We start from the raw sequence: 72,089 nt of genomic DNA, 5'->3' as shown, positions 1-72,089 counted from the left end.
CTTAGAAGGATCTCACCTACACGTTAACACAGTATGATTAGAGGACACAGGTGATTGACCGGTTGGGGAAGCAGAGCACAAAAAAAAAAAGAGATTACAGATAAGCAAAGGAAAGAGAGTGACTCAGGAGCACTGTGATGGGTATAACCCGATAAACCTAAGCTCCCTGTGGCAAGGGAGAAAGGACAAATCAATGTTATCCAACAGTATCTTATCAAATAGTTCTCTCAAAGGAAACATAACGTGACATTCTGTGTTTATTTCCCTTTCTGCCCTCCTTGCTTCTCCCATTCACTGGTCTCCAACTCCAGTTGGTTTAATTTTCACTCCATCCCTCTTGAATCTCCCTACATGGATCTTGGAAAATAAAGAAATAGCTGTTGCATATTCTCTGATTTACCTACCACTAAGGCAAAAGTGTATCTGCCATCCCACTGAATGCTTTCAAAGCCTCTTAGCCTCCTCCCATTTTCCAGAAACACTTGGACATCTTGGGGAGTGGGGAGAGGAGGAGGGACCCTCTGAAGAGATGCCCTTTGATTCCCTAAGGGACTTGGTCTCCTATTCAATATTGCCCTATGTTTGAAGCCATCTCTGCATGGCTTCATACTTCTCTAATTTTGCATATATGATTGTTGACCCTAAGCATGGAGTCTCTCTTCACATCCACCGTCCCGATCTCTCCTCTATGAGTGAGTTGTCTGTGTCAGTGTTACTAAACCTTTTCCCATCTGAGGCCCCCTTCTGACCTTGTTTCCTTCCTGTGCCATCCAGTCCTACTTGTTGGCCCCCTAATTTCATGCCACGGTTCCCCCATTTATATGATTTTACCTCTCATCCCCTTAGAACTGGAGAATCCCTGCTGGAGAAATGCTTCTTTGGGCAGTGGCCTTCTGCAGTTTTTTTTTTTTTCTGCCTGTGGACCAGTGTCGGCTGGTTACTGAAACCACTGCACAAAGGCCCCATCAAGCAAAACCGTTTCATCTGTGGTGGAAACGCTGGCAAGCCAGAGCAGCATTTCGGGTTCAGACACCCTGAACAGATGAGAGGCAGGCTTCTCTGGCTTCACTGTCTGATTCCCTAAGCAGCTTCAGGACCTGTGACTAAGTGGTGAGGTCACTTGTGCAGCTGAGGTTCCCTATTTGAGGTTGACAGTCTTGAACAGAGGCATATCTAAAAGACTCAAATGATAAGGGCCTGCTCTCTCAACTGTCAACTCTTGGAACATCTGTTTACATGCAGAGAGAAGACCCAGAACTCAGTTGCCCTTGTTGGCTGGCTGGAGAATCTGCGGGATCCTGATGTCAGAGTGCCATGTTGCCTGCTTCTGTTGTTCTTGAAGGCCTTGGCCCTCAAGAGATAAATAATCTGAGGAGATAAATAATCTTAGGAGAGATAAATAAGAGATAGATAAATAAATAAATAAATAAGAGATAAATAGAGATAAATAATCTTAGGAGACAAATCATCTCAGGAAGAGACAGGTGGTTTGTTTCTTGCTGGTCAATTCCCTTATGCAAGTCTCTCCTGACATGATACACAATTGCAGCAGCCGTCAGTGGACAATTCCCGTGTAGGTATCAATAAAACTGGTACCAAGTCTCCCTCTGGACTGGGGGCCCAGACTAGGACGCTCCCCCGTGGCTGCACTCCTCACTAGTCCTTGCAGAGAAGCACAGGGCCTTCTTTTTTTCTTTTCTGGGTTTGCTTGGTCAGTCTGCCACCATCCTGGCCTCATACCACCATGGTTTCAGGCCTTGAAACCATGATTTCAAGAGCAGTCAGTGCTAGTCTCCTAGCCTCTCCAGTGAAGAGAGAAAAGGAGGTCGCTTTCCAGAGCCGGAGGGCTTGGCATCTGTCATGGGTACACATGAATGACTTTAGTATCCAGAGAATCACGTCGGGAGCTAATTAAAGTTGGTCCTAAATTATTTATCTGGGTCATATTTTTCTTTCCGCTCTTGTTTAGGATCAAGAGACTGCTGTGCTGATGCTATCAAAAATGAGCCAAATGGATCCTAAGTGTTCACTATATGCTTTTCTGATAGCTTTTTGTTGTCATTTGTTTGTTTTTTTGGGGGTGGGTGGGTGGGTGTTTGACCTTGGTATAAGAGCTACAAAATTTACCCAGCTCCTTGTTCCCAGTAGATACAACCAACGGAAATCATGCTGTGTGGTTTTGGTGAAACAATCTGGTAATGGAAAGGGCTTTGGTCTTACTATTTTTAAAAAACAAACAAACAAAATAGAAACCCCCACACAATTTGTCTTTTGAAGCAAAAATGTTTTATTAGAGAATTGTGGGAGAGAAAAGAGCCTGTAAAAATATTATGTGCTCCAATTGGAATGTGTGGGTGACTCCAAAGTGGAGGGTATAAAGTAAAATAACCTGGCCCTATCAGTATTACAAATCATGGTTCCTAAAATTAAAGAAAGAAAGAAATTATGAACCCAAAGGTGGGAGGTGGGTGGCCCCCAGATGAAGTGTGCCTATACATGCTTTTCTAAAGTTTCTGGTGGTCAGATTAGAGTAGTGGTTTGCAAGCTTTTCTGTTTATCATGCTGTAGGTACTTGGTGCAGTTTCAGGCATATTATTTGAAAATGTGAGAATTCAGAAAATATTTTAAACATGTTTTCTGAGAAACCTATTAAAGAGCAATTTTCATAAAATAAAAGGAGAAGACTACTGACAAGACTAATGGAAAGCGTTACATATCCATGACACTAGCTCTTAGTGAAGGTCATACTGGTAGACAAAGGAATGAAAGACTACAGTCATCTAATTGTGGCAAGAACAGGGTCAGTGTAGGAAAAAACAGAGTAAACTCATAGGTTGCCTTGTTCATGTTAGCTAGGACTAAAACTTAATGTTCAATAGTTCAAGTTAGATGCTAAAGGAGAAGAGAGAGAGGAGACAAAGGAATTTACTAGCCAATTTCAAAATTGCTCATGGTTGAAACTAACAGACACAGTGAGAACACTAAGGGTATTAATAAGTAGAAGTATTATTATAAGGGCAGTGAATAGAACAAAATATAGACCTTCCTATATAACCCCCCAAAATAAACCTATTTAAGTTTTTTTTTACTTTGGGACCACACCCAACAATACTCAGGGGTCACTCTTGTCTCTGCACTCAAGAATTACTCCTGGCAGTGCTCAGGGATGCCAGGGATTGAATCTGGGTCAGCTGCATGCAAGGCAAGCCCCTTACCCACTGTACTATCTCCCTGGCCCCCAAAACCATTTTCCATGGTGAATGATGAGATATGACAGTATAGAAATAAGGTACAGTTATAAATTTCTATGCTTGGAAGATGAACAAATAGAATAGAGGGGAAAGGAATAGCATTTATAGTTCTTTACATAGACTTCCTTTAATGGACTTGACTTTGGAATGATTTAAATATTTTACATAATTATAAATAAAATTAGCTTTAAAAATCATTTGCAATTAAACAAAAAAGTAAGGCTAAACAAGTAAATCCTATTTTCTATCCAAGTAAAAAGAAAATTTTCTAATTTATTCTAAAATATAGTAATTTGTCTCTATATCTTTCTCCTTATCCTAAAGTTGGGATAAACTCCATGAATAGAGAAAACTACAAAATACCATAGACTATTCCAAAAATTGTATTGCGGCAGTAATATTCTTTTAGTTGTTTGAAGTGGTGTTTCAAAGGTGAGATACTGCCAAAATTATTTTTGTATAATTTTGTATAATTGAGAAATGAGTATAAATGAGAAACATAATTTTTGATGAGAAAGGAAGTTAGATGAAATCAAGGGTTTGGTATCTTTCAGCAAAGTAAACCTCTGTTGTTTTAAGCATCAGTGTGAGTTCATTATTTTTTAAAAATTAAAAAAAAACATTTCTGGAATCCCAACTTTTGGGCTGGTAGAGCAAGATTCTTCAAAATTTTGTTTCATAAAAGCAATGAGGAAAATAACAATAACTCTCAAGCTAAATTTCTACAGAACTCTAAATACAAAAGGCTTGTAACAACCTATAAAAAATGATGATACTGGAGAGATAGTATAGAGGGAAGGCATCTGCTTTGCCTGCTGCCCACCTGGCCTCAATCCCTGGCACCATATGTTAACTCCTCACCTTCTAGAGCACTGCCAGGTGTGACTCAAAATGCACACCCCTACGCCCCTCCCCCCACCACCACCACCAAAATAAGAAAAAACCGGACTGACTTTTTGTTAAATCCGTGGATTTGCAGGCATTTTATTTTCCCTAATTTCATCCTTCTAACTAGCCCGAGGGTACCAAGCAACCTGGAGCACTTTCAAGGACAGATCAAAGAGGAGGGTCCCGGAGGAAAGACTCTGGTTCTTCTCCCTGGCTTGCTCTGAGGGGCCCTTTAGTGCCTGATTGTTCCAGTTGGCTGACAAGGACCCTCACATCCTTCCTGTTCTTTGCTCTCTTTGCTCCTGCAGTGTTTCTTGTTGGAGTGCAGCCTGGCCTGGCCTGCTTTTTACGTCCACGCCTAGAAAGTGCGACACAGCTGATGTCTTATTTTCAGTCATTGCCCCAGAACTGCAGGCAGTTGTTAGCTGCCCGAGAAACCGTTTTTGCTGAGGCCGAAACAACCCTTTCCAGCTCCTACTACCTCCTGGTGTACAGCCTAGGTCAGCGTGGGAAGGAATTAAAAATAGCAGCACAGGTTCTAGCCAGTCATTCTAAAGAAGCTGCTAGGTCCAAGGAGGCACTGGAATGCAAACAGCAGAGAGAGTCTGCAGGATAGTTCCAAGCACTGTGAACACCAATGCATGGAGCCCACGAGTGCTTCTGGCAGTGTAGACCCACAGCTTGCATTCTCTCCCTCTCTCCCCCCCCCTCACACACACACAAATGCACACACACAAACACACATGTGCACACACACATACGTACGCATGCATATTGAGCACCTCATGCTGAGCATTCACAAAGAAATGAATTTGAACTCCCAGAGGCTAACAGTATCCAAGACCAGGTCCACCGTGAAGGATGTTTTGGACACATGCAAGGGGAAAGGAGGCCAGACTCCTGTGGTCAGTGCTCTCCACTGAGGACAAGGAGGTGGGCGGCGGGCAGAGTCCCACAGCCACTGTTCTGAATGTTACTGGGTCTGTCCACATTGGTTTCCTGTCTTTCAAGAGGGGCTGAGGAACACCTTGGAGAGCTGTTGGGAGACTGAAGAAGGACTATCAGGGCTGGAGCCATGTCTCAAAGGACTGGAGCACACATTTGACTTGCGGGAGTCCTGAGTTAAATCTCCAGTCCTAAATTAAATCTGAGCACTACTGAGCTGAGAGTAGCCCTGGAACACTGCTGGGTGAGATCCCCCAATCAAACCCCAAGGCGAATAAACAGTCAAAGAAAGATCAGATATGTAGAGCACCTGAACCACTTGGCAATGAGTTGACAAGGGCATGAACTACTACTTTCCCCTCAAATCTGTTTACTTATTACCTTTCTGAAGCCCCACCTCATGGGCTCAAGGACACATGGGACATGGTCTGGCTGATGTTATGCTGTGGGGTGTTTGGGTTAGTGTTACTCAATGATAGATCATAACAGTTTGAGGCTCCAGAAATCAGTTGTCAACTAGAACTAGCATTAAAAATGATTTTAAATTAGAATGCAGAATTAGAATAGAACCAGATAGAACCACAGCACCATCTCTGAGAGAGCCTCACACATGATTTTGGTAGCATGTGTGTATATGTGTGGTTTTGTATACATGTGCGGGTGTGTGTGTGTAACAGGACTGAAAATATAAATGGCTGTGGTCAAAGCACAATAGCAAGAAGTGTAGTCTGAAAGACTGAACATTTCGTTTGGGGAGATATGATACCCCAGGGGTTCAGAGCTTCTGGATAGTGAGCTCTTTTTTATTTTTTTAAGTATTTAATTGAATCACAATAAGATACATGTTACAAAATTTTTTTATGACAGAGTTTCATTCATACCATGTTTGAACACTCATTCCTTCACCAGTGCACATTTACCACAGCCAAGTAGATAGTGAGTTCTCGAGACAGTTTCAAACTCTCGTGGCAGTTTTTTTGGGGCGTCTATTGGGCAGTGATCAAATATGTTTCCAGGGTAAGGCATGTGTGAGTGCCAGTCTGAGATTCTCACAAGTAGCAGAGGGTTACTGGAATGGTTGATTCATTTCCACTGAGCATTTCTCTCTAAAAGCACCAGCTCGAACCACAGGGAATGACAAGACAGTGGGTAGGGTGTTTTCCTTGTATGTGTCCAGCCCAGGTTTAATCCTCAGCACCCCATATCGTCCCCTGAGGAAACCAGGTGTAATTTCCGAGCACTCTTGGGTATAGACCAACTTCCTCCCCCGAATAAAAGCATCAGCTCTCAGCACTGGGAAATGAGGATCTGGGCATCTGGCGTAGGAGGAGCAGCTGGAGGCTGAGAGGCGAATTGACTGTGTTGTCATGAGGAAGAAGTGAATTGTAGGATAAAGTTTCATTGGTTCCACATGCAGAGGACAAAATGTCTTTCTAGATCGGGCCTGAGTTTAGGCCTTAGTTTGGTTGGTGAGGGTTGGTCCTTGTTTTCTCACAGAGCATATAATCTGGGCACAGAAAAGGCCCTGCCAAAGAAAGCATTTTACCCAGTGAGTCACAGTTGGATGACCAAGATTTAAAGTGACCCTGTCCTGGGTATAATATGGTATTTTCATTTGTTTATGTATTTATTGTTTGGGCTCCGAAGTGGTACTTAGGAAGTGCTGGGGCCCCTCCTGGCAATATTGGTCCAGCCAGGTGGTGGTTCACTGCAAGGGCCTGAGGATGTGGGGCTGCTTGATCCTTTCGGTGATGGGGATCTCTGGGCAAACCCAGGGATGCAGAGGGCTGCTCCTAGTGATGCTGGGGAACTATCCAGGATGGAACCAGGGTCAGCCATGTTCAAGATAACTACCTTAACTCTCTGGGCTAGTTCTCTAGCCTCATAATAGGGCCCACTTAACACCATTTTGTGATAGTGGTACCTTCTCTATCCTCACTGCCTTCTCCCCCAGCACTTGAGACACTTCCAACTGTGGACCAATCTTCCTGGCCCTTATTTCTACTGTCCTTAATTGGAAATGACCATCTGCATAAGAACTGTGTGTTGAAAGGAGGAAAAGAACCAAACATAATAACCTCTCAGTGCCTCTCATTGGGCAAATCACAATGCCCAAGAGGAGGGAGAAGGAGAGAGGAGAGATGAAGAGAGGAAGAGTGGGGGGGAGAGGGAGAGAGAGAGAGAGAGAGAGAGAGAGAGAGAGAGAGAGAGAGAGAGAGAGAGAGAGAAAGGGAAGGGGGAGAGGGGAGAAGGGAGAGGGAGAAAGAGAAAGTGTCTGCCCTAGAGGTGTGGTGGCAGGAGGGATTCTAGGGACAGTGGTGGTGGGAAATGTACACTGGTGGAGGGATGGGTGTTGGAACATTGTGTGACTGAAATTCGATCATGAACCGCTTTGTAACAGTGTATCTCACAGCGATTCAATAAGGTAAAGGTAAAGGTAAAGGCCCTCCCGTTGATCGTCGATTTGCTCGAGCGGGCCCAGTAACGTCTCCATTGGAGACTTTGTTGTTACTGTGTCTGGCATATCGAATACTCTCGGTAGCTTGCCGGGCTCTCCGAGAGGGGCGGAGGAATCGAACTCGGGTCTGCCATGTTGGCCGCTTGTAAGGCGAACGCCCTACCCGCTGTGCTACTGCTCCAGCCCGGCCGGTTAGCGATTCAATTAAAAATAATTAAAAGCATTTATGATATGTGCATTATTGTATTTTCTGTTCAGATTTTAAACTAGTTGAGACTGGGAGGAATGTGAATATTTTCTAATATATCTTCATCTTTATATATCTGTCCATGTACATGTATGTCCACGTATGTATGCTTGCACATATATATCCATGTGTAGGTATACACACACATACAACATACAATGCTAATGTAAATTACTTAGGTAGTTTTGAGGCCCATACTAGCAGAAAGCTCTTGTCCCCTACTGAAAACAGTTGGAAACACTCTATTTTGAGGCACAGAGGGCCTCCAGTGGCTTCTGGAGATCAGCTCTGGAATGCCCCTTAGCCAAAATGCTTGCTGTCCTTTTTGGCTAGCAAAAGTAATAGTACTCCCAAGGCTGGAGAGATAGTATAGCAGGTAGGGTGCTTGCCTTGCACATGGCTGACCCAGGTTCAATCCCCAGCATCCCATATAGTCCCCTGAGCACCACCAGGAGTAATTCCCGAGCTTCAGAGCCAGGAGTAACTACTGACCATTACCGGGTGTGGTTCAGAAACAAAGAAAAAATAACAATATTCCCACTTGCAGATAACAGAAAAATGAATATACTCAGGACTCCATTGTATATACCTGAAAATTGTTAGAAGCTTCTTTGTTGGGCGATTATTTTCCCAGGATATTATATGTAAAGAAGAGTGAAAAGGCCATGAGCTGGAAGAATCTGGAATGACTCACAATGTGCCCTTCATCATTCTCCTCTTGGCCGCCTGTAGGAAAAATCCAGTGACCTTTCCTTCCTCAGGCTGGGCGGCCACAGGACCACCCCAGTACATTCCTGGTCTTCATCCACTGTGTCTTGCTGGCAGAGCAGGAGAGGGGAGACTTTGGATTAAGGCTCAGGTGGAGGGGCTGTGGTTTACAAAGCCCCGAGGAATAAGGATGTTTAGGTGGTGGCTTAGCGGGCATGGGGCCTCTAACAGCTGAATGGAGAGGATGAGTTTCAGGATTCTCTGGTGGCTCGTCTCAACGACCCAGCCCTTTCCATTAACCTTGCCATTTCCAGGCACCGGTTCCAGGCAGAGTAGATGTGCGTGACTCAGGGAAGTTCACAGGTCATTCTGACCTTGTCCCTCTCTTCCTTGCCTGCAGTTACCAAGTGAGGGTGCACGAACCAAGCTAAAGATAGAGAACAGAGAGGAAAATATGTAGCACCATGTGTCGGAATGTTCATTCCCTGCACCGCATGTCCTCTGGCTTCCTGCTGTCACCCTCCTCAACATGAGACAGAATGCTCCAGGTCAGAGGCTCAGATTAGCCTCCAGCTGGGCACATGAAGCAATGAGCACAGAGATGGGAGGCTGCCTGTGTGGGTCACACTTAGCTGGCCCCATCTGCAGCCAGGTGATGTAATGAGCTGGTTCTGCATCCTACTTGAGGGATCCTGAGCAAGCAAGGGATCTGATTAAGAGGAAAATGCAACCATTTTCAGTAAATTGACAGTTTACAAATGTTTTCAACCTTTTTGTATAATTTATTATATTATTAGTGTGTGAGTTTGAGTGGGGGGAGGTGGTTGAAACACTCCTGGCGATGTGCAGGGGATGCTGCTTCTGACTCTGCTCGGGAGTGACCCCTGCATGCAACAAAAATGTCTTTCTTACCTTTTTACTCTCTTTCGGACACTATCTCCTGTTTAACCTGCTTCTTCCCTAGGATGGAGTAATGGTTGGATTTCAATCCTATAACTGTGTGGCATGTATGTAGGTATTTGTTCACATGGCAAATACATAGCATCCTTCATGTTACCCCCTCATTTTTGAACCTCCTTTGAAAAACTTGAATCTGTTTGAAGGGAACACACTTTGTTGCTAGCAGTTCAATAAACAGTCTGAAATTAGTCAATAAGTTTATTGTCCTCCTGGCAATTCCAGCATCTTTGGACATTTTAATTCCTTTTGTTTTGAGGTCACACCAACCAGTACTTGGGAGTTCTCCTGGATCCTTGCTTGGGGGTCGCTCCCAGGGGTACTCAGGGGACACTGTGGCACTGAGGACTGAATCCTGGCCTCCTGCATGCAAAGCACATGCTCAACTAATGAATGCTTTCTCTGTCACTCACCTTTTATTGCCCTTGGCCCTGCTCTGTGCTTGGGCTAGACTGTTAATTTTAAGTTTGGAAAACATCATGAAACATTGTGATTGTATCATATAGTCAGTTCTATTCAGTTTACTTATATACATTTACTAATTTCAGTGAGATCTACCTATCTATATCTATATAAACAAATGGGTATGTTCAGAGCTTACTTGGCAGTGCTCAGGGAATTCCCAGGGCCTGAATCCAGGCCAGCCACATGCCAGGCAAGCACCTTACCCTCTGTACTCTCTCCAGTCCACTGAAAATATATTTGCACACTTGAAAAACAATTTTTTCTTTTTGGGTTACACCTGGCTATGTTCAGGGGTTACTCCTGGCTTTGCACTCAGGAATTACTGCTGGGGGTGCTCGGGGGACCATATGGGATGCTGAGAATTGAATCTGGATCGGCCGCGTGCAAGGCAAATGGCCTACCCACTGTGCTATCGCTCCAGTTCCAAAAAACAATTTTTTAGTGGGGTAAGCTCTATGTTGGAATTCTCCTTTTTGGGTGTCACATTGGCCCAACTTCCACGGTTATCATTCTTTTTCCTTAAAATATTAAATTTTGATTCATTTAATTAAAAAAAAATATTCCCTCCATCCCTTCCCTTTCTTGTTTCGATGACTAGAGTCGAACATACATTGGTTGTGCTTCCCAGAACTGTACAAGTTGTGTGGGTACACATCTGATTGGGCTAGAGATTGACTGCCCTGATGTAAGCCTGGGGATATCCACTGATACCTTGTTGACTCTTGCTTGCAAAGCAACCACTGTTGCTTTTCAGTTGCTTTTAAGATACTTGCTTCACTATTGTCGATTTTCAGTTTTACTACAAATGTCTGGATTTTTAAAAGTTCATCCTGCTTGTGAGTCAGTGATTTATTTTTTATATCCTGGAACCTCATACATGTTAAGTATGTGTTTTACCACACAGCCAAACTTCTTGAAGAGCTAGTTTTTTTTTTCCTTAAATTTTTTTTAGTGAAACACCATGAGGTAGTTGTAGACTTACAAATTTTTGTGTTTGGGTTTCAGTTATACAATGATTGAATACCCGTCCCTCCACCAGTGCCCATTCTCCACCACTACCAGTCCCAGTATCCCTTGCACCCCTCCTTCCCCCCATCCCACCCTACCTCTGTGGCAGGGCAATCCCTTTTGTTACCTCTTTCCTTTTGAGTGCTGTGGTTGGCAAAAGAGACATTGAGTGGCAATCTTGTTCGGAATATAGTCTACTCTCATCTCGCATTTCCCATCCTGAGAGGAACCTCCCAACACCCTTTATTTGGTGCTCCCTTCTCTATCTGAGCTGCCTTTTCCCCTAGCATGTGCGGCTGTCCTCAAAGCCATGGAGTAATCCTCCTGGTACTTATCTTGGCTATTCTTGGGTGTTAGTCTCCTATTTTGTTACTTTATGTTCCCCAGATGAATGCAATTTTTCTGTCTGTCCCTCTCTTTCTGACTCATTTCGCTTTGCACGATACTTTCCATGTAGTACCTTTGTATATAAATTTCATGACTTCATCCTTTTTGACAGCTACATAGTATTTCATTCTGTAGATGTACCAAAGCTTCTTTAACCAGTCATCTGTTCTTGGGCACTCAGGTTTTTTCCAGATTCTAGCTATTGTAAACAGTGCTGCAATAAAAAGACAACTGCAGATGTCGCTTCGACTATACTTTTTTGCCTCTCTGGGATATATTCCCAGGAGTGGAATTGCTGGGTCAAATGGGAGCTCAATTTCTAGTTTTTTGAAAATCGTCCTTACTGTTTTCCAGAAGGGCTGAACCAGTCGGCATTCCCACCAGCAATGAAGGAGGGTCCCTTTCTTGCCACATCCACGCCAGCACCGGTTGTTTTTGTTCTTTTGGATGTGGGCCAGTCTCTGTGGTGTGAAATGATATCTCATTGTTGTTTTGATCTGCATCTCCCTGATGATTAATGATGTAGAGCATTTTCTCATGTGTCTTTTAGCCATTTGGATTTCATCTTTGAGGGAGTTTCTGTTCATTTCGTTACTCCATTTTCTGATAGGGTTGGATGTTTTCTTCTCGTGGAGTTCAACCAGTACTTTGTATATCCTTGATGTCAACCCCTTGTCGGATGTGTATTTGGCAAATATCCTTTCCCATTCTGTGGACTGTCTTTGTATTTTGGTCACTGTTTCTTTTGAGGTGCAGAAGCTTCTTAGTTTAAGATAGTCCCATTTGTCTACCGAAGAGCTAGTTTTTAAGAATGCTTTTTGTGAGTCTAGATAAATCCTGAGCTTCTAACCTTTTAAATACAGTTCCTTACCCCATTTTCTCATTTTCCTTTTACTCTTCTAAGTTGCTTCATGTTTGCATTTTGTTCAATTGTCTTGCGCAATCATATCCAGACTAGTTCCTTCTAATCTATCTTTCCTTTGGTCTGTTCTACAGCTGATTGACTTGACTACATATTTTATTTTCACAAACTCCATTAATCCCTTTTTAAATTGGTTAGGTCATTTAAAAATATTTCCTATTACATGGAGATGTTATCAAGTTTATTTTTATAAACCTATCAAGTATAGTTATTTTTTATTCCCTTACAACCTCAATGTGTAAGCCTTTCATGAATCTTTTATTTGCCTCTCTTACAGTCATTTTGTGATTATTTGCTGTTTTGGAGTTATAACTGGTAGTGCTCAGGGGCAAGTCTCACAGCGGTGCTTGGATGCTCAGGGGCTATGTGGTGCTGGGGATCAAACCCGGGCCTTCTGCATGCAAAACCTCTGCTATATAGTCCATTGCTAAATCTCTTGAAGTCTGCTTACTTTAAATCTGGTCTGCTCATTTCCTTAGAAAATCACTTTGGGAATTCTTTCAGGTATAGGATCAAAGATTATTCTTACAGAAAGAACTTGCATTTACTTTATCAAACATTTAGGGAACTCTAGTAGGCCAGTTTTAGTCCACATTTATAGCCTGAAGTTTTATAGTATGTGTGGATGGGAATTTGGACAGCATTTGGGTGCCAAGGCTAGTTCACAATGGTCCTTAGACATCGAACTTGCAGCTTCTGAGTGCTATGGTGGGTGGTGAGGGTCACTACTTACCCCAAGACTGAAGTATATTTGCTTTTGAGAAGGTTTTTCCTTACCAGAAACCATGTCCGACTACAACCTAAAAACTGGAGCTCATGTCCCCAGATTTGGTAAATGACCAGCACAAAGCCCCTTCAGGACTTGGTTCTCTCTCCAGGATTCATTTTACTACTATGACCTACTAATTAATTCCATTGTCCTGTTATTTCAATACCCTAAAAAGTGATCAGTATATTTTGTGATTGAGTGGGATGGTAATCAGAACTACCTAGTCTGTTTACATACTTAGTTACAGAATCTTCTACTTACAGTGTTGTTGGTGTTGGTCCACACTGAAGATTCCTGGGTTTTCTTCTTAATCTTCCCACAGCATGTGGTCAAATCAAATTAATTTTATTTCTTAAACTTATGCTTTTCCATTTGTAAAAAAACGCATTAGAAATACCCACCAATTTTAGAATCCACATTAGTGAAGTCCGCAGAAATCCTAGAGTTAAATTAAAATCATGTTTATTTGCTTGCCTTATTTAAAAAACAATTTAAATGATTAAAATAATTAAATTCTTCTTTAAAAAAAAACACTCTTCACCTCGCAAAATCTTTAAATTCATAAGATCACAAGGGATTCATAAGGAATTAAAATGGAGGTGGCAGGCACTGGGTAGAGTCAGCACTGAATTCTAATTTCAACTCCACGATTAACAGGGGTTCTTAATGTAACCCCTTAAATTATGTGTTTATTTGCAAATGTGAATTCCTTCCCTTCCTGGGAAGAGAAGACACAGCTCTCAGCAGCCTGTGAGATTCTAAATCCAAGGAAAGCCAGGAACCATGGAGACGAAAGATAATCTTAGGTAAATAACATCCTGTTCATTCTTTAGTTTTCTAGTCTTATTTTGATTTTAAGAGTCTTCATATATTTACTGTAGGATTTGTTAAAACACAGTATTTGAACATAATATGAAAAGGCTACCCATCTTAAAAATAACACAAACAGTAAAATATCCCACTTTATAAAAAAATTATTAGAATGTTTAGGGTATTAGTATTACAGATTACAGTATTATTAAAAAATGTGTTTACCTCAATGAAATTTACTCTACAAAATATTTGTCTATTTGTGTGCTGAATACAGATTAGCAGAGATGAATAAACCACCACATGGTATGTCTCAGATAGGGCATACCCATGGATATCAAGTGAAAATATTTTAGAAATAAAATCCTTATGGAAGCAAAAGGAAGGCAGGGGGCAAGGATGACTAATGAGTTGTTGAATGCTTCCTGGGAAGTGTTAACCTCCACTCACATAAAAGAAATTAGTCAAAGGAAGGTGACTTTGACTGAGGGGTCAGCATAAGCAAAGGCAAGGAAAAGGAGAAAATGGAGTAACACATATGTAGGTCATGTGTGTGTGTGAGGCAGGATAACTCGGTAATGCTGGTCCAAGAAAGTGAAGAGTAAGTCATAAGGTTCTCTGGGTGGCACAGGGCAGTCCAGGGAGGTTTGGTGGGTTAGGCTGGATTGATTTTATCTGGTAGGCCAAAGTGAGTGGCCTAAATTCTTTAATCAGGGGACTGCAATTATTACATTTCTGTTAGAATACTGAGGTAGCAGAGTGGGAAGGAAGGGTGCTAAAGTTAGGGAACTGTTAATTTTTCTTATAATTTCAAGGAAGAGATTTGCTAGTCTACAATAGGAGTTGATAAAAAAAAAAAGCAACACAGGATACATTTACTAGGTAAATCAACAGGACTGTGGGGTTGGTTGCTTGCAGGGAAATGGAAAGGCAAGTCTCACCTGGTTGCCGGCTGAAATTTTCAGGTATGTTAGGCAACCAGGAGACATGTTTTTGTTTTAGGGCAACACCTGGAAGTTGCCCTAAAGATTTTTTAATAATACTGTAATCTGTAATACTAATACCCTAAATGTTCAAATTATTTTTTTATAAAGTGGGATACTTTACTGTGTTATTTTTAAGGCAAATTTGCCCTAAAGAAGCTCAGGGACTACTCCTGGCGGTGCCCAGGAGTAATGTGGAGCTGGGGATAGAAATGGGGTCAATTGCACGCAAGGCTTGTGCCTTACAAATTGTACTCTCTGGCCTGAGAATCAGAAGTTTGATCAAGTTTAAACTTGGTTCATGTGAGTTGGTATCCAGATGGAAATGCTGCAGAATGGTAAAGAAATTCAGAGGTCTGGGCCAGAGATACACATGCTCTGAGGCTTTAGATCAGTGACAGTCAAACAGGGTGTGGCTATGATCAGCCACAACAAATGAGATATACAGGGTATGCTAACAGGAAAAAGGTATGTGAAGAGCCTCAGAGAGAAGGACCCCTAAGACATAGCAGGAACACAGAAGAATTTTTTTCAAGGAATGAATTACTAGCAGTGGCTAGTAATCAGGAGAGATCCTTCAGTGAAGTAAGGCTATGCAATTTTATTTGCTAATGGAGAGGTCCTAGTTTTGCTTACTAAGGGATAAGCAGCAGCTGGGAAGTGAATAGGAAGTGAGACTATTGGAGAGAACAGGTATAAAGCTTGAAAAGTCTGGATATGAACGGGAGCAGAGAGACTAGGAATAGGATTAGTCATAGGATTAGCTTTTCTTTTCTTTCTTTTTTTTTTTTTTTAAGGATGGGAAAAACAGAAAAAAGTTTGTTGGCTGAGGAGGAAAGAACAGACAGGGAGAGGTTGAAGACAAGTTGTTTTCTTCCTGGCTCTGACATCTGGTAGAAATCTCTAGGCTACTCAGGAAGAGCTAATCAGAATTAAATTTGTAGCCAGTTCATCAGAGAACACAGAGGCACAGGGCTAACCCATTTTAATAAAAACTACAGAAAAATAGGCCCCAGCCAACAGTCCAGTAGCCAATTAAATAATTAAAGGGTCAGAGTGATAGTACAGGGATTAGGGTACACCTGGTTGGATCTGTAGCACCCCGTCCCCCACCCCTCAACATCACAAGAGGCTCTGAGCACTACCAGGTGTGCTTGGAGGCCCCTGGCATCATTGGGCCCACTGAGAGGTGTTCTTGAGGCCTGTTACTCAAATGAATAGCCAGATTGGCTGAGAATCACAAGGAGGGGCCCTGGGCACCCTGAGAACTACTTGGTTGCCCCCTCCCAAAATAATTTTTTAAAAGAGGGTGCTAGAGAGATAGTACAGTGGGTAAGGCACTTGCCTTACACATGGCTGGCCTGGGTTACGATCCCAGCATCCCATATGACCCCTGAGCACCATCAGGAGTGATCCCTAAGCAGAGAGCCAGTAAGCCTGAGCACTGCTGGTGTGGTCCAAAAACTAAAGAGAGAAAAAGAGTGGAGCATTATGTATTCTCTCTCCCGCGCTCGATATCTCCCTCCCTATCATTTTTGCCTCCAAAGGAATGCTTAAGCGGCTGGGGGAAAGGGGTGTGTGTGGGCTCTCCACTGGTGATCCTTGGCCAACTTTGCTTGGCAGTTTAATGCAAAGGCCTGCGGAATGCTTGTCCTTGGGACTGAGGATACCTGAGCGACTCAGTGGGGGGAGGAGGGGATCGAGTCACACTGGTGATGCTCAGTGGCCTCGAGGGCTGTGCAGAGCAATGCTAAGGGGACCAAGTGGTTTTGAAAATCAAAGTGGGGTCAGGCATATGCCGTAACTGCTGCACTCTCTCACTAGGCCAGTATCTGTATTTTTTAATTAAATTTTCTTGCTAATCAAAGTATGCTTTCTGCATTTTTCTAATGGGAAGAAATTCCAATGGGCAACCTATGCTACTCACCAAGAGATGAGCGGTGTTTTGTAAAAGCCTCATGCCTCTCGCGAATGCATTTGTTCAGTTACAAGAGACCTGCACGCCAGTAAGGTCAGCCCATGTGATAGCATGCAGGCAAAATTTCTAATCATGGATCTACACATACATGCTAGGATTTTTTTCCTGTGAAATCAGTATGTTAGGAATTTTTTGTGTGTGAAATCATTTTATTATTCATTTTAAGGATTCTAAAATTTCCTTCAAGAATAAATTACTTCTGCATAAACAAGTCAAATAAGTAAGTTTCAGTGAAATAAACTATGAACCACTGAGCTGTCCCTGGGGATGAGAAAACAATGAGTAACTCTTAGTGAAACTAAAGGATAATTTAAAATAAGGTGTTGGTGCAGAATGCTTTGGCTGGTCACTCTTAAGTAAGTGTAAGTCTTAAAACGCTGTAAACAATATTAAAAAATATAAGCACTTGATGTCTCGGGGCTGTGTTAGTGAAAAGTTTATGGCAAGAGAAAAAAACCAAGGCATTTAAATCTAGACTGTGCCTTCCCTCCATCTGTTTATTAATACGACTAATGTTTGAAGGAAGGACCTCAGACTTCTGTCAATAGAGAAAGCACTTGCTAATCAGTTTGTACTTATCCACATGTGCCTGGTTCCTTCTAAGAGGCTGAGCTCCATCTCTTGAACCTTTCCTGGCTTAAGGTCTCCCCTACCTGATGCGTATATCCCTTCTAGTCCCTTCCCTTCACTCATTTAATCCTTTGGAGCCTGATTCAGCTTTCTGCCCTCTACGAGTCCTCCAAGCACTTTTCTTAAGTCAGATCATTACTCCAAGTATCCTGGTTTCAGTTTAGCACTACCTGTCCTTCCAAACCTGCTTGTTCAACAACTCCCAAGAGATGAGACGCATCATCAGACTGTCCAGTGGGCTCTTCTCTTAAAGCTTTAAGAGCCTTTCTGTCCTTTACCGATCAAGTTGATCTTTCCATGAAGCAGCATTTCAACAGCTCAATTATTCAATTATCATCCCTTGGTCCTATCAAAACATCTGGCAAAACCTGAGTGACATCTCCATTTCCCAAGTTTCTGTAGCCAGGTTACATAATGGGGAACAATAACAAAAAAATCACAAGGGGCAAATTTTCACTTAAATTCTCAATTACCAAGTAGTTAGATTCTTTGCATTGTTCTGCCGCCCTACTATAACTCAGGTCATTCTGTTCTCCACAACAATGATCTAAAAATCCTAAATGTTTGAAGTCCAGTCCTCTCCCTGATGCTGGGATCTGTCTCTGCTTTTACAAAGAAAACCAAAGCCTGTTAAACACGCCTATACCCTCCTCCTCTCCTCCAATGTATTTCCTTACTGTTGTCTCCCCCTTTTGTATTTTCACCTGAGGAGGGCCCATAGGATGTTAGGTAGTTGACTGAGAAATACTGCTCTAAAAAAAAACTTTCCTTCATCATCTTTAGAACCCGACACAACCATGGAGACCTTTTAGCTCTTCTGAAATTGTCTCTTTCCTGAATTGTTTTGAGAGAGAAAGCTCTAGCTTTAGAACACACTACTGACACATTCTATTCCTCCTTTTCACAGCTAAAACTTTGAAGTTGGTATAATAGCTTCTCTCTCTACATGTGGAAGGCAGTATTTCAAGGTCATCAATTATTTCCAGGATGTTAAATTCAGTAAGATTTAGTTTGTATTTCTGCACTCTATTTGATCTCTCGGCAACATTCACTACCCAAGCATACTTCCTTACTTTGGGTTTTTAGGATGGCAAATCCTGACACTATTCTCATCTCTTTAGCTTTCATGTCTCATTACTTTCTTTTCATAAAAGGAGTTCCTGAAATTTTGTGGCCTATATCCTCTTCTCTTTCCATTCAATTCAGATATGGGCACACTCCCCCTTCCCACCCACCCCCGCTCAAGGGCTACTGATGGCTCTATGTTAGCTCTCCCAGTGCTCATTATTGAACATGGGGCTCCTACATGCAAAGTCTGCACTCCAGCCCACTGAGTCATCTCCTGGACCCCATACTGTTTTTAGAAGTCCACATTATAAATTATTTCAGGATTTTCATTTTCAGACCATAATGTCTCAGTCGTAACTCCTCAGTACCATTGCTGAAGCACGAAGGCAGTCATAGACAATAAAGTAACGGGCATGTGATTTTTCAGTAAAACTATACTTAGAAAACTGATGGTGAGCTGAATTTGGCCTATGCCTGTGGTTTGTCTGATGTACTTCCTACTTACAAAATTACCTTCTGTGCTTTCAGTGGCCACCTATGTATATCAAATTCATCTTCAGATCCTTTATCACCTGATCATGTCATCCAACTACCTACATAATGTTCACATCAAAATGTCTCCAAGGTAACTCAAATCTTAACACAGGAATTATGCTCTTCTCCCAGAACTATTCTCCTGCCAGTGTTCTTTCTTAGTTAAGAGGCACTGCCATCCAGATTGCTAAACCTCTCCCATCTCACTTCTTAGTCTTGGAACTGGAGGCATGCCTAACGAAGTCTAGAAATGTCAGTACTTCAAGCACAGAGTCAAATGTAACACTCCACTAATATAGCTAAACTTTATTTTTGTGTTTATTACATGTTTATCTTTGATGTGAATACATATTAGAATTAATTTAACATACAACTTGGGAGAAACGCTGACATTCTCCACTGAATGGGTTTAAAAGGAATGTAAAAATGGCAAACAGAACAATACCTTGCCATTTTTACCTTTCTAATTTTCCAAGATGGAATTCATTATAAAAATTTGTTTAAAAACAATCTAATCATGAAAACCATTTTACTTATGTATAGAGCACAGAGAAATTAAGAATCTCACCACAGCTATCTCCTAGTTAAAATGCAAATACTTCAAGGTTTTATAAACTGAAGGGGATATAATTGATGTCAACTGCAAATACAATGAGTTAAGCAAACCTATACATGCCACTTGCTTTTGTAGGGAAGATATAGGCTTACTTAAATAGAACACAGCAATTTTATTTAATATGCTTGTCTGTTAACCAGTTTGCTGCTACTCAGAATGGGGAGAGCCAAATAAGCGTGTAATGGTAGAAATCGAGGTTAGTTCCAAGTGGCTAAGAGCTAATGATTACTCCGCCTATAATCTATTGTGATATGCAAATATATAGATACTGTAAAAGCTTTTACAGAAAGTTTTAAAATAAAACTCTGATAGTGTGAAATGGCTGAAATTCAGTGTATGAAGAACATTGTCTAAAATATAATCCCAGTATTTCTAAAACAAATCAAGATTATGGGTGTTTATTAAAGTTGTACTGCTAATATAATTTTTAAAAATTAGCACATTTTATGAAAGGCATGCTCTTAATACACTAGCCTTTACTCAAATACCTTAAAAATCAGCTTTAAAAGTGTTTTCTAGCAGAGATCACGGGATGAAAAATTACTGAAAGTGATTAATAAATATTTGTCATTAAACAAATGTTTAGGATCAGCTGCAAAAACCTATTTTCTTTTTTTTTGGCCCATACCTGGCAGTGCTCAGGGTTTACTCCTGGCTCAGCACTCAGGGATCAAATCCAGGTCAGCCATGTGCAAGGCAAGTGCCCTACCTGCTATATGATTGCTCAGGCCCAAACCTATCTTCTTTTAGTGATGCTTATAAAAGACATTGAACAAATTCATTCTAGATTATTTTACGGATCTGAAACTCTCACATGTCACTGTTTAGGATGAATGACATGGCTTTTTATTTTTAAAAACTTCACATTCACACCATGTTGTCAGAGCTTTTCTAAACCAGTCCTCCAATATCAGTTTCTTAAATGAGAAGAAACTTTTTGTCAACCTATCCTCTTCCCTTCTCTGGAAATCAACCCTGCCCACAAACTTAAAGCATATGTCTTTTCTTAGAATAAGATTGACAAAATTTTTTTCTGTATATGGCCTGATAATAGCTTGGGTTGTGGACTAGTGGTTGCTACTAGAACTACTCAATTTCTATTGCTGGTGTGAGTAAAACAGCCATAGACAAAGTTATTTAAAAAAAAAAGTGATAGTCTGTAGTCTGAATTTTGATTACAGGCCATAGTTGGCTAACGCCTTGTCTTAGAAGAAATAACCTACCAAAAATACAAAACAAAAAATCCTGATTTTGGCAAATGTGATAACTGACTCAAGAACACAAAGACTCATTACTCTTCTGATGTTGAACACTTTGAACTTCACCAACTTTCTGTTTCTGGTTAAAATTCTTTCATGTGATGGTTAATTGGGCAAAATTTATCTTGATTTAAGAAACTGCTCGAGTTTCATTTATTGAGGGACTCAGTTTAAAATTAATAAATGATGTCCATACAATTTAATATTCAATTTAATTTTTAAAAAACTTAATGAAAAATATAACAGAATCAAAACAATTAAAGTAAATACACTCACTACCCATTCCAGTAAGTCATTTAAGTCATATCAACTATAGAATAGGAAAAATAAATTCAGGACTGTAATTACTTTAAAATACACTACTTCCACTATTGTCAATATTTTACATTTATGTATATACTCTGTAGTGGAAGCAGAAATTCTCTCTAAAAACATTGTCTCCTTAAAATCTTGAGGTGCATATTAGAGCCACAGGCAATATCTGACATACAAAACTGCAGTACAGGCCTTTCAAATTTGGCATTTCACTGGTACAATACAATGACCGAAGTATATCATCACTGTACAGTGCCTAGACATTCCAGTAAGAACTATCAATTCTTTAATGTAGAATGATTAATACATATTCTACAAGGGGCAGTGAGGTTAGTTAATTCTATAGGATATATCCTGACATAATTTTCAAACTGTACAACAACACAAAAAACTTTGTTAAGGCCATGTTTTATTTGCTGATTAATGGACAAAAGGCAATGTAATTTATTTTTCAAGTATTTTCTTGAAATTCTGTGCTCATAAAAATCATGAAAAGTTGGAAAGACCGTTAGTTAAATCACTGAAACTTTAAATATATCTTACACAATCTTGTTTGTACAAAAATACAAGTTAAATATAAACATAAAGCAATCATGATAATTTTATGCAAATCTGTGTTATGTGATCTTCAGTAATATATAAAAGTTTCTCAGTTCTGTTATTTGCGAAAAGATCAATACCATATTGAATTACTATCTATTGGCAAAGGGCCCTAAAAAGCTTGCTTCAGCATTAATCTTTTACATAGTTAAGTGTATTTCCTAATTTGAAATCACCTAAACACAGGGAAAAAATGGAAGGGCAGTATGTCCATAAACCAACAAATAATTTGGCTGTAATGTATCGATAACACAAAGAAACCCCACACACATCTTTACAATTAACATTACGTATTACATACACACAGGTATACGTGCATACATGCACGTAAACACATACATACGCACACACACATACCCAGTCATAAAACAAAATCTAATGAGGTGCTGCTTCCAGTTCAATATTCAGCTTTGCATTTGTTCTTACTTCATCAAATGAATAGCTTTTTGTCACTTTTCCATTCTTGAAGACAGTATGGAGAAGATCCTGAATGGATACAGATAGCAACAGTAAAAATAATTATATTATTCAGCAAGTATGTAAATAATTTTTACCTTTGATGAAAATGCAGACTAATTGGATACACAGAGATGTTAGTGGTCAAAGGGTGAAATAATTTCATTCAAAGAAGTCTGGTGAGGGGTGGGAGCAGTAATGCAGCGGGTAGGATTCTTGCCTTGCATGAGGCGAACCTGGATTCAAACCCCAGACTCCCTTATGGTCCCCTGAATGCAGAGACAGGAATAAGCCCTGAGCAAGTGTGGCCCCCAAACAAATAAACAAAAAACCCAGAAGGCTAGTGCAAAAGGCAGAGAAAAATTCTGTTTAAAATGGCTACACTAAAAAAAAAAGGCTATGTACGAAACATTTCACTTTTATAAAAAGAAACGACCAAAATAGCAAGTTCTTAAAAGTTTACTTTAAAGGAAAACAAAAAAGAAACTTAAGTCCATTTATTTGCCTTTAATTTTTCAAGCTGGAATAAGTTTACTGTTTGACTTCTCAGAAAAATTATGGCAGTCACAGATAATTGTGATTGACTGTGCAGTAAGATATGCCTTCCAGATCTTTCCTAGACAAGACTCATCACAAATTAAACTTTACTCATCTGAAATTATACCAATTTACGAAGTCACTGAATTCTAGCTATAAACAAAAATTTTCAAAACAGAAATAAAGTATTAGTTTGTTAACTTGTGATGGAGTTAAAAACTTGATTTATAATGGTGACTTCTGAAATGTTAATAATTCTTTAGTAAGATAGATGGCATTCTATCTTACTGAAGAATTATTGGCCTCTAATTTCTTTTTCTTTGTCTGCACTCAGGGGCCCTTATGGGGTTCTGGGAATCAAACTCAGGTCAGTTGCATGCAAGGCAAGCACCCAAACAGGGATTCCAGCCCTAGTTTCCTTCTTGAAAATATCTAAAAGATATTGTGCCCAAGTTTTCTATCCAGTTTGAACACTGAGGCGTATGTAACATTTTCTAAAACTTTTGTTGTCATGATGTTTCAAATTACACTGCCATAGCTTTAGTGTCTTCTTTCAAAAAGTTAAATATAATCAAAGAATGGCTATTCTTATAAACCAACTACTCCTCAAGTGTTCTAAGGGCACCAGACATATACCCTTTTAAAGTTTTTTTTTTTTTTAACCTGTAGTTTATCCTGGATGAACTAAAGACATTTTAGAGAAGTCTAATAAAGTCTTGGTAAGTAAGAGAGTTAAGTGAAGATTACTTAAAGAACTGTACATTGGCTATGTAAAGGGATCTAAAAGTTTAAGAATTTACATAATTTTCACTAATAATTATCATTAAGAATTTTTTCATTAATTTTGGTTTAAAATAATTAAAAGAACATAACAAAGGTATATTAAAAGCAGTAAATTAATATGGTAGTATCAAACTTAGTTTTAACTTTTCTCTCTAAAAATGAGAGGCATTTTCAGTCTAGGGGCCTTACAACCCAGAAATTCTATTCAGTTCACAAATACAAGTGCACTTTTTTGTTATAAAAGACGAGTTCATACAGACTAGTATACTACGTATTTTTAATTTGAATTAGATGTGGTTAGTCTAGACTTCACTATCACTTACGTCGTCTGAATCAAGTTACATCATTTTCACCACATACACAACTAGGATACCATACTTTGCTTTCCTTAGCACATAGAATTTGTGAGACTCAAATAAGGTTATAGGAAACAATCTGAACTGGATTCTATTATGTTTTAAACAAGATAATTACCTTTAATAATATTTAACAATCTGAATAACCCTTTTAAGTCACCAAAACTGTATTAATGGTATTCTTTAAGTATTCTTACTACGCCTCTTCAGAAATGATTCACTGCTAACTGGTTAAGAGTGTGATCTAACATACATCTGTTGAACTTCAATTATTACCCATTAAGTTGTTAGTATCAAAAAATTTGTATTTCTTTTCAAATGTTATGAAATATATTACCTACTGCATTTTTACTATTCTGTTACAACTGAAAATTACCTGAATTCAACTTGGTAGGCCAATAATTAATAAAATTACTTTGTTCTTCCCCCCCCAAAATCATGAAAATAAAAATACGTACATGACCATATTCTTCAAAGTCTCCTTTTCCTTCCTCAAGTGTAACAAAATTTCCTGCTGGTGTCCTATGTAAAGATAACCGCCCCTTTTTTGATCTTTTGTTGGGATCAGCAACTGGGTCCTTGAAGACATTAATCTGGAATCCAAATGAAGAAAGAGAAACACAAGATTAATGATTAATCATCAGAAATATTCAGTTACTCCTTTTAAAAAGAATAAGTTTAAATTTTAAACTTAAATTTAAGTTTAAATTTTAAGGCAATTTATAGGTGTAACTAACCCAATCGTCATCTGGCTTTTTGAAACCTACCTCTAGTTTGTTACAGAGCACTTATAAAAAAATCAAAACATTGAATAGCTTTTCTTATAATGACAGAATGCATAAAATTACATTTGTAAGGCTTGAGGCTAACAGGTATAAGCCTTGTGTTTATCTCCTTTTATATTACAAATTGCCTTTAAAATGATGTTAAATATGGCATATACATGATATAATTAAAAAGCCCTTGTCATGGAGATAGTATAAGGGGTTTGAAGGCTCATGCCTTGCATGTGGCCAAACCTGAGTTTGATCCCAGGCAACACATGGTCCCTTGAATATCGCTGGGTACAGTTTTTGAGGCCCCCCAGCACCACGGAATCTGAGTAGAGGAGCACAGCACTGGCCTACACATTGAACACCTGCCCTGTTAGCCAAGGCTTGCTGTAGGTGCCAAACCCATCGCAAAAAAAAAAAAGGCCAACAACAAGAATCCCTTAGTTAATTAATACCTTAACTACTATATAAGCCTTGGCAAGGAAACTGGTTATTATTAAGGTAAAGGCTATCCTTACAAATCCGTCTCTCCAATACTCCACCTGCCAGTTCAAAAACAAAACAATGCAAAACAAAACCAACCTCATGACCCCTGCAAGAAGAAAGACGGATTTTAAACCAACTCAGGTGATTTTAGTTCTAGTATTCTCCTCACCTCCAGCAGAATCCTAAAGGCCTATGAAGAATGAGAGGGGATCTCTATTCTGTTATCTAGGAACTTGCATATATTCCAATTTTTGGTCATTAGAAAATGTTTTTAGTTTCTGTTTGGGTTTTTGGACCACATCCAGCAGTGTTCAGGACTTATTCCTGGCTTTGTACTCAGGGATCAAACTTGGCAGTGATAGGGGTTGGGAGTGATAGGGGGCTCTATGGGGTGTCAGGGGTGGATGCAGCAGTGTGCAAGGCAAGCGCCTTATTCATGGTACTCTCTCTCAATCTCCCTCGAATATGATTCTGATAAGACTCCAAACTCAATCCACGTTCCTAAAACACTTCTGACAGTGTTTCCCTCTCATGCTTAATAAAAATTTCCCTCCTTCCTTCAAGTCTTTTTATCCTCAAAGTGAACTGACAACATAGTGCAAGTTCAGTAACATATAATCCTTTGATTGCTGCATTAAATAACTGCATTCTACTTAGACAGAGAGAAGGTACTAACAAAGGAGTAAAGATTGAAAGACATACCCCAAGGCCATTAGTTACAACATAACTACACTTGAAGGAACAATTCAAGAGATCTCTTGTTAACTTCTGTAGCAAAGCTCCACCAGAACCGAAGGAAACATTTTCAATACTCCATTTTTTCTGCTTCATGCCTTCTACAATCTAGAAGATTAAAAATAACGACGACAACAACAACAACATTAAAAAAGTGCTCAGTAGTTTGAAAGAGGAAGGCAGTTAATCTTCCATGGGCAATACTGATGAATAAATTATACTAGAATTGTAAATAATAAGATAAGAATAAGGCCTACATTTTTGTATTCCACATTTAAAAAAAAGAAAACCACCATCTACCCAGCATAAAAAAAGGCAGTCTGAGGGGTAAATGTCAAAAGAAGATTTCATGCAAAGTTCTGGATTTGTGGCAGTAGGAATTGTTTTGGTTAGGGTTAGGAGAAAGTGAGAAGGAGTTAAAAAAAACTACAGGTTATTTGAGTAGACTTATTATTGCTCAGATGCCAGAAGCACTAGCACTGAGGTCTAGACATTTGCACCCCAAATCACTAGGCTCTACAAATGACCAACAATTATAAATATATTTCAAAACATGCTTATTAGATGTTGTAGTAAAGTGCATATATGACAATAAGTAAAAATGATAATAAGCATAGAATTAACATTCCCAATCTGAAAAATGCACATAATATTCTTAAAGTTTATTTAGAAAAACAAAGCTTTGGTTTGAAAAGCCAAGTTTAAATACCTAATCGAACAATTCAACTCATACTGAGTTTTTTGAAATTGGTACAAATAACCTGCCCATGTTTTCTCATTTGAGAGAGAGGAAGAGTGTCTGTGCACCTGCTAAGCTGCATAAAATTTAGGTAAAGGTAAATAACAGATGAATGGATAAAGAATCTGGTGTTTAGAACAGACACACAGCTACAAGATAAACTCTAGTTGGCTGCAACTTGGTTGGACCTGAAGGGCACCTTATTAAGCAATGTATGTCAGAGGGAGAACAAATACCAGAAAAACAGCACAAGGGACGAGACAAACAAAAACAAACAGTCCTCCCGTTATTCATCAATCTGCTCAAGCGGGTCCAGTAACGTCTCCATTTTGAGACTTGTTGTTACTGTGTTTGGCATACTGAATATGTCATGGGTAGCTTGCCAGGCTGTGCCGTGCGGGCGAGATACTCTCAGTAGCTTGCCGGGCTCTTCTGAGAGGGGCAGAGGAATCGAACCCGGCTCGGCTGGGCTGGCTGCGCGCAAGGCAAACGCCCAAGGGATGAGACAATATCAAATAATGACAAGCCCTTTGTCTCTTATTACGAAACTGAGATTCAGAGCAGTCAGGGGAGGTATAGTGTGAGTAGAAGAGGAGAGCTAGAAGTGACCAAAGGGCAGCAGTACAGGATCTTTGGTGGTGATGAAGGGTCAACAATTTGTGACTTCTACCACAAACTATCCATGAACATGAACACCAGGGAATCTAACACCACATTAACCATGTTACCCAAACTATAATAAATTATAAAAATTAAAAACAAATGTAGGTATGATTAATAGTTCTAAACGAATAACTTTTAATTTATTTGAGATAAGGAGACGGACAGTGAACATGCCAACTGGGCTTTCTTTATTCAAGGCCCTTCCCTATCTTCGTTGTTTTTATTAATAATCAAAACCAAAAAGACTTGGGCATATGAAATGTGGCTAGGTTGGCTTTAAGTTATGGTCACTTAGACATATTAGGCAAAAGAAAAAGACATAAGCCATCATAAATACATATAAAAAGTGCATGATAAAATAATAAAAATGACAGTATGCCCTATTTGTGTGCCTTTTTTGATTGTGGTGTCCAAAGATGGAACCCAGGCATGCATGTGTGCAAGGAGTGAACTGTACCAATGAACCACATCCCAGGAGAAGGACTGCCTTATTGAAATTTTCAGTATCAAATACATACCTCTTGTAAAGTATTAATGTCTACTCCATCCCCTTGAATAACTCTAAGATAAGGTGGCAGCAACTTGTAGCCCTTTGAGTTCTCAGTAACAGGGAACTTCTTGCCTAAAATGTCCAAAACCTGTATGGAAAAATACAGCCAACAGAAAATAACTGAAACTGTAAAAGCGTTCCAAAGTTAAAAAAACTGAGCACTCCCAAGAACATAAAATTTAATCAAGTCATCTGATTTTTGTAACACTATGACTTTAAAAACTTACTCCAAGTTTTTTTTTGGACTAAGTTAGAAATGCTATTTCCTATTAAGCCAATTTATACTATAAAATGGCTTGAGACAAAAACTTTTCCCCTTAGATCATTCAAATTATACAGATTAGAGAGAAATTTTAATACTGAGTATATATGAGTATATATGTTTAAGTATGTAAGGTATCATTTAACAAACTCATGATTATACTTTTGACTTGATTAGTTGTGCTTGTGTTTTGACAGTTTGGTTTGGTGAATGTGATATAACTTAGATATAAATTCAGAAAAATTAAGATATGTAGAGAAAAGATATGACTTAAAATTTCTCTTAGGTTCACCTACTTACCTTAAAGATGACACCCATTTTTCAATCACTAACTACATATACCACTAATTTATTAACTATTAAAAAACTTTACCTGGTGAAATACTGTAAGCACAAGATTTTACTTGGTCAGTGTTATTAAAAACTTACAAGATACATTTTCTCACAAAATTATTCTTTTTTTCCTAAGTAAACCAATTAAAGATTCTGGCAGCAAGAAAATTTCATACTCAAGACTTTGTTTATTCTTATAACTAAGCCTGTACCTTTTTATTAGGTAGTAAGAACACAACAAAAACCCATTAACTTTGCTAAAAATGAAGCCTGTTACTATTCCAGTTAAGACAGGCATCCTTATTGTTTTATTAACAGTACAGCAAAAATCTTGATTCTTTATCTCCCTTTACTAAGGACTATGTAATTAATCAACAAATCATTTGCTGATAAAATATGGAAAGATAATAAAAAGATTACAGTGAACAAAGTATCTAGTTAACTTACATGTTGTGTAATCCTGAGTAAGTTACTTTAATATTATTATAAAAAAGAGTAATCACAGGATTTTCGCAGAGATTAAATGTAACAGCTAAAGAAGAATAAAATATTTTTCTTTCTTTTTTTTTTAAAGTAAAATATTTCTTACAGAGCTTTAAAACAAACACACACACACACACACACACACACACACACACACACACACACACACACACAAAACCCCCCAAACCAACCAAATCTTAAACACTAAAATAATGCAGCCTTACTGTATGGGAGGGGGGAGCGAATCAATGAAATCTCTAATAATTAGTACTTGAAAAGTTTTTTCTAAATTACTTTTATTTCACGTTACCACTTGCATGTATTTTTGTGCTTTATAAACTTCAAAGGCACAGTGCTAACTTGCAATAAAGGAAAACCAAATCTGGTAAGCAATTCATAGTATTCTGAGACAAAGCCATTAATAGGGAAGAAAGTATCTGTCCAATAGTCACTTAACTGTATGTGGTAACATATAAGTAATCCGTAACTCTGAGCATCCCTTTTCTTATTGTGATCTTGAAAAAAAATCTATTAATCTCTCATAACTACAACTCTGAACAACATCTTTGAATAGTACGTAGTTTAAAGCAGTGCTGATATAGCTTAGGTACTTTAATAATCAAATTATATATTAAAATTTACCTTTAACACAGTGTCAAGAGGATTTCCAGAATCAGGTCTGATTATAAGTGGTGCCTCTGTACTTCTTGAAACTATTAAATGTCTTAGATCTTCACCCCATATTTTCTCACATGCATTATAAATGTCATAGCTATCGCTGACCACAGATACAGGCACTGATGAAAACTGTGTTACTATATGTTCAAAAGCATCTTTTTCATGATCTTTCCCCCAAGCTGTTATAGTACTAGAAAAAAAAATGAAAATACAGATTTAGGCATACATTATCTCTTATTGAATCACCTATTATTTGTATTTCATGTTTATTACTAACCACACCATCAAAACTGCAGAGAAGGCAAATGATTTAATGAATGAATAAAACATAGGTAATTGTTTGAGCCAAGCCATTCCTTAGTCAAATCTTTTAAGACTGTCTAAGACTTATTCCTCTTCAATAGCTATTTTAGCTTTTAACTGATATTCAAGCAATTATATACTAGGTTTTACTTTTCTACTCCTGAATCTTCTCAACTAAAAAAAGCACTTGCTGTATGTTATGCCAAGATGTTAAAAAGGAACATTATAATCCCATTATTTTGACAAATAATACATTCATTAGACTCCATTCTGTGGACTTTCAAAACCACATACCAATAAATAGCAGGAACGTACACCTGATCTTTTTACCCCTCAAAATCTTACACTTAAGAGCAATTACTTAGGCAATTATTTATACTGTATCTTACTGAATCAACTACTTATCTTCAAGTAGCTGGTGACAGGTAGTCATTATTTCATTTACAGATTATCTACTATTAATATGCCCAGGGAATAAGAATTTTAATATTTTGTTTGAGCAAAACATAAAATGGGAAATTGTGAAAGTTTCTATTAGTAAGAATGATTATAGTGATTTTTTACAGTGCCCTGAATAATGGCTCTTCTTATTGAATAGATTAACACTTAATATGTACCTTAAGTACTTGGTGGCTAATTAACATGGTATATAAATAATTTTTCAAATGAATAAATGGGATTTAATAATGAACTGAAACCTGTGGCGATTTTCTCATGCTAAGCCATTTTTGCTTCTCCCTAATTTTCTAGCTTTTGCCTCTACCCCATTTTCCTAAGTCAATTAAATGGAAAATAATGGTAACGACCCATTCTATTTTTCCTAAAAAAAAAAAAAAAGGTGTAGGTAACTTTTCTCATGCTGTTAAGTGGTATGCTTGAAAGAGCAGAGTATTTACAGTTTAGGGTTGTAAGCACTAGCTAACCAAAAACGACTTTTGTCTGAGACTGAGATATTGCCTATTTGTATGAGGTTTTTAATAATAAACAGTCCTCCCAACAACAGGGGCTCCTAGTAACAATGACACCCACTCTCTTACTTCATAAAAGAATCTACAGGTGAAGAGAAAATTAACACATGAAGAGAGGGTGGTTCAACTTCTATTAAGAATCAGAATTTGCTCTTTAAAGAGCAAATTTTGCTCAAAGACCATCAACACTAGGAGGTTTGCAATACAAGAATACCGACTACAACTTGAGGTCTTATGCATTTTTTATGCATTTTTTTTCTTTTTCTAGTGTTGTACTAATACAATTGTGTATACTAGCAAACTTAACTGTGCATTTTTAGTCTTTATCTTACTTGATTTCTCTATGGCATTTGAACTTTCCTGAAGTTTTCTTTCCAATGACTTCAATGACATCTCACACATTTTCAATCTTTTCTATTTCCATGGTTCCTCTTCAGTCTTCCCCAGATGCTGTATTCTCCTTCAATCTAACCAAGGGCTCTGAACCTGGGCACTTGTCTCCCTCTATACACCTACCTGTGTGAAAAACACTCAAAACTTTTCAATAAAACCCCTGTGATCAAGATTTCTAAAATCAGTATCTTAGCCAGGATTTTCTTCCATATAGACAGCTTCACCTCATCTACCCACAGAGACATTTTCTACTGCATTATCTAAATAAACCCATCATAACACCTATTCTAGTTTTAGTTTTAAGTATGTGAAAGTCATAAACATTTATTCAATAAATTCTACTCAGGCTCATTTATACTAATGCTAGAAATCGAGAAAACCCAATTATGTACACAGAAATCTCAATTTCTAGGATCAGGTTAAATTTGATACCTCATCATAATTTGTGGGAAAATTTACCTAATATTTCTCATAACAAATTCAAATATTCTTTAAGAAGGTATTTTAACAGAAATGGCAATGCTCTAAAATATTTCAAGGCTATTTTTAGGTTGTGGTTCATTTATCCTCAATGACCTTGATATTGAAATTTTTAATTTATTCTTTTTGGTTTTGGGGCCACACGAGGTGGTGCTCAGAACTTACTCCTGGCTCTATACTCAGGGATCACCCCTGGTGGGTTCAGGGGATCCTAGGGGGTGCTGGGGATCAAACTTGGGTTGGCTGCGTGCAAGGCAAGTGCTCTGCCACTGTATTACTGCTCCAGCCCTGACAGTGAAATTTAAAAAATTTTGCTTCTTCTTTTGTACGGTTGAAGTAACTAAATAACAGAGATAAGTGACTTGCTCAAGACAAACCAGAATGTCAATACTCTGTCCCCCACATTTTAGTTCAAAGAACATCTGAAATACTTTATATGTAAGGAAGTCAAGTATAGTACTATGAGGTAATAAAAATAAAATGGATTTTCATTCTGTTTTTAACACAAAAGCCTTAAGATTTTACCTTGTTTTCAGGTTTATAATTATCACACTGACATTATTACTTTGAAAAAGAAGCCATAAGTGAAGACTTTAATTTATAAACAATAAATTAAGCTTTAAAACTAATTTTAACATCTTAAATTCAAAATGTTGTCTAATCTCAATGAAGATATTGGTGACATGGCTATTTTGCAAGATTCATTGATCCTGAAACTCATCTACGAAGGCATTCTAGAAGGGTAAGCCTAATGCAATGCTTATAATTTCAACTGAGCCCATTATCTACTAACCTTCACCAAATTTAAACTTCAAATTTAGCACTTTCATCTGCCAAGCCACTGATCATTCTTACTTCTTCCCATTCATTTAGTCACTTGGACCTGGACCTGTCATTTCTTGACCTGATAACAATAGTTTCCTACAAAGCCTAATTTCTCAATTTTTAAAAAAATTTTTAAGTTATCCTATATCAAAATGGAGGACAGCAAAGCTTCATAGATTTTCTGTATAAAGATAATCTTTAGAAACACTTCTCTGATATTGCTTCTTTGTTCAAGCTTCAATGCTCACCTCCATTTGAAAATAGAATGACAAAAAAAATAGCATGTTCTACACCCGTATTTAACAGTCAATGTTAAAACAAACCTGAGGGGCTTTACTAATCTGCCTTCCTAGTTTACCCTATGTTCTTTACAAAATCTGTTTCAGCTCTTATTTTTTTTTTTATTAGTGAAACGACATGATTTTTTTTTTTTATTAGTGAAACATGATTTTTTTTTTTTTATTAGTGAAACGACATGAAGTTTCAGCTCTTATTACCTAAAAACACATTCATAATCTCCTCTTTTGTTCTGGCTCTTTGAGCGTAATATGCTTGATATACAGTAGGCACAAAATAAATATTACCCATAGAACAAATGTTTCCAAAATATTACTAATAATTTTTACTGTCTTCAAGAGTCATAATTTCATAAACTATTCTCTCGAATGTTTATTAATTCTACTAGAACATGATCCTTCCTGTCCTTCCATTGCCCCACTATAACATTTTATTATACAACATTCTTAACCAACAGAGCAGAATACTGCTAGTGCTACTATTTAATCCTATACTTAACCCCGAAGACAGGACCAGGTGTTGTAGTTGTTGTCGTTTTTGAAACTATCTTTACATTCCTAATATTACTTAGTAGATTATCCTTCCATAAAAAGCTCAGCTTAATTTTAACCTCACATCTGGTTTTAGAATGTCACAATATTCAGAATACATTTTAATAAATATACCCAAACTGGTAATGGGAATAACCTTTGTATTAAGAACCAGAAAAAGGTTGGTATGATTTTAAAAACTTTACCATCTTTTAATAAAGTTAACTCTAGGACTAGTGAAGCTGGTTACATTAGATTACAATTTCCTTGTACTTTTAACTTTAGATGGTTTAGTAAAATCATAAGGAAGCATAAAAATGTGAACATCACTCCTTCATATAAAGGGTTTACTTGATCATTTATCATTGAGGTTCTGGATCCAGATGACAACTTCTAGGGCAATGACATAAGGTGATAAAGAAGTATAGGGGAAAAGTAAATATGATCAGGTTTTACATACTTCTAACTTTAATGACCAAAAAACTACTCTGCATATAAAAATATGATGGCTTTATGTCAGTATGAGCTGGAAAAATGTTCTCAAGTTGATTTTTAGAATGGCTAAGAGTTTTCTACCTTACCTCATTAAAATATTAATACAAAAATAAATTCTGAATTTATACTTAAATTTATGAGGATTTATTTTGGTACCTGGCTCGTTATATAAGCAAAACACCTCTGAATTATGAGAAAATAAAAATACAGCTTTAGAGAACAAAAATGTTTAGATAATAGGAGAATTAAAACAGAATTTTACCTGTGTTCTGCCGCTGGCACAGAATAACCTGGAACAGGATCTTTTGTTCCATAGTATTTTTTAATTAAAGCAATTCCAGCTACTGTATCTGTTCCTTTGAAGTTAACCAAATGAGCAGATGCTCCTATACCAGCAGTCTGGAAAATAAACCACAAACTAAAATCCAAAAAAAAAAGAGAAAAAGACTCATACTTGAGATGTAAGCATAGCTCCCAAAACATCTACTGGTCTTATCTTTAAAGATATACTGAACTACTGTTAAAGGTGGCAGTTTCTTATGACAAAGATCCAATATTTCCTAACTAGTCAAACTTTAACTATGTGATTCTCAAAGAGAATCTAACAGTGACCCACCCATATTTTAGCATTGCCATCTTCCCACCCTTACTTTTAACCTGTGCTTCTCTGTTTATCTGAGATCTGTTAGATTTATTGTGTCTATCAGTCCACGCAGCCATCACCCATCCAGACAGCTAATACGTAAAGAACAAGGACATTTGTTAAAGCCAATATTATGTATACTTTGAACCAAGATCCACCTATTGTAGGTACTTAATACAAATCTGCTGATTTAATTTCAGGAATTAAACAATATGGCCTTCTTAAACCATTATCAATTTCATTAATGTCCCAAAAATCTAATCAACAATTACATTTCATACAATGGTTCACTTCAGTTTCTTACCTCCTGGGAAGAGACTCCTCTATAGCCAAAATCATGTAACTTGTATTCTAGGCCATCTAAGTTACCAGATGTCTCTAACAAGTATTTGGCCAATATTTTCTTCTGCTCTCTAGAATTTGTGGCCACTGTGATTGGGTACCAGGATTGAACAAGAATAGTCTGTAGTAACAAAGTTAATAACAAAAATATTATATAAAATACTGAATTCTAAGAAAAACCCTAGCTTTATCTGACATGTGCTGGACTTTCCTCCCGTACTATCAGAAATATCAATCAGACCTTTCAACTGTAATGCAGGAAGGCAAATATGTGTTTCAAAAATACAGCACATAGCTCATTCTGCAAATGAATACCACAAAGGATAAACATACCAGGTCCTTAAATAATTGAGAACACCAAATTAATAGTTTCTATCTAAAGTTCCAAAGAAGCAGTAATAGTTTTAAAACTAGGTGTGATGAAGAATTGTGAAAAACATTTTCAATCTATCATGGACTTAAAGTTTAAAAAAACAACATGACTAATAATTTTTATGTGCTTAGAACTGCTATAAAAGTTGCTGAAGAGATTTCTATTAAAGTTTATAAATGTCTATCCTTATTTGCATATGGAATGTCAACCTGTATCAAGAAGGTCATAAACTAATACTAGGTTTAAAGACTACAAATTTTAAAAAAAGCATTAGTTTTTAAAAAGCTATACATTTATTCTTTTATGAAGTCTTGGCCCTAATTTTTCCCTGGATCTAATAGACTTAGATTATATACTTGGAACAATTTTGCTTAATACTGGAGATAGTATCCTATCCACTAGTTATGCTTGATGACCTTGGCTATTGTCAAGCATTACTAAAAGCAATTCTCAAAGAGCATTTCTAAATATAAAAATTGTCAGGTTGGCACCAAAGACTTATATTATGAGGCTTTTATCTGGTATGCCCTACTTTTAAATTTGTGAGAGGTCACTGTTTATGTTTACAATTCAATACTTATTATATATACATTCTTAAATGAAGAAACAGGAGAATGCTAGGTATGTTTCTTAGTTTTGAAAAGAACTGTCCCGTGGTTTCCCCTTTTTCATTTTGGCTGCCAGGAAAAGTTCAAAAGACACCTGACACTTAATCACAGCCTGGCAAACATTTCTTACAATTTTTTAAATCAAATTGATGGTTATCAGAGGAAGCTTAAAATTTGTTTTAGAAACAACTGCTAAGATGATGACAATATCTGAGCCCTTTCAAAAGGTATTTAATTTTCTAATAAAAATGAACAAAATAAGCTTCTGTTCAACACTAGCTTAGCAATCAATAAGGTAACTAAAAACTGTTACGGGAATTCTACTCCCATTTTTTTGAGAAATCTCTATATTGCTTTCCATAGAGGTTACTAGACAACATTTCTCCCAACAGTGGATGAGAGTTCCCTTTGCACCACAATCCCGTAAACACTGGCTATTTCCAGATTTTTTGATGTGTTATTCTCACAGGGGTGAGATGGAATCTCATTATTGTTTTGATTTGTATTTCTCTAATTATGAATGGCAATAAGCACTTTTCCCTATTCCCATTGGCCATCTATATGTCTTCTTTGGGGAAATGTGTGTTCATCTCCTCACTCCATTTATAGAAGGGTTATATTTTTTTGGTAAATTTAGTGAGGGCTTTGAGTGGTCAGAATGAAAGAGACAGACAGAAAATTCTTTGGGGAAATGTGTGTTCATCTCTTCACTCCATTTATAGAAGGGTTATATATTTTTTGGTAAGTTTAGTGAGTGCTTTGAGTGGTCAGAATGAAAGAGACAGACAGAAAATGATCTAGCTCATATGTGGTACTTTACAGACATACAGCAAGGTAGCAACAAAGCTCCAAAGGCAACATAATGAGGGAACTGATGGACATCACGTGAGGGTGGTACAGAAAGAGGGGGCTGGGGTTCTTTGGGAGAGAGATGGGTACAATGGTGAAGGATTTGGTGTTGGAATTATGTCCAGGAGAAACCATTATTAATAATATGGTACTGTAGCACTGTCCTCCCATTGTTCATCAATTTGCTCGAGCGAGCACCAGTAATGTCTCCACTGTGAGACTTGTTACTGTTTTTGGCATATGGAATAAGCCAGAGGGAGCTTGCCAGGCTTTGCCGTGCGGGCAGGATACTCTTGGTAGCTTGCTAGGCTCTTCGAGCGGGGTGGAGGAATCGAACCTGGGTTGGTCGCATACAAGGCAAACGCCCTACCCACTATGCTATCGCTCCAGCCCAATAATATTGTAAATATCCCCCCCCCAAAAAAAAGTTAGAACCCAAATGTTATTATTTAACCTTAGATTTTCCAACTACATTATTTAAAGAAGAAGAAAAAAACCTATAGTGTGAAACTTCTACTGATTATCGCTATAGATGAAATCATTAAGCTTCTCTCAAGAAATGAAACTCTAAGTTATAGAGGCTCTGTAATTCCACTAATGGGAATGTGGTCATTTTCACCTGTCCTGTCCTAATAGACCTTCAGAGATGAATCTAGAAATGTTAAGTCCAAGGAAACAATCTAAAAATCATGAGAAGTAATAGCTATTTTTTAGTAAAAAGCACATAACTCTGCATGTGTCAGGTTAGGCTTGGGTATGATACCCAATACTTGCAAAAAAATAAAACACACCCTTAATGAGCCCTACATTTAGGGTGTGTGTGCGTGGGGGGAGGGGGAGCAGGCAGTAAATTCCATACATGTGTTCCATACATGTAATTTGTTATAGAATCATAGAAAATCTTGCAAACTCCTGAATTACATAACCAAACACCTCTATTCTACTTCTGAAACTGGGATTTACAAAGTTACTGATAGTTAAGTTTTAAGCATATAACATTTTAACACCAATCCTAACGCTAGTGTCCACTTCTTTGAAACTACTCTTTTGATTCCTACCTCTATATTCTTGGCCTCTCTGAGTTCTCAATTTTGCCACCAGTTATTCAAATGCAAGAATTTTGTTTAGAATGAACTATTCTTAAAAACCATAATGGGAGCTCAATTGACCCAGCAATACCACTCCTGGAAATATATCCCAGAGATGCAAAAAAGTATAGTCGAAGTGACATCTGCACTTGTTTGTTCATTGCAGCACTGTTTACAATAGCCAGAACCTGGAAAAAATCCGAGTGCCCAAGAACAGATGACTGGTTAAAGAAACTTTGGTACATCTATACAATGGAATACTATGCAGCTGTTAGAAAAGATGAAGTCATGAAATTTACATACAAGTGGTTCTACATGGAAAGTATCATGATAAGTGGAATGAGTCAGAAAGAGAGGGACAGACATAGAAAGATTGCATTCATCTGTGGAATATAAAGCAACAGAATAGGAGACTAACACCCAAGAATAGTTGAGATAAGTACCAGGAGGTTCGCTCCATGGCTTGGAGGCCAGCCACACATGCTAGGGGAAAAGGCAGCTCAGATGGAGAAGGGAACACCAAGTAAAGGGTGTTGGAAGGATCTGCCCAGGATGGGAGATGCATGCTGAAAGTAGACTATAGACCAAACATGACTGCCACTCAATACCTCTATTGCAAACCACAACACCCAAAGGAGAGTGAGAACAAAAGGGAATGCCCTGCCACAGAGGTGGGGTGGGATGGGGGGATGGGGGTGGTGGTGGGAGGGATACTTGGTGGTGGAGAATGGGCACTGGTGGAGGGATGGGTACTTGATCATTGTATAACTGAAACCCAAGCACAAAAATTTGTAAGTCTACAACTGTACCTCATGGTGTTTCACTAATAAAAACTTAAAAAAAAAACACCCACCATAATGGGAGTTGGGGATGTAGTTCAGTGGTAAAGCACATAACTCTGCATGTGTCAGGTTAGGCTTGAGTATGATACCCAATACTTGCAAAAAAATAAAACACACCCTTAATGAGCCCTACATTTAGGTGTGTGTGCGTGGGGAGAGGGGGAACAGGCAGTAAATTACATACATGTGTTCACATAGGGCAATTTGTTACTACAGAAATAGTTAGATAAAAGAGAACTTCTATTCAATAACCTTATTTTCTATTTAATTATTCCTTATAATTGTTTTTCTGCTACCAATTCAGCATTCTCACTAATTATTATTATTTTTTTGTTTGTTGTTGGGTCACATCTGGCAGTGCTCAGGGGACCACATGGAGTGTTAGGGACAGTCTGGATTGTTTCTATATTCTGGCTATTCTACTTAAGGGCTGCAATGAATACAGGTATGTACATATCTTTTCTTTTTTCTTTTTTTTTTTTTGCTTTTTGGGTCACACCCAGTGATACAAAGGGTTACTCCTGGCTCATGCACTCAGGAATTACTCCTGGCGGTGCTCGGGGGACCATATGCGATGCTGGGAATCGAACTCGGGTCAGCCGTGTGCAAGGCAAACGCCCTACCCGCTGTGCTATATTGCTCCAGCCCCATGTACATATCTTTTCAAATTAACGTTTGTTATGTTTTGGGGGTAACTGCCAAGAAATAAAATTGTTGGGTCATGTGGAATTCTGAAGATTCTAAATTTTTTGAGAAGACTCTATACTGTTTCCCATAAAGGATGAGGCAGATCAGTGTCCTTCAACCACTGGTCTGGTGGTATAAAAAGGTTGAAAACCACTGATAAACTGCCTTGCTTATAACTGCTGATTCATGAATTGGCATGCCAATTCTCCCTCAAGTGTAAAAAGACTAAAGCATATTATGTTAGAAGACATTCTCACCAACTGTGAATGAGGGTGCCTTTTTTTTTTATTATTGTATACTCTCCAGCACTGGTGATTTCCAGTTTTTTTTTTTTTGATATATGCCATACTCAGAGGTGATATTTCTATTGTTTTGATTTGCATATTTCCCTGATAGTAAATGACCATGAACACTTTTTCATATGCCTACTCTCTGTCCGTATATCTTCTTTCAGGAAGCATCTATTCACTTCCTTTCCTCCTTCTTTGCTGGGGTTATTGGTTTTTGTGCTATTGGACTTTGTGACTCTTTTATATATCCTGGATATTAGCCCTTTACCTGATGAATGGTGTGTAAATATTTTTGCCTGTTCAGTATGGTGTCTTTTAATTTCAGCCTGAGTGTTCTTTGCCATACAAAGCTTATTAGTTTGATGTATACCAATGTATTTCTACTTTTCTTTGACAATGGAATCAAGTCATTGAAGGTTCATATCCTGGAGAGTTCTGCCTGTAATTCCTCAATTTTATCAATTCTAGCCTAATATATTTTGATTAACTATTATGTATGGTGTGATAAAGATCATTTCATTTTTTTGCATGTGGCTATCCAGTTTCCCCAACATCATTTGTTGATGAGACTTTCCTTGCTCTACTTCATGCTCCCAGCTCCTTTGTCACAATTTAACTGTCCATTTATCTGAGGATTTCTCTCTGGACTCCTAACTCTATTTGATTGTTCTGACAGTATGCCTTTATTTCAGTACCACACAATTTTGATTGCTTAAGTTTCTAGGAAATGTGATACTTTCCATCCTTTGTCACCCCACCTGCAGGAAAGCTTTAGCAATTTAGGGAGCTTTATGATTATTATATGTAAAAAAAAAATAAGTGAATCTTGACTGTACAGAGATAAGAAATATATATATCTATGGTAATAAGGTCAAGCTCCAAACTGATAAGATTATGAAGTAGTTACTAAAATTTAAAAAATTCCTTTAGTCTCACTAGAACATACTTTCCATAAAATGTCTGTTGCTACTAGAAATGTACCTGTGCTATTTATTCAATTTTTTTTTCTAAATTTATATACATATAGAAAGGGGGAAGTCAACCAAACTTTTAACAATAATTATCAATAATTTTATTTGGCTAACATCTAGCATGGGCTGGAATGAAAGCACAGTGGGTAGGGCATCTGCCTTGCATGCGGCTGACCCAGGTTTGATTCCTCCGCCCCTCTCAGAGAGCCGGCAAGCTTCTGAGTATCTCACCCGGATGGCAAAAGCCTGGCAAGCTACCCGTGACGTATTTGATATGCCAAAAACAGTTAATAGTTAACGTTATTGGTGTCCGCTCAAGCAAAGCGATGAACAATGGGAGGACAGTGCTACAGTGCAACATCTAGCATATTAATTTTACTAGAAGGAAACATATTTAGTCTTTCATTTTATAGGTGCGGAAACTGAGGCCTGATAAAGTTAAATAAGTTACAGAGATCACTTAGCTTTATTAATAGTAACCTTTTTTCCCTGTCATGTTGGGGAATTGAACTCAGGCCTCACACCATAGTAATTCACACGCAAAAATCCCAGTTGAATGGGTTTTACATCTTCAACTAATGTGCAAGAATTACCAAAAAAAAAAAAAAATAACAAGTCACCTCAATCCAATTTGTGAGCCAGTAACACTCTGGATCTGTGTTTTCCACTGTAAAGAGAACATTTCCTCTGGGAATGACAGAACCCTCAGGAACAGCTTTTACTTCTATTGGAAGATGTCCATCATATTTCTGGTAAGAGACAATAATAAATATATTGTTCAACGAATTTTCTATTTTAATAAGGTTCTTTACAATTTACACAAGTTAGATTTACTGTCAAAGAAACTTCAATTATAGACAAAAATTGCTAGTAATTTTGTCAGAATACCCTTATCTGGAGCAGGAGTGTAGTACAGAAGACAGGGACTTGCTTTGCATTTGGCCGCCCAGGTTTGATCCCTGGTACCTCATATGGTCCCCAGAGCCCACCAGGAGTGATCCCTTAGTACACAGCAAGGAGTAAGCCCTGACAAACTAAGGAACTACTTAAAAAAAAAAAAAAAGCAAACACACATAATAGAAAAGGAAAGAACACTTCTCTGTCAGTAGAAGAAACTTTAATAGGTTTCTAATAGGTTTTCTCCTTATTCTGGTAGATGTGAAACCAATCATTTTGGTAGTGGAAAGACCAATCATTACATTTTAGAGCTTTGGCGATCAATAGCCAACTTCAACAATTACTTTCAAAGTCAAGGAGAATGTATTTGTACATGGTAAGTTAATATTTAAATTACTCTTCCCCTTTAGGTTTCAGTCTGTGTGTAAAATGGATAAGATAAAACTACAGATCAATACCCCATGAATACCTGAGTCTCTGAACATATAAATCAAAGATTACCCTATCTATGGAAATTACATTAATAAGCATTCAAAGGCCCATAAGTTTCAAATAGCAAAGCAGTATTACAACGTGAGTACAATACTGCACTTCTAATTATTTAATATTTGATAGTCCACAATGAAATTGTTTTGCATATAGGGGCTACTCTTCATGGTGCTTAGGAATCAGTCCTGGTGGTATATGGGGATTGAACCAGGATTGCCTGCATGCAAAAATAAAAACCCATCTTAACTCCAGTGTTATCTCTCTGGCCTCCTGTACTGCATGTTTTTCGTTTGTTTGTTTTTTTCTTTTTGGGTCACACCCAGCAATGCTCAGGGGTTACTCCTGGCTCATGCACTCAGGAATTACTCCTGGTGGTGCTCGGGGGACCATATGGGATGCTGGGAATCGAACCTGGGTTGGCCATGTTGGCTGTGTGAAAGGCAAACGCCCTACCTGCTGTGCTATCGCTCCAGCCCCTGCATGTTTTTTAAGACATAAATTAACACTTAACATCACAAGATGCCAACAGATCAACAGGGCCCATCCCAGTCTATTTTCATAATAAAAGAAAACCAACCACCAGAGAAAATATTTCTGATAGCTCCACTGCCATGCCTCTAGATGGCAAAAACTTTAAGCAATGGAACTAAAAATGCTTGACATGATTATTACAGTACAACAAATAATAAGATGAGTTTTATTTATTTATTTATTTTTTTGCTTTTTGGGTCACACCCAGCGATGCACAGGGGTTACTCTTGGCTCTGCACTCAGGAATTACTCCTGGCGGTGCTCAGGGGACCAGATGGGATGCTGGGAATCGAACCCGGATCGGCTGCGTGCAAGGCAAACGCCCTCCCTGTTGTGCTATCGCTCCAGCCCCAAGATGAGTTTTATTTACCTGTAACAAACCACTCTAAATAGTAAAGGAAATTTCCCAGAATTATTAGTGATTAAATTCACATCATCTATTAAATCACTTTTATGAAAAGTGATGGTTATTTAAATTTTAATTCACTAATATTTTGACAGATTATGTACGACCATAAATACTAAATGCTAACGATTTGCCAACAGAAAAAAAAATACTAGGGATCAGAGTTATAGTACAGTGGATAGGGCTTTTGTCTTGCACACAGCCAACTTGGGTTTGATTGCTAGCACACCATGCGGTCCCTCAAGCTCACACGCTCTGAGCACTGCTGGGTGCGCCCAAAAGACAAAACAAAACAATTAAATACTATCCTTCATTTTTAATAAGAATGCCTAAAACAGCCATTATATTTTGTTCATAAACAATAAAGTGCTATAATTACAGTTCTATTCAAACACTTCTGAAATTCTGAACTAAAAGCAAACCAAAGTAAATCAATATCAATCACTTTTTACCTCAAGAATGTAGTTCCATCCCTTTTCATTAAAGACATCATCTTGAAAATGTTCTTTGTACACCTCTTTGGCTTCCTGGATCTTCTCTTTGGTCACTACTTTACCTATAAGGATAAACAGCTCCAATTTACACTGTCATAGGCATACATTGTCATCATAGGATTAGAACTCTAATTATTTCAGTGTTGTACAGAATAGGAAAAAATATTAACCTTGGGAGATTCACCCAAAGTCCACAGCAGAGTCAAAAGGAAAAACTTACAGTTCCAACCATTGTAAGCCTAAGTGATAAATTCTTTAAAAACATTTTTATTTGATTTACAATCCCATTAATGGTAGGGAGGATAGGCTGTTTTAACACCACACCCTTCATTAGAATGTCCACTTCCTTCCACCACTGTCTCAGTGGTAAACTCAGTTTTGAAGATAAGTTCTGCTGCCTTTGGCCATTAGTTATTCCCTTGCTATGTAAATTCTTATATGTAACCACATGGTCCCGGAAGCCGGGAGTAGCCCCTAACAGATCTTCTGTGGCTTCATAAAAAATTTTTTTTGGGGAGGCTGGAGCAATAGCACAGCAGGTAGGGCGTTTGCCTTGCACACAGCTGACCTAGGTTCGATTCCCAGCATCCCATCTGGTCCCCTGAGCACTGCCAGGGGTAATTCCTGAGTGCAGAGCCAGGAGAAACCCCTGTGCATCACCAGGTGTGACTCAAAAAAAAAAAAAAAACCAAACTTTTTTTCTGAAGTTGAAAAACAAAAGCAAATATGCAGTTGAAAAAATTATTTTATATATAGCATTAGTGAACATCTTTGTGGATTTAAATACTCTTCACATTTAGGAGTAGTCACTTAAAAAGTCAGATGACTTCTCACTTGGGGACTAGGTAATTCAGTAATGTTTCCAATTACTAATTTTAGTTTTTTAAGTACACTTTCATGAATCAGTGAAATGAAGACAATAGAAGTAGAATATCTACTTATGGTTTTTGAAGGGTAAATGAGTTAAGACAGAAATATGGTCTGACAACAGGCAATCACTATATTTTATTCTAATTTTCTATGTATTTGGGAGCCATACTGGCACTGCTTATGGGATCATGTAAAGCCAGGGACTGAACCTAGGTCTCCTTCATACAAAGCACACCCTTGGAGCTATCTCTTCAGCCTCTCCATTTTAAATGCAAATAAAAATAAATGATATTTTACAAAGATTTTAAACAGTGAAACTGAAGTTTTTGACACCTTCAGATAAACTCACTAGTTAACTCATTTAAATCCACATGTCCAACAACAAATAGATGAATAAAGAAAGCTGCAGTATACATATACAATTGAATACTCCTCATCTATAAGAAAAGATGAAATCTTGAACTGAAGGTTATCAGGTCAAGAGAATCAAGTTAGAGGAAGGAGAACAACTATAGAATGATCTCATTCATCTGCGGTATATAGAACAACAGAATAAGGGGATAAACAGTATTGAATAATGACAAACCTTGACCATGAACTACAAAAGTGAAATCAGCAAGCAAATGGGGGGATGGGGGAAAGGGGAGAAAGAAGCAAAACTAGAAGTGTTAATGTAAGGACAGTTGGTGGAGAGTCTTGAGCACTCTGGTGGTAGTGACGGTGCAGTAGCTTTGTACATCAAAACCATAAACATTAACACTATTATAACCATACTGCACTGTCACTGTGCAGTGCAGCTACAATCAATCAATCAATAAAATGCCTGGGTAAGTTTTTGCTACACAATAGAACTTGTTATATCTAAGTAGGTTTCCAATGTTCCTGAAATTATTATCTCATTTCTCAGTCAACTCAATTTATATTAACTCTTGAGTTGTTTTTTTTTTTCTGAGTTGGGGGGGGGGCAAAGAAATAGTACAGTGGGTAAGGCACTTGCTTTATACAAAACTGACCTGGGTTCAATCACCAGCCTCACATATGGTTCCCCGAGCACTGCCAGGAGTTATCCCTGAACATCGCTAAGTATGGCTCAAACAACAGCAAAAACCCATAGTTGAAAATTTCTCAGATGCATAAAATATTTGGGAACTGTTTCTCCCCTATCAACCTCATTGCAAAATAGACTAGAAACAGATTTTGAAATAATGAATCACAGAAATTATTTTGGAAATTTTTCCACTTTAAAATAAATCTGAGGGTTAAGTCCACAGTTACTAGGTAGTGTCAAAACATATCTTTAAGGTGAAAATGGAATAAAAGTAATCTAATTGTAACCATAATTTAAAATGAGTCCTCACATCAATTAACTCTTTTTATTTCATAAGCAAACTACATTAACTTCAGAAAATGGACTTTTCTACACTTACCCCCAAACTTATTTTAGAACATTAAACACTGATATCAAATTATAAGATTTAATATATGAGCACATTTTAAAAATTTACTAGATTTTCACAAATGCCAGGTAAGACTAGAAAATATTTGAATATCAAGACCAGCTACTCCATACATTGCTTCAATTAACAGAATATAAAAGCAGTGTTTTAACCGTACTATGAAAAATAGTACCTTTTAAGTACTTATTAAGAATGTACTGCAATCCATAAAATACTGTTTCCTCATATTTCACCTTCCTTATTTTGGAATTTTCTGTCTTCTTTTCACGGCATTCAAAGTAAGAATAAACTTTGCTTGTGTTGGGTGGATACTGTTTATAGTGAGTAACCTATATGAGAGATAAAACACTTGAGTTAAAAAGCATAAGAGATTATAAATCACAAAGGGCTTAAAATGATTTAAAATCAGAGAAACTTTATTTTTCATTTGTGACTAATGGACTTTTTTCTGGCTTTAAGAAATATACTAATGGAGCTGGAGAAATAATACAGCAGGTAGGGCATTTCCCTTGCATGCGACTGACCGAACTCCTAGGAGGGCTTGGGAGACCATGAACCTGGGTTGGCCAATGGCACATGCAAGGCAAGCATCCTACCAGCTTTACTATCACTCTAGCCCCTTACTAAGATATGTTTAATAGGTCAGTATCTTAAATTCAAAATCATGGAAGAGTACTAAATTTTATAAGCAGACTGAATATAATGAAGTACAAGGTTTCTAAGCTGGACATATGAAATAAAAGTACAAAGAACCTCATCTGGTCTTTGGGAACAGCCTAATTCAGAGCAAGAAAGAAGCTGCTTGGGAGACATATACATGATATAAAAGAATAAGGTGAAAGAAAAATTTGGTCATCACTATCTAAATATGGTAAGTTTGCTAAGTCAGTAGAGCCAATGACATCCACTGACTCTACTTCTTTACTGATAGAGTGCTGACAATGATCCCCTTTGTTCTTCACAATGATAGCATAAAAACTTGGATGAAAGAAACAGAAGCTAGAAGGTATAATAAAACTTTTCTAATAGTCTTCTCTAAAAACCTCCGAATTGGAAAATAAATACCAATACAATAAAATAGGAAATCCTTACGATTTTATAAATATGAAAACTTATCAGATTCACTTTTCATGGTTTTAGCTAAGTCACCATTGAAAAATTTCTACTTTTGTTTTAAGGAAAGGTATAGGGTCATTGTAATATGACTATAGTCTATATGTAGTAAAAACTTGAGTTTAAAATAGGTTTTCTCTCCAATGAAATCAACTTGTGACATTATAAAAATAGAACTCTTTTATTTTTTAAATTAAATCACCGTGAGATATACTTACAAAGTTTTCATGTTTGAGTTTTGGTAATACAATGATCGAACATCCATCCCTCTACAAATGCACATTTTCCACCACCAATGTCCCCAGTATCCCTCCCGTCCTTCCCAACCATTCCCCTGCCTCTATAGCAGACATTTTCCTCCACACTCTCTCTCTACTTTTGGGCATTATGGGTTGCAATATAGATACTGAGAGGCTATCATGTTTGGTCCTTTACCTACTTTCCCCATTCCGAACACATCTCTGATTCCGAATGATTCCTCCAATCATCATTGACTTGGTGATCCATTCTCTATTTCAGCTGCCTTCTCCCCCAGCTCATGAGACAGGCTTCCAACTATGGAGCTAGTGTCTACTGTCCTTGGGTGTCAGTCTCATATTATTTTATATTCCACAAATGAGTCCAGTCCTTCTATGTCTGCCCTCTTTCTGACTCATTTCACTTAGCGTGATACTCTCCATGAACATCTACTTCTAAGCAAATTTCATAACTTCATCTTTCTTAACAGCTGCACAGTATTCCATTATCTAGATATACCAAAGTTTCTTTAACCAGTTGTCTGTTCTTGGGCACTCGGGTTGTTTCCAGATTCTGGGTATTGTGAACAATGCTGCAATGAACATACTGGTGCAGATGTCATTTCTACTGTGCTAAAAATAGCACTCTTTGCTGTTCAAAACCAACCTTGGAGGTGAATCATATTAAAAGTATGATAGTCTATGTCAGAGTTGAAGCTTTCTATTTTACTTCTAAACAAGAGGTATCCATATACAAAAAGGTATAAGGAGGCCTTATCAAGTCCTAGAAGTTCATGTTAGGTTTTTTTTACTTTTGACTTTTATCTGCAGTTCTTTGATAACATGGAAACTGATACCACCATAGCACTGTCCTCCGTTGTTCATCGATTTGCTCGAGTGGGCAACAGTAACGTCTCTATTGTGAGACTTGTAGTTACTGTTATTGGCATATTGAATATGCCATGGGGAGCTTGCCAGGCTCTGCCGTGCAGGCGGGATACTCTCGGTAGCTTGCTGGGCTCTCCGAGAGGAATGGAGGAATCAAACCTGGGTTGGTCGCATGCAAAGCAAACACCCTACCCACTGTGCTATCACTCCAGCCCACTGTAAGTTTAAGAAAATTTAGGAGAGGAGGAGAACAGCTTTGGCATGTACAAGCCCCAGATTCAATCCTCGGCACCACATGGCTCCCTGGGTACTGCTGGGTATAGCCCTGGTGGCCCCTGAGTACTCTAAAATCTGGCCTCTGTAAACCCATGCAGTACTGCCATCTACAGGGCCTGATCATCTAATCATTAAGCCCAACACCATTGGACCAGGATCAAGGGTGACCCAGAGATTCCTCAGTATGCTGGGGAGGACCCCACCAAAATAGATTTGAGCAGCTAAATAAAATAGTTAATATAAAGTCTAGAGCAAATTCAAACTCATTAGCCAATTCAATAAAGTGTAAAAATAACACAAATAGATATATAATTATTTCAACTATTTAAGAACTGATTAGAAAATTATCATTTCCTGAAAACACATCCAACCTGTAAAAATGAAAAAAAAAAAATCAGTTTACAATCTAAATCAACTCCATCTCCTTTAATGGAAAGAGTGGTGAGATAGGAAAAATTTATCTGTGATGAAATAAAATTTGAATGTTTCAATGTCCTTCTACACATTTTTAAAACAGATTTATAGTTGTAACTCTCAAGTTATTCTGATCATCCTCATCAGTTCAGAACTTTAAAGGCACACCTTTATAAATCCATTTTCTCTATCAAACAGAAATAGAAATAGCTTAGAGTTCTGTAGTGCATACTTTCTTTGTACGTGGGAAAACGACTGTGAGACCTATCTGTATAAAAAAGATTGAAAGCCTGAAAACAACTTGTGTTGGTTAAGGTATAAAGAAAAAGGAACTGTCATTTTGTGTACACCAATATACCATAAAGTGTAAATTGATGTATTCTTTATGGAAAACACAGGATGGAGATTCTGCAAAAAAAATACATAGGAGCTGGAGTGACAGTACAGTGGGAAAAGCTTGTCTTGCACACAGCCAACCCAGGTTCAATCCCTGGTATGCCATATGGTCTGCTGAGCCTGCTAGAAGGCCTGCTAGAAGTAATTCCTGAGTGCAGAGTCAGGAGTGACCCCTGAGTACTACTGGGTATGGCCCAAACCACTCCCAAAAATGAATAAAAAATAAATTTTAAAAGCAGAATAGAAATACCATATAATCTAGCAGTTCTACTCCTATTTATTTAAAGAATAGGAAAACATTACTTCAAAAAGATACAGTACAATGATTTCACAGCAGCCTTATTCAAAATAACCAAAATCAAAATGCCCATCTACAGATGATTGGATAAAGAATCTGTGGTACATATACTCAGTGGACTACAAATATTCAACTATGAATAAAAGATGAAAAGGCAGTGTTTGCCAAAACTTAGAAACAAACTCAGGTCTTTATGCTAAAAAAAATGAATCAAAGTCGAAAACAATTACCAAATGGTTTCTAATTTGTGAAACAAAAAAAAAAAATGCAAATTAACAACCAAAAAACAGTCTTTAGGGAAAATGTAGCAGTTACTGAAGGGGAAGAAAAAGTGGGAGGAGAAGAAAGGAGAACTGATCAAATTGCTAGTGAGAATGACAAGTGTGGTGGCAGGTTTACTAAAGTACAAAGCCATATCACAGTCACAGTCACGGTCCTCCCGTTGTTCATCGATTTGCTCGCGTGGGCCCAGTAACATCTCCTTTGTGAGACTTATTACAATGTGAAAAATACTACGAAACTGCATATAGTATTGCAAATGGCGAATCAAAATTGTTTTTAATTCAAAAATAAATAAGGGTGATAGAAATGCTTCTCTGGGATGGTAACAGAGGAGCAAAGTTTAAATGACAAGTACATAAATAAATAAATAAAAAATACACTTGGACCTGAAAAACATAGTAGAACAAAGGCTGAGTTTAAAGAATGGCTGAAGTGGGTGAGTGTAGGTACATAATAAGGTCAGGTAAAGAGACTGGAACAAAATCACATAAAGCTCCCCCCTCCCCCGCCCCCTCCCATCCCTGGTCTTTTTTTGGTTCACACTCAGTGATGCTCAGGGGTTATTCCTGTCTCTGCATCAGGAATTACTCCTGCTGGTGCTCAGGGGACCATATGGAAAGCCGGGGATAAAACCCGGGTCAGCAGTGTGCAAGGCAAACACCCTACCCTCTGTACTCCGCTCCCAAGATCACAAAAAGCTTATAGGCTACTACAGGAGCTTGGATTTTATGTCTTTAGTGGGAAGTGAACACTAAGCTTGAGTGAATATGCTCTAATTCACACATTAGTCTGGTAGTGAGGCAGAAAAAGCACAGATTGGAGTAGAAGCATTACTGCCAAAGTGTAGGTTAGGTAAGAGAACTGACTCAGTATTTTTTGAGGTAAATGAGAGTTAGATTGCTAGATGAGATTGGAGGAAAGTGAGGGAATGAAATAAATGTAACAATGTCCTTAAATTTTTGGAATGAATGAGTGGGTAAAGAACTGTGCCATTTATTGAGATGGAGAAGGCTATGAAAGGACTATGTAGGGATATCATCAGTTCAGTTTAAGTAATACTAACAAAAACCTTCACAGCATTTAAAATTAAACTATATAATAGGCTGGAGCAATAGCACAGCGGGTAGGGCGTTCGCCTTACAAGCGGCCAACATGGCCGACCCGAGTTCGATTCCTCCGCCCGTCTCGGAGAGCCCGGCAAGCTACCGAGAGTATTCGATATGCCAGACACAGTAACAACAAAGTCTCCAATGGAGACGTTACTGGGCCTGCTCGAGCAAATCGACGATCAACGGGAGGGCCTTTACCTTTACCTTTTACCTTTATATAACAGAAGCTCTAAAATTATGTTAACTTTTCTTTTTCTTGAGCACTGCTCTGATTTTTATGTTCATATACAATGATTCTACAGTAAAAATCAAGTAATTCACAAGATGAAGAAAAAAATAGCAAATTTCATGTAACATCCACGGTAAATCTTAACTCTAAAGATGTTCATTTCATGGGGCCGGAAAAGATAGGCCCACAAACTGAGCCCATGCTTTGTATGCAGGAGGTATGGGCTTTGATTCTGAGTACCCTATGGTCCCTTCAAATACTGTCAGAAGTGATCCCAGAGCACAGAACTAGGAGAAGGCACCAGCACCACCGGGCATGACTCCCAAACAAAATTACTAAAATGGCAAGATTTTTCTTAGCTCAGAGAGCACTGGCAGTCATAAGGATATGTGGTAAAGAACAAAGGAACATGGGGGGGAAGCTCTCCTAACAGAACTTAATTTCACATTTATATGATGGAAATTTTACTTCACAAAACCATACTTTTCATACCTATAACTCCAAGGGCCAGAGCAGGCAGGGTGCCTGTCTTGCATGCTTCTAACTCAGGTTCAACCCCCGGCACCCCATATGGGCCCCTGGGCATCACCAGATGTGATCCCTGAGAACAGAGACAGGAGTAAGCCCTGAGCACTGCTGGGTATGATCCCAAAGCAAAAACAACAACAAAAATATAATCTCCAAGTAAATAATCCTTGTAATAATTTTGACAGTTAAGAGGGACAGTGCATGAAGCTAAGCAGTAAAGTATCAGCCTTGCATGGGAAAGGTCTTAGGCTAGATCTCTGGCACTGTAGCATTGTGGCACTGTCCTCCCATTGTTCATCGATTTGCTCGAGCAGGCCCAGTAACATCTCCATTGTGAGACTTGTTACTGTGTTTGGTATATTGAATACGACACCGGTAGCTTGCCAGGCTTTGCCATGAGGATGAGATACTCTCAGTAGCTTGCTGGGCTCTCCGAGAGGGGCAGAGGAATCGAACCTGGCTCTGGTGGGTCGGCTGTGTGCAAGGCAAACACCCTACCCCTGTGCTATCACTCCAGTCCTAGATCTCTGGCACTACCAGAAAATAAGAAATAAAGAGAAAATTATTTGTTTTTACAATGGTATGACTCTTTCTGTAAAAAGAAAATCTGTCGACTTTTCAACTGAGTTTCTTTAGATTTCCCCTCAGGCTGATACAATGTCTAAAAAGCTTTCCTTCCACAATAGGACCATATACGCAAAGACTAGTACTACTAACACACTTTTCCATTTATAATTTTATAACTGCTAAGAAATAATCACAAGTCAACTTTTAAAAAATACCTATTGTATTCAGGAGCACATGGAGTAACATGGTGACAGAGTGAGCTACCTTTTCTATGTAATATTTAAACTCAACAGGGTATTCACTGAGTCTCCAAGACTTTTGACCTCTTCAAAACTGAAGTGCTACAAACAGCAAAAATCACAACATTCTTTCTTCTTTACTATTATTTAAGACAATACTCATTACCATTTGTCTCTAAGAGAACTATAGAGTCTTAAATTATATTATAGTGGGCAGGGAAGAAAATATCCCTTCCACTTCCTGGCACTGAATTCTGGACATCCTGACAACCTGAACCTTTTTTTTTTTTTTTTTGCCAAACCTTCAAGAAGGATTTAATCAACCTATACAGACTAATTTTGGTACTTTGTTTTGCAAGGTACTAAATAATTCTTACAAAAGTTAATCTTCCTATAAAGTATACTCATGATTTACACCAAAAATCTTATCAACTTGCTCAAATCTTTTCTATAATTTAGAATGTTACCGTAAAAAAGCACCTAAAAATACACTAGATTCCAAGCTGCAGTAGGTTCTTACCTACTCAATCCTAAAAGGCTCAATCCTAATATAAAATAGTACTTAAGTGCTCATTCAGAAACAGTGAGAGAGAAGCTGAGATTATGAAAATCTTCCTGTGTCCTTTTATTTGTAATAAACATACCTTAAGTGGATTAAAAACAGAACTACATTAACTTATTTTCTCAGTTCTTTATTATTTATAGTAAGGAATGAGAATATACAAATGAGTATGTAATAGTTTAAATGTTTCTCCTCTGGCTCTAACAGTTCTGCACTCTCTTCAGAAGATATAAGAACACCTCCTCCACATGTATTTCGGTGCTTGGATACTATCCTGTCCATGTGAGAAACTGCTTTGTAGTTCTTAAGCAACCGATTATCCTTCCTTCAGATTTAGAGAGAAGAGATCAGCAATGTTGTTTCTTCTATGAATACCTCTAAAGCTACTAGTACTGACATTAACTGGTCAAGTACTTACAAGGAAGAATATGTAACATTCTCAGTAACTAAAAAAAAATCATTACTTCTAATTTCTAACTTCAGGATTATCACTTCTTTTTCCACCGGGGACAAAAAAGCAAAAGTAGAATACAGACTGTAAAGACCACTAAAAAGTAATGAATCTGAAAGAGGAAAATGTGAATATGGAACATAAACCTATTTTACTGTATTTTCTATAAATCACTGGCATAAAACATAACCTTTTTTTATTTTCCTGAAGGTATTTTAAAGGAGAAGAGCAAGACACTAGACTATAATCTTCAATATAAGGTTTCTTATCAGAAAGGGACCATAAAACACAAGCACAGGAATAAACATTTTTATTAACACGATACAAATTCTATTAGTGGAGTTAAGTATGCCTTACCAGGAGATGGAGGGGAAAAAAGGTCTTGTTTTGGGGTTATACCTGGAGATGCTCAAGATTTACTCCTGACTCTAATAAGTTCAGGGATTAGTACTGGTGATGCTCAGGGGAGACTATCTGGGGTCCCAATGATTGAACCCTGACCCGCCTTGCTATTCTATGACTCCAGCCTCCAAATGAGAACATTTTAAAGTAACTCAGTCACAATCGTTAAGTTAGCAGTATTCTCCTGAAAACAATGCCCAAACAACTTTACATTGGCTGGAGATACATAGTAGAGGGATTAAGATGTTTACATGCAGCCTACTAGGGTTCTATACCCACCTACCACATATTGTCCCCCAGCAGAGCTAGGAGTAAACCCTGAGCAAGCAAGGTGTTGCTCCCCCACAAAAGACAACTTCACATTACTTATGTATAATGGCTTGGGGAGATAAAACCTAATGGAACACTTGCTTTTTTTTTTTTTAAACCTGTACCCATCAGCTTCTGTTTACATTTCTCACTTGTAATTCAATCCTAAATTTATACATAAAAATCTAAAAATTATTCTAAAGCTATCAAGGAAAAAAACCCCCACAAAATTATAGTAAAAGTAATGAGACCTAAAATCACTGTCAAAGATACCTGTGACACTGACTGACATCAAAGAACAGAAGAGGAAGTTTTAGGGTCATGTAAACAATACTTGATTATGCTATGATCTTGTATTCCAACAGTCTAACTTCGAAACTCAACTAAAAAAGACCACTGAGCAACACTTGGTTCTACTTTAAATAAAAACCCGTCAAAATTATAAAGAGAAAATTAAGTGAACTTCTAAGAAGTGGACAAGAAATCACCTAGGCATAGTGAGATTCGAGAATTGTGAACCGAAACATACAAAATATACCAGGGATTTTAAGTTCAGAGATGGAAGAGATTTTAAATTCAGTGGTGATGAGCTGTGAGCATGTGCTCACCCTGGGTTTGAACCCCACACTGCAAAACAAACAAACAAATCACAACAAAACCCCAAAGGTGAGCCCATGAACCCTTCACCACCATATTCCAAGCTGCCCTGTTGTGCAAGTAGAAACAACAAACCCTAAAATATATTTTGCGCCAAGTGAAGTTTCTGGTCTAATGAGGTGCGTCTTTGCTAACAAAGTTTAGTGAACTGTAGTAAGGTTTCCTTGCACCTAGAGAAAAAAAAAAAAGGAACGAAACATTTGCCGGTGTTTCCCCTCTAAATTCTTTGCTTTATACTAACGCGCCTCCGATCAAATGAATGGGGCAGCCACGGAGGCGAGTGTCTCAAAGAAGCCTAAGCTTGTGTGTCCTCCCTCCCTCATTCTCCTTCCCGGTTCTGCAGCGTTAAAATAGTTCTTCTTCAACTCGTCGTGTTTCACTTTCCGTTTCCCCGAAATCCTACAGGGACCCGAAGGGGACTCAGGGCAATAACACAACACCAGCCTCTGCACCCGGGGATAAAGGGCACGGGTGACCCGCAAGGCGCGGGGTGGGGGGGGGGGGTGGGAGGAGGGAGCAGCAAAGGAGTTTTGGACGCAGCGCGCGACCCGGGGACAGTTAGGTGTGGGGGCACCGGAACGGGGCGGGCGGCTTCCAGCACCCCCTCGGAAGGACCCTTGCCCGCCGCGGGACGCGGCGTGTGCGGGAGAGGCGGGGAGCGGGGGGGGGGGGGGGGGGGAAGGGCGCGTAACCTGCTCGGTACCCAGAGCGCGCGGCCCGGGTACCTAACTGACCCCCCCGGGAGAAGCCTCGAGCCGGCCCCCCGCCCAGAGGGCGGTACGCGCTTCTGCTGCTGCTGCTGCTGCTGCCGCTGCCGCTGCCGAGAGGGCAGGCGACGGGGAGCTCCGGCCCCAGGGAGGGTCCAGAGGGCAGCCCGGGCAGCCCGGGCCGCCGCCGCCGCTGCCGCCGCGCCGCACGCCCCGCGCAGCCCGGGCAGGCCCCGCCTCCCGCTGCCGGCCGTCCTGACCGTCCATCCCCGCTCCCCTGCGGGGCCGGCTTCACCTGCCCGAGCGCCCGCCCGGCGGGCCACCCTCCCTCCCTCGGGGGCCCGCGCCCCCCGCCCCGGGACCCCCGCCGCGGCGCTCCCGTCCTCCAAGGCGCCCTCCCCAACGTCACCTGGCCCCCGAGCCGCGCCATCCCCCTCGCCCGCTCTTTTACCTTGTACGAGTCGGTGGCCAGGAGGATGTTGAACTCGGCTTCGGCCGCGGCGTTCATCTCGGAGCCGCGCGCGCCTGTGTGCGTGTGTGCGTGTGTGTGTGCGAGTGTGTATGTGTGGGTGGGGGGCCGCGCGCCGCGGGCTCGCCGGCGCGGCGCTGAGGCAGCAGGAGAAAAATGGGCTTCACCGCGCTCCGTTGCTTAAGTCACCGCCGCTCGGTCGGAGGAGGAGGAGGAGGAGGACAGAGAGGAGGGGGCAAACGGAGCGGGAAGGAGGAGCCAAGGGAGGGCGGGCCCCGGAGCCCCGTGACGCGACGAGGGTAGCAAAGGTGGTGGTGGTGGCGGCGACGGCGGCGGCGCCTCACGCGCCCGGACTGAGGCGGCTCAGGCGGTCTCCTCACCTCCGCGCCACGGCCCCGCCCCTCGCCCCAGCACTCCGGCCCGGATCGCGAGAAGAGGGAGGGGGGAGGGGAAGTGGGCGGGGCGACAGGCCCCGGAGGCGGGGCCGCGCGTGCGCAGCTCGCAGGGGGCGGGGCGGGGACGGACGTGAGGCACGCGCGGTCTCTCCGAGACGCCCACCCCGGGAAGCCGGTCGCCGCCGCTGGGCGGCCCCCGGCTCGTGACCCGGCCGCCCGCCGGGCTTTCATTTTCCCGCCCCGCCTGGCGCGGCGCGGGGCGGGGCCAGGGGGCAGGGCTGGGGGCGTTCCCCCAGCCTCGCCACTCCTGCCGCTCGCCGGTTCGCCCGCCCCGCTGGCACCTTTCCGTTGCTGCCCAGTCCTGGCCGGCTTTCTGGGCGCTCCTGAAGTCACGCCACCCGGCTGGGGGCCCCGAGGAGCCTCCCTCGGCCCGGTCCTCCTCCCCCTCCCCACGCCTCACCCCTCCCCACCTCTCTCGCGCACACTTCGGCTCACCTTTGTGTCTGGCCTAGAATTAAGGTCGGGCCTTGGGCCCGCATCCCTCCTCCGGATCTGCCCTCACCTTCTTCTTTTACCAAAAAAAAAAAAAAAGCCGAAGAGGATCATTGAGGAACGAGGGAGGGGTGGGGGTGGGTGGGATGCGAGGGGCCCTTTTCGCCTGCTCGCACCCGCAAACTCTGCGACTGAGCTCCCTGAGCCTTGGGTGAGCTGAGGATGGGTTTTTGACTTTCCGAGGGAAAACTGCACCCCAAGGGCGTGGGGTGGGGGGTGGGGGCTTGAATTTAGTCCGCGGATAACGAGTTGTGCAAGACCTCACTGAGTCTTAAGATTGCTAAGCAATAGACGATCTTAGTTTTTTTTCCCTTTTTTTTTCTCTTTTTTTGGATAGGGTGCGAAATCGACTTTGCTACATCATCACACTTCGTTAAAACCTTAGGAAATGAGTTTCTGGCCTTCTCCGAGTGATGACTTCTTCTAACCTGCATACCATTCACTTGGTGGCATTTGTTGATTGGTTTGTTTTTGCAAAACTATGATTCCCTATTGTGCACAAGTTCCATAGCATTTTAAGACTTCGTTTCGTGAAAGGACAACAAACTGTCCTTTAAGTGGAAAGACTCATGTTATCAGGGCGGGAGGTGGCGTGGGGGGGAGTAGGTTGGACTAAAGTGAGAGATTCATCCCCAGAAAACTCAGACTTCTTTAATTAAAAGCAACTTTGGTCCAGACTGTCATGGAGTCAGTACAATTTCTTGGCAATCAGTTCCATCTTAAGCTAGAATCAATGCAGGCAGAGATCACAGAAAAAGGGGAGTTACTTCTGTGGACTGTCCTAGGTAGTAAATAGAATAGAATACCTTTAGGATTATTTGCAGCAACAAGCTTTAAAACAAAAGAGGTTTTCTTTTTGGTCAGCCGATCATCCCTCGATTTACTTGGAAAGATTACTTTCTAAAAACAAATTGTAATAACTGGAAAGGGATCTAGTGTAGAGCTCTGCAACTATAAAATAATGACCCCATTACTTTTGTCAACTATAATACCTCAATTTAAAAACTTTAAAAAGATAAAGGGAATAGTGAGAAAAATTATAATAAGCTTTTTTGGGGGTAATTTTGGGGAAAGCATTACATTGTTCCATTTGCTCAAGCCCTACAAATCAAAGAATATGCTTTTCTTTTTTCTTGCCCCTTGTTTTCTAAAATTTCGATAATTTCTAAAATTACAGAAAGTTTAAAATTTCTCTAATCTGTTTAAGTAGATTATAAGCGAGTTCTTTTGCTTTGTTCCCCAGCATCCTTATATTAATAACTGACCATTGTTCCATGCTGCTCTATGCAGGGAGAAAAGTCCCATTCTATTACAAAGTAGGCTTTGTTTGTGGCAACATTGTTTGCTTTTTTTTTAAAGTAAGATGAAAAATTTGATCTTGCAGTCTTTGTGATGAATTGCAGTGTTAAGAGATAGTTTAATGGCAGTGCAAGTAAAGAATGTTAACATTGTATTAGCACGGTTTTATTTATGGCAGAATATAAGATTAGCACATAGATTAGCAATTTAAACCCATATAGCAATCCACAAAGAATGTCCTGTTTACCTTTAGAAAATGATCCTTTACCTAAGGTAGATATTCAACATAACTACATGCTTTAGCAGGACCCGTCTTGATGAACTCATTTGCTTTATCTCATCAGGGTTTTAGAACTATGAAAGTATCAATCTTTTGGTTGACTTTATATTGTTGGTCTAAATTTCACTGTGAAATGGCCTTCCTTTAAAGACAATAGCTTATAGACTTAGATGTATAGAGTAGCAGGTAAAAAAAAATGATCTGAGAAACTGTTTCTCTTGGGTCCAGAACTGTAAAATCTTATCACGCCGAAGGTTGTGTGTTCACGGGCTCACTGGATGGCACTGTCTCGCCGCCTGCGTTCCGTGCTCTTGAGCCGCTGTGTGTGGCCTGGATCAGAATGGCTGTTGGTCAAGGGCAGACGGAAGAAGAAACGAGGGCCAGGCCAGTCTATATCAATAGTAGTTTATTCCAATCCTCTTCACTCCTATCTTTCTCTGCCTCCTTCTCTCCTGGGCCCCAATCTTGGAACCTCTCTCCTTCTGGCTCTGACTCTGGATCTCTAGAGCCCGAGCTCTCTCGCTTCTGAGTCTCCTCCTCCAAGCTTACCGTCTTAGTTTATATAGCAGTCACATAAGGTGGTGACATAAAGGTGGGTTGAATATTGACGAATCAACAAAGAGAGGTAAGACCACTCCTCCAGGAGATTAACTCAAGGATAAAATCTCATCTACAGAGATTACTCCAGATTACTAGGAGATCTGCTCAAGGGTGGGATCCCAACAAGGGTATGTTCTTCCCTCAGTTAGTAATCTACTTAAATAGTTGTAATAAATGTACTTCTAATATTTCTAGCAATGTCATTCTGTATGAGCACAGTAAGAGATATAAATTTAGTTTGGTTCTTCCTGAGACCATCTCACTATACATTCTGCAGTCCTCAGGCCAGGTTAATCTTCCCAGCTCCAGCAAGGTCCTAATCTCGTTGTTACTTACTTTTGGATCATGATAGCATTTGTCCATGATCATGCCCTCAACTTATAGTTGAGTATCGTGGCTCTTTGACCTGGCCCATTTCGATGCCAGGGTAGCTCACTGCTTGCCCTGGGTCCATTCAGTCCCTCGTCGGGACTCTGATTTTGGGGTGCTAGGAACTAAGGGCAACTGAGTCAAGAAATCAGATGCCTAGGAGTAAATATTATTCGGAGTCAATCAACTCCCAAGTTACAAAGCATAATATTAACTGTCTTCCTGTGTCCACACAGAAAGGACATTGCTTACAATACAAGTTCAGTGTCCTTAGATGGGTGTGACCTGACAAACCTAAGCTACCTGAGGAAGGACAAAAGAGTGTTATCCTACACAGAACATAACATATAATAACTAATACAAAAATCAAACGGGTCCCTTCACTTAATTCAAAGTCTTGCATTAATCTACCATTAACCCAACAATCAGTTTTGGAAGGTGAACAAAGAGATCCAGCTCCCTATATTTGTATCTCCAAGTTCTGTGGAAGGCCTGAAGCTCATCCTTTTTATTAGGCAATGTGCAGGTCACTATCTTTCCTATTACTATACACCTTTTCAGTCAGCCTCTGGTATACTTTCATATTTTCATGTTGTCTCAGATATTCTAGACAAATCTGATTTCACTGAGAAGTAGCTGTGGGATTCACTAACCTGCAACTCCTAACTATTGTAATTCTACATTTCACCCTTCCTGGCTTTCTCTTACCGGTCAGCAATAATTTTCACATAAAAGAGTAGCCTTTAATTGAAAGGAGTTCTATTTCCTATTCAAACTTCCATGGACCTTTGGGAATCTCTCAGTTCTAATTTTCTAAGGGCAAAGCTTTATCTACCAAAAGACATTGGTCTTCATGGATCTGATATTCAGTGCTATCAACCCTTCAAGCACTCTTCAGTGGCTCAGTATCCTTGCTCCTCTCTAATCTTGCAGCAGACTCGGGCAGAGAGCTGTTGAGTCTAAGACTAATAAGGCAATGAGGAATTAGTAACTATAACCTACATCCAGGAAGAATCAGTGCAAGCACATCAACAGAAATCCCAATGCTAAGTGTTCTTGCATACTTTCTATGGTGTCCTTAAGGTCTGACTGTGCCATATTCCACTAATCAACAATTTGCTTGGGCTGTGCTGTGTTGATCATCTATTACTAAAACCTGAATCTCATATCTTATAGGAAGTATATTAATCTACGTAGACTGCAGAGCAAGTCTCAATTTCCCTATCCTTATTAGTTGTGTTTTTGTTTTCCATTATATCCAAATATTTCCCCTAAACAAATAAATGAGAAATAAATGTAGAAGGTAAGGGGCTGGAACAATATTACAGTGGGTAGGGTGCTTGCCTTGCATGTAGCCCATCCAGGTTGAATTCCGGGTACCCCACATGGTCTCTCAAGCTTGACCGGGAGTGATTCCTGAGCTCAGAGTCAGGAGTAATCCCTGAGCAAGCTGGATATGGCCCTAACTGCCCCCACCACACACATTTTTGAGTAGAAAGTAGGAAGGAAAGATTTGAAAGGGAAATGTGAATCTATTATGATGTGATGTGTGAGGATTTGCTGATGAATTTTTCTGATATTAATTTTCCTTAAGGTTCAATGATCAAAATCAGTGACTAAGATATTGGCATTATTAGAACTACAGAAGAATGTTAAGATCTTTCAATGTTGCATTTTCCTAGGCGAAGATTTGTTATAAAATATGCAGATTTGTATGTGAAATGGGTATCAATGTCACCCAGTGTTATATTTTTAATTTCAGTAGTAATGTTCTGTTTTTAATTGATTATTATTATTTGGTTACACTCAGCATTATTCAAGGTCCACTCTTGGCTCTGTGCCCAGGGATCACTTATGGGGCTGCTGGGGGAACAATATGGGGTCCCAGATTGAACTCGGATCGACCATGTGCTAGGGAAGCACCCTGTTCACTATACTAGCCTTCTAGCCCTTGTATTTGTTTTCAGTGAGGTTTTTTTTTTAAAATATAACTAGCACATAAAGCTTAACATTTCTTGGGAATTATTACTTAGAATGAAATTAAAGTATATAGTCACCCAGACTGGTGAACTTTTCTAGTTTTTTATTGATCTTTACCTAAAAGCCATTTTTATCTTCAACATAGGACTGGTTTTCTTAAAGAAGCAAAACATGAAAGGCTACATACTATATGATTTCACTTATATGAAATTCTATAAAGAAAAACTATGATCAACAAAAGCAAATTTGTGGCTGTCACAGCCTGTTAAGGGGAACAGACTGCATTAGGGATGAGGAAACTTTGTGGGAAAATGGAAATGGTGTCAGTGATCGTGCTGATATAACTATAAAACAGGCAACATTCATTAAATTCTACACCTAAAATTGCATTTATACTATCTCGATAAAACTAAACAAATACTGTTTCTTTCAAAATTGCTTTAAATATTTTCCCCTTATTATTGTTCTTATGCTTTCATTTACATACTTTTGTTTTCCTTCTTATTTTACATGACTTGGAGTTGAGCACCACTTTACCCTCAAAGGAAGGATAAAGATTGAAGCTTTAATATAGAACCTCGATGTTTAAAGGAGTTTCCTGCTATTGAGTTGGAAGCAGGAAAGAGAATCCCCAATTAATCTATTAAACAGGGATGTAAGAACACCTAGTGTATACATAATATGGTATAAAGAAGCATCAGAAAATTTTAAAAATAATGTAAGCATTGTTATGGAGGATCTTTGACATGCTAGAGAAGATGAGGTACAATAATTTTGTACATCAATATTATAAACTTCTTTGTATTTTATATTACTTATTTTTGGTTTGGGGGGTCACACCAGACAGTGCTCAGGACTAACTTCTGACTTTGCATTCAGGGATGACTCCTGGTGGGGTTCTAAGGATCAAATCTGATCCTTAGGTTTGGAGGATCAGATTTGGCAAGGCAAGCACTTTCCTCGTTATTTTTGCTCTGGCCCTATGTCATGAACTTTAACACTATGTAACTATATTGCCTAAACTACAATTAATTTTTTTAATTAAAAAGACACTTTAAACTCAATAAATCCTCAGTTATTTTCCAAAATTATGGAAGGAAAAAGAGATCTGGGGTGGGGGAGACAAAACAATCTGGGTGGTGAATTCAATATTTTCAGTCAGTCCAGCATTTGCTTGTGAAATAAAAATAAAACTCCATGTGGACACTACCCTAAGCTGCAGAGACAATTTCATGGAACCCTGGACCCTGGTCAAGATCAACCAGCTTTCACCAAACATTCACATCTTGGAATTGTTTTGTACCAAACATGGCATTTAGGTTTTTACCTGTGAAGCCTAAAATTGCAGATTTCATTCTTTGGTCTGTCCATCCTGCCTTTCTAGTTTAATCCCCTTGTATATGCAATCTTTGTTTTCAGGACTTTTGTTTGTTGCCCAATATTTGCCCATATGACTTTATTTTCTTCCTTATCTAGACATAGCCTACACCCTATTCCTTCATATTGTCAACATCATCTCTGGCTTCCTTGTCCCGTAGCAGGTGCTCGGAGCCTAGCCTCTTTTTGCTCTTGGAGTTCCTAGGTTACCAAGCACTGATAAACAACATCTCAGCCATGACTCTGCCATTCATAACAGGACATGCAGTGAGGCCTGGCAATTCCTTTACCTCCCCCACTCCACCCCTGTTAGCATTCTTTGTCATTTTGCTCAGCAGGCATTTGAAATGTTTATCTATCTTCTCAAACTTCACACTGACAAATAACCCTCTCATTCTCTGTTGTCAATAGAGTCTCATGTGTCTGTAAAAAAAAAGTCAAGGTCAGAGATAGTGCAGTGGGTGGTTGCGTGCCTTGCATGCGGCTAACCCAGGTTCGATCCTCAGTCCCCAAACAGTCCCCTGAGCACTGCCAAGAGAGATCCCTGAGCACAGAGCCAGGGGTAACCTCTGAGCATTGCAAAATGTGGCCCAAAAAAAAACAGAAAAAGAAACAACAAGGTCAGAGGGTAGGAATGCTATAATAGACACGAGTGTCTCTGAAATCTATCTTCTTTAGAGGTCTATTTCCTAAGTCAGGCACATAGTAGGAACAGAGTTAATGTTGAATGAATGAATGAAGGAACAACTTTTCTCCACTGCAGAGTCAGGATGGGTCTTGTGATAGATTGTATTGTTTTCTCATATCTTCGTTTCTTTTCTTTATCCTCAGGGTTCTACTAAACTCAGGCATGGAGTTCTTGGGAGTTCTTCAGCCAGGAAATGCACACTGAATTGATGGGTATCAATTACAGTGGAAGCTAAAGAACTCATATCTGGGAGTCAGAGAGATGGCTTGATGGACTAGAGTGTGCACTGCAGGTAGGGGGCTTGCGTTTGATCCCTGGCACCACCAGGGGCAATCCGTAAATGCTGAGGTGTGTGTAGTCTCTGAGCACTGTGGGGAATGGCCCTCAAATCTTTGTCCCAAAGAGATCAAAGTATTTTAGAAACGGTTTGTCTTCTTGCCTATGTCCTGAAATGTGGACAATACAGATCCGAACCAGAGTGAATGGGCACTGAATGTGGTAAGGAATACACTTTTAAACTTAAGCCATGGGAATTTTGGAAACTCTTACATCATAATCAGGTGTCCTGACAGGTACATATACCATACATGCTGCTTCTTTGTTTCTCCAGGGTCAGGAAAATTTCCCTGATTTCCCAGAAGATTTTCCTCATCTGGCCCAGGTCAAGCTCTTTTCACCTCTAGCAGGTTCCATCTTCACCAGTCTCCTTCATTATTCCATGAGTCACCCATCTCTCTTCCAACCCTCTTTTTTTTTAAATGTAAGAGTATTGATATTTATTCAGCCATTGATTAGGCTGATTGAATTGGGCATGAACTCCACCTTACTTTTTTTTTCTTTTTTCCTTTTTATAAATTTATTTATTGAATCACTGTGAGAGCAGTTACAAAGCTTTCGAGTCTAAGTCTTGGTCATAAAATGATGAAACCCCCATCCCTTCACCAGTGCCCATTTTCCACCCCAAAAACCCCAGTATAACTCCCATCCCACATCCTCCCCCTGCCTGTGGGGCAGATAATTTCCACATTATTCTCTCTCTACTTTTATTACATTCAATATTTCGACCCTAGACCCACCATTATTATTTGGGATTTTACCCCAACACTCAGATCTGCTGAAAAGGCAACATTAGACAATTTGTTTTCTATTTCTGATTCTGAATAACAAATGATGTTGTGCAGCTGCAGTAGTGGCTGCACGATTTTGGAATTCTGAAATTTTAACAAATCTGAAGGGATTTCTGCTAAAACCTGCTGGGTTCCAAGATCTGTTCCTGAGTTTCTGGGATCATGGCTGTTAAGCAGCTTGATCAGGAGCTAGAAAGGCCATTCATGGGCGATGACCCAGGGTCTCTTTGGGGCAGAGAAGAAAGGGCCGGTTCTACCCCCATCCTGTGAAGTCCCGCGTGTCTTGTCACTGCAGGCCCAAATCTGACTATTCAGTGGCCTCTGGAGGATGGCGGCCATCGAGCCGCCAGGGGGAACAGGCCAAGGCATGAAACCTATTCCCACCTGGGGTGGTCCGGTGCCAGTAAACTACAGTGGGGACTGAACGCATTTCTGCCAAAAGCACATGGGTTCCAAGATTTGTTTCTGAATCTCTGAGATCATGACCATTAAGCAGCTTGATCAGGAGCCAGAGAGGTCTCGGGGTCTTGTTGGGGCAGGAAGGAAAGAACCAGCTCCACCCCTATCCCTTGAGGGCCCGTATGTCTCATCACTGTGGGTCCAAACCTGACTGTCCAATGGCTTCTGGAGGATGGTGGCCACTGAGCCACCAAGGGGGAGCAGGTGGAGGGACAGCACACTTTCCCCCCCCTGCGGTAGCGTGGCGCTGGTAACCTACTGCAGGGAACGGATGCATTTCTGACAAAAGCCGCTGGGTTCCAAGATTTGTTTCTGAGTCTCTCGGATCATGGCCGTTAAGCAGTTTGATCAGGAACCAAAGAGGCCTTGCCTCCAATTATATAGCTGAGCCGGAGGTGGTTTGTGGGTTTGTCTCCCAAATACCTAACTTTTTGCTGTTTACTTTCTTGGTAAACTTCGCCCCAAGTTGTTGGGGTCTGGGCCAAAGGCACAGCAACAATTTGGGGGTATCTAGAAGTCTGAATGTATTATCAGGCTGCTGATGCACTCGCCTCACAGGTACAGATTGACCTGCTGACGGCACCATACCCCCTCGACCCTCTATTCATTTTTCCTAGGCATATAACCATATTTGAATCTCCTGTCTCAAAGAGAAATAACACAAATTTCTCTTTCCAGTTATCACAACTTTTTTTTTCAGAGAGAGAAAGATTAAAACAGAAAAAAGAAAAGTCATAGAGTGCTGGAGGCATAAGGGTACAGGTGTTAAAGTACTTGTCTTGTACACAGTTGAGCCTAGTTTGATCTCTGGCACAGCTAGGAATGACCCCTAAGAACATGGGCAGGAGTAAGTCCTGATCTTGCTGATTATGTCCTAAAACAGATGAGAGAGAATGAGAGACACACACACACACACACACACACACACATACAGAGACAGAGACACAGAGAGAGATATCCACCTCTCTGCAGCCTGCACTTCTTTTCCTCATCTTATCTGTTTTTTGTTTTTTTTTATGTGGCATCAAAGCTTGGGACATGTAGGATAACATTTGTTTGTCCTTTCTGCTTTGCTGCAAGGATCTTAGGTTTATTGGGTTACTCCCATCACAGTGCCCCCGTTCCTCTGTGTTTATACCTCTTTCTTTGTGCTCTGTTGACTTGTAAATATGTTTTTTCTTCTTCTTAAGTCCTTTGCATAATTAATTCAGAGCAATGTCCTTTTTGTATGGACACAAGAAGACAGTTAATGCTACGCTTTTGTAACCTGAGAGTTAATTGACTCCGAATGATATTTTCCTCCCAGGCATCTGCTGTCTCGACTTAAGCCTCAGTTGCCCTTAGTTCATAGCACCCCAAAAGCAGGGTCCCAACAAGGGACTGGAGGGACCCAGGGCAAGCTGTGAGCTATGAGCTACCCTGGCATAGAAATGGGCCTGGCCAAAGTGCCACAATACTTAACTATAAGTTAAGAACATGGTCATGGACAAATTCTGTCATGATCCAAAAAGTAATAACTAGATTTGGACCCTGCAGGAATGATTAATCTGGCCTGAGCACTGTAGTCTGAGTCTGTGGCAAGATGTCCCAGGGAGTCGCCCTATAAGACTCCATGTATCTCTTACTGTGTCCATTCAAAATAACTAATATTAAGAAGTAGAATTAAGATGATAATAAAGATGTTAATTGAGTTATTGGACTAAGAAGAGGCACACCCCTAGGTGGCATTTCCATCCTTGAGCCTGATTTGCCATCAAGAAGGGCTTTTGGGGGCTGGAGTGATAGCACCGCGAGTAAGGCATTTGCCTTGCACGCAGCCAACATGGCCAACACAGGTTCGATTCCCAGCATCCCATATGTTCCCCCGAGCACTGCCAGGAGCAATTCCTGAGTGCATGAGCCAGGAGTAACCCCTGAGCATCGCTGGGTGTGACCCAAAAAGAAAAAAAAAAAAGAAGAAGGGCTTTTGATATGTTGATTTGGCTGCCCAAAGGGGGACAGATGTAGTGGAGTAGTGGATACCCCCAATGCTAGAGAGTTAGGAAGAGGAAAGAGAGAGAGAGAGAGAGAGAGAGAGAGAGAGAGAGAGAGAGAGAGAGAGAGAGAGAGAGAGAATCTCATCGGGGCTTTCCCTAGCCACCTGAAGATTATACAGGGATATATAAACTGGGCTAACTCAATGGTTCTAAATCAGATATTGGTTAATAACTTCAGTAAAAAGAAAAACAGTATCTGCATTTTTTTTCATTCACCCATTCGCTCTCTTGTTTTGTTTTCCTGTGACACAGTGCCAGAGAGTATTTCTCTTGAGGAAGCTCCAGCCTGTTACATCAAAAGTTCATCTGCCAGGGAACTTGGTTGTAGGTCCAGTTAAACTTAGCTACCATTTACCTCAGCATTGATCTTCCTCCATACAGAAAATGTATTTGAGACCTGGGTCAGGACTGTCTCCTTTTCCCAGTGGTAACCTTCCTGTTCACTTACAGCAGCTGTTAACAAGAAGTGAGGGAATGGCTCACAGAACAAGAGTGTTAATCATATGATCCTGGGACCAATTCTCAGTCACAAGAGCTTTCCTCCACTTTCTAGAGGTGGACCAGAAACTCTTCATATTAAGAGAATTCCCTGGACCTGCTCAGAAATGTACAGTTTTAGGGCTAGAGACAACTGAATTCCCTGCAGATATTTCTTGCCACAAGCTCTTTAAATTCACCCAACCTCAGCAATAAAAATGGGCACTGCCTTGAAAACTGAGGAGCATGTTTGTATATACTACTTACTTGAAATAATCCAATTTTATGAGTCTTTGGCATTTGTCAAGGCTTTTTTAATGCTCTGTTCTATTGAATCAACCTTTGATTCTATAGATACCATACAAAACAAATCATTATTACAGATTTTCTTTTGTTTCTCCACATTGTACTAGTCTTGTAATATAAACAAAATGGTTTAAGTTATAGTCCTCCCTTTTCTTCTCAAATAAGCCCAGTGTCTTTCTTCCCAAAGTTTCTGTGAAACTGGGATTTGGGGATTATTCTTTCTGCTCTTTGCTCTGATACATGCTGACCTTAAAAAAATCCTTTTTCATTGAATCACTATGAGATACACATTTACAAAGTTGTTCATAATTGGGTTTCAATAATAAAATGTTCCAACACCCGTCTAGTCACCAATTTACATTTCCCACCACCAATGTCCCCAGTTTCCCTCCCACCACAACTCCCCTCCCCATCTGTCTTTATTGTAGGAACTTTTGTCATTTCTTCTCGTCTCTCTCTGTCTCTCCGTCTGTCTCTGTCTCTCTCTTTTCTCTGTCCTCTCTCTCTTTCTCCTTTATGGTTTGCAATACTGGTACCTTTTTGATACTGGTACTGTCATCTTCTCAGTCACATATCCTGCTCACAGGGTAGGTTTCTGCCTTTGTCACTGGAGTGCTGGGAAAGGCTCCTGGCTTCCCAGAAACCATAGCTCAGAGAACACTTTTAAAAAAAGTCTGGCCTTCATAATTATCTTATCTCAGGCACTTAAAGCAATGTTTGGAGTTTTGTCCTGTGTGTTCATAAGATCACTCTAAATCACTCTAAATCACCACCTCACATGAAAATAGACAGAAGAGAAAGTCAGATCAAGTGTTTCTCTTTCTCTTGGTGCCAGATGTGTAGTTTTTGCAGATGTCCCCAGTAGACTTCCCTTGGATTTTACTGACCAGAGTTCGACAAGTTCCCAGTGCAAAGGAGGCTGAGGAAATTAGAATAAGGTTATATTTCATCTGGAATAGGAAGAAAGCTCTACTGCAAGGAAGAAGGGAATCAGAAAAGAATGTTGAGAGACTGGCACACATCGAAAAGAACAAGAACAACCAGTGCTGGTGTTGATGAGGGGAGAAAAGGACTCTTTCATTGTGGGTGGGAATGCTGAGCCATTTTGGAAAACAATGTGGGCGTTCCTCAAAAAGCTAGAAATTGAGCTTCCATACAACCCAGCAATACCACCTGTGGAACTATACCCCGGGATCCTCTTCACTTCTATGTTCATTGCAGCTCTTTTCACAATAGCCAGAATGTGGAAACAACCTGAGTGCCTGAGAAAAGATGACTGGATAAAGAAACTATGGTATATCTATACAGTGTAATACTTTGCAGCCACCAGGAAAAATGAAGACATGAAATTCACTTAAAAGTGGAAGGACATGGAGAATATAATGCTAAGTGAAATGAGTCAGAGGAAAAGGGATGAACAGAATGATTGCACTCATTAACAGGATATAAAAAACAACATGAGGTTAATATTTAAGGAGAGTTAAAACAAGTGTCAGGAGGACTGATTCATGTTGGAAGATTGCCACAAATGGTTGGAGGAAGGTCAGTTAAAGTACAGAAGAGATCACTATGATAATCAGTCTGGATTATCATAGTGCTGAAAGTAGGTAAAGGGACAAGCATGAAAACCTTTCAGTACCTGCATTACAAACCATAATGCCCAAAAGGAGAAAGGAGAGAGAGAGAGAGAGAGAGAGAGAGAGAGAGAGAGAGAGAGAGAGAGAGAGAGAGAAGAAAAAGAAAAGTGCCGGCCATAGAGACACACTGCAGGGGATGGGGGGAGTGGAAGGAGGACATTGGTGGTGGGAAGTGTACACTTGTGAAGGGACTGGTGTTGGAATGTTGCATGAAGCATGATTCACAGTGGTACTCCAGAAAATTACTGAAACCCTATCATAAAAAACTTTGTTACTGTGTATCTCATGGTGATTCGATTACAAAAAAAAAATAAAGAAAAGAAGAAAAGACTGTTGAACAATAACATATCCAAAACCAACTAGGAGCCTCACTGAGTTAGGTATTCCTGTTTAAGAGTAAATCAATTCTCTGTCTACAGAAGAAATTTGACATATTCCAGAACATTTACATAAGTATTTTGGTAGCTCAAGGCAGTGTATGCAAATAAAATTCACAGTGGTACTCCAGAAAATTAACCTGAGTAGAAATATGCACGCCTAGCCTCGACTGCTTCCCTTCATTTCCTATCTTTGCTACTTCAACGCAATAGAAAAATCATGCTTACTCTTTATGCAGGTTCAGAAATTTATGTGGGGGCTAGCAAAAATGTTTAAACTTATTTTTTTTAAAGAGTGATCTCTGAGGAGCAGTTAGAAAACAAAACTTCTCATATGCAATCATTCAACTGTTCTTGTTACTTCACAATCTGAAATGATGTACCATTATATCTTAAATGGTACTGAAAGAATGCAGTATTGGCTCTCATCCTCATTATTGCTACGTGCCATCCAGATACTATGTTTATACATTCAATATTAATGAGAGGGTATAGGGGAGATAGATCAGGTGGTAGAGAGCATGTTTATGATGTGCAAGGCCCTGGGTTCAAATCCCTCATTACAGCATGGTCTCCTGACTCATGCTGGTTGTGTCCCTAGTGGCCACTAACACCACAGAGTTGTACCACATGACACACCTCTTAAAAAAGCTAACAAGGGGCTGGAGTGGTAGTATAGCAGATAGGGCATTTGCCTTGTATGAGGCCGATTGAGGTTCAATTCAAGGCATCCCATATGGTCCCTTCAGTACCACCAGGAGTAATTCCTCAGTGCAAAGCCAGGAGTAACTCCTGAGCATTGCTAGGTGTATCCCTCAAAATTAGACAAACAACAAGTTTATTGAACAAGTTTATTGAAGTTTATTGAATTGAAGTTCTGTTCAATAAATTGTTCTTAGTACCATTCAAGGCATTTATTAAGTATTTAATTTCAGGTAGTACTAGCTGACATATAAACAAAACAATGCAACACAACTTCACCTAGAGTTTTAACACTAAACACAGGAATGGCAATGATTAAATAACCATAATTTTTACACTCAAAAAGGGAAGCCTAACTCAGGTTGGGCTTAACGCGATGACTTTATCTCAGAAAGACCCTTTTTAATCTCATGACCCCTCCTCGAGGACCTGTTGTGCTAAAGATCCTGGCCTTAAAGGGGCTGATATGAGAGAATTTTTGCCTTCTAGCTGCAAATAGCCTCACAGAAAAACTCAAAAATAAGTTTTCCCTCCTTCTAAAGGACTGTTGGAGTACAAGGAGCTTAGGTTTATCTGGTTATACCCATCACAGTGCTCCTGAGGCACTTCCATTCCATTGTGTTTATCTGTAAACAGTCTTCCCTATGCTCTCCTCCCCACTCAGTTAATCAGCTTTCCCCTTAATCAGACTGTTAATTTGTAAGATCAGTTTCCCAGAAATCTATGATTTTATATGTATGAGTGAAATATTGCCTTTCTCCTCTCCTTATGCCTTATGAACAGTTTACTTTAAAGCAATATCCTTTTTGTATAGATACAGGAAGACCGTTAACATTATGCTTTGTAACTTAGGATTTGATTGGCCTTGAATATTATTCACTCCCAGGCATCTGCTTTCTTGACTTAAGCCTCAGTTGCCCTTAGTTCCTAACACCCCAAAAGCAGGGTCCTGAAGAGGGACTGAATGGACCCAGGGCAAGCAGTGAGCTACCCTGGCAGCGAAATGGGCCAGGCCAAAGTGCCACGATTCTTAACTATAAGTTAAGAATTTGATCATAGACAAATGCTGTCATGATCCAAAGGTAACGACGAGACTAGGATCCTGCTAGGGGTGGGAAAGACTATCTGACCTGAGCACTGTAGTCTGAGACCAAGATGGCCCTAGGAGAGCAATTCTATAAGTTTAAGATATTTCTTACTGTATCCATACAAAATGATTTATATTATATATGCTTATATGTTTGTCGGACAAGGAGAGGAGAGACACACCCTTGGGATTCCCTAGGGTGGGTCCTCCTGCTGAGAAAGGATCTGTCTTAGGAGCGGCTTTTGCTGAGGCTAAGATTTCTACCCCTATTGATTTCTACCCCTATTGATTGTGACCACACCTATGTGTAATTGTTCCCCCAATTCCTCTTGGAGAGAGATATAATGAGACTGTAGATGGGGCATAGGGGAGCAGAGACAGAGATGAAGAGAGGATCAGAATAAACTGCTACTAACACCAACCAGCCTGGCCCTTGTTCCTTCCTCCGT

The 72,089-nt window shown here is 39.5% G+C and overlaps 1 protein-coding gene across 1 annotated transcript; it reads right to left on the bottom strand.

The window, feature by feature from the left end:
• Positions 1-21,019: 21,019 nt before the first annotated feature.
• On the bottom strand, positions 21,020-56,206 carry NAMPT (nicotinamide phosphoribosyltransferase). Its single transcript, XM_056118272.1, has 11 exons — positions 55,875-56,206; positions 45,933-46,089; positions 43,392-43,495; positions 41,237-41,365; positions 34,871-35,029; positions 34,186-34,322; positions 29,597-29,822; positions 27,845-27,964; positions 25,892-26,032; positions 24,389-24,523; positions 21,020-22,284 (listed from the first exon to the last, which is right to left on the bottom strand). The coding sequence occupies exons 1-11, from the start codon at positions 55,929-55,931 to the stop codon at positions 22,174-22,176; spliced, it is 1,476 nt and encodes a 491-aa protein (XP_055974247.1). The 5' UTR covers positions 55,932-56,206; the 3' UTR covers positions 21,020-22,173.
• Between the last annotated feature and the right edge of the window lie 15,883 nt (positions 56,207-72,089).

This window comes from Sorex fumeus, unplaced genomic scaffold (genome assembly GCF_029834395.1).
Source record: "Sorex fumeus unplaced genomic scaffold, SorFum_2.1 ptg000037l, whole genome shotgun sequence".
In the NCBI taxonomy this organism is placed as follows: domain Eukaryota; kingdom Metazoa; phylum Chordata; class Mammalia; order Eulipotyphla; family Soricidae; genus Sorex; species Sorex fumeus.
This window is presented reverse-complemented; position numbering and strand designations above follow the sequence as displayed.

Bases quoted from the DNA above. Each gene is read 5' to 3' on its own strand.
- NAMPT (XM_056118272.1), bottom strand. From the start codon at position 55,931: ATGAACGCCGCGGCCGAAGCCGAGTTCAACATCCTCCTGGCCACCGAC. The intron at 34,323-34,870 runs GTAAGAAACTGA...TTTATTTTCCAG, and splicing joins GAGGAGTCTCTTCCCAGGAG to ACTGCTGGTATAGGAGCATC. The intron at 27,965-29,596 runs GTAAATTTTAAT...TTTTCCATACAG, and splicing joins CTCTTGACACTGTGTTAAAG to GTTTTGGACATTTTAGGCAA.